Source organism: Haliotis rufescens, unplaced genomic scaffold, assembly GCF_023055435.1.
Source record: "Haliotis rufescens isolate VD_foot unplaced genomic scaffold, xgHalRufe1.0.p SCAF_49, whole genome shotgun sequence".
Taxonomy (NCBI): Eukaryota; Metazoa; Mollusca; class Gastropoda; order Lepetellida; family Haliotidae; genus Haliotis; species Haliotis rufescens.
In genome coordinates, this window is record NW_025964212.1 from 956,278 (window position 1) to 1,028,366 (window position 72,089).

General features: G+C 41.5%; 2 protein-coding genes across 4 annotated transcripts; one reads left to right on the top strand and one right to left on the bottom strand.

The window, feature by feature from the left end:
• Nucleotides 1-9,161: 9,161 nt before the first annotated feature.
• LOC124139023 (superoxide dismutase [Mn], mitochondrial) lies at nucleotides 9,162-15,303 on the bottom strand. Of its 2 annotated transcripts, none has more exons than XM_046505991.2 (4): nucleotides 15,207-15,303; nucleotides 13,538-13,737; nucleotides 10,884-11,180; nucleotides 9,162-9,589 (listed from the first exon to the last, which is right to left on the bottom strand). In XM_046505991.2, exons 1-4 carry the CDS (start codon nucleotides 15,236-15,238, stop codon nucleotides 9,438-9,440), a joined length of 681 nt encoding a protein of 226 aa, XP_046361947.1. In that variant the 5' UTR covers nucleotides 15,239-15,303; the 3' UTR covers nucleotides 9,162-9,437. The 2 variants fall into 2 exon arrangements, with proteins under 2 accessions (XP_046361947.1, XP_046361946.1); XM_046505990.2 differs by having other exon boundaries at nucleotides 13,538-13,752; nucleotides 15,207-15,283.
• A 3,993-nt stretch (nucleotides 15,304-19,296) lies between these two features.
• Nucleotides 19,297-43,061, top strand: LOC124139024 (pre-mRNA-splicing regulator WTAP-like). 2 transcript variants are annotated; one of them, XM_046505994.2, is made up of 8 exons: nucleotides 19,297-19,466; nucleotides 19,824-19,861; nucleotides 20,497-20,552; nucleotides 22,321-22,385; nucleotides 23,993-24,117; nucleotides 25,087-25,265; nucleotides 34,735-34,889; nucleotides 36,292-43,061. In XM_046505994.2, exons 2-8 carry the CDS (start codon nucleotides 19,835-19,837, stop codon nucleotides 37,104-37,106), a joined length of 1,422 nt encoding a protein of 473 aa, XP_046361950.1. In that variant the 5' UTR covers nucleotides 19,297-19,466; nucleotides 19,824-19,834; the 3' UTR covers nucleotides 37,107-43,061. The 2 variants fall into 2 exon arrangements, with proteins under 2 accessions (XP_046361950.1, XP_046361949.1); XM_046505993.2 differs by having other exon boundaries at nucleotides 19,297-19,460.
• Nucleotides 43,062-72,089: the final 29,028 nt, after the last annotated feature.

The following is a 72,089-nucleotide window of genomic DNA, read 5'->3' on the forward strand; positions in this document are numbered from 1 at the left end:
GGTTCGATTCCCGACATGGGTACAATGTGTGAAGCCAATTTCTGGGGTCCCCTGAATTGCTGGAATATTGCTAAAAGCGGCGTAAAAACCATATTCATTCATTCATTCATTATCTAAACAATACTGATAAATGATATACCAGTTGTTCGTACGGATGGACTTTAGAAATGGTATATTAACACTGCATAATTGTGTTGAGGAAGCCGTTATGACGGCAACGAAACTGTTTTCTCTTGTTAACATCACTGGTGTTGTATGGAGAAACCATGTCAAAACGTTCGCTCCTGTGGCGAACATCCGGGTCTTGTACCCAAATTGGGTAAAATGTGTAAAATATAATTATAATTGTGTAATTGGTTAAGTTGAAAACACCAACGACATAGGTGTAAGAACATGCTGTATTCTTACATTAAATAATATGCTTCATTCATAGACGACATGGGACAATCTCCCCCACCCCCTCCACACACACACACACACGCACACACACAGAGTCAAAGAGAAACGCTCTTACCGGCCTGGTGCCCTGGTGCTGTTTTGTATCGAATATAACATCACATCAACTGCGAATCGTTGCAGCCACAGCGATTATTCGTTTACAGAATTATATGTTCACCAACAGATTGTTTAATCACATATTGCTGCACTTACCATGTCGTTTTGTTCAACGTCCTCTCCAGAGTGAAAACATACGGCAGGGCAGGAAATCAAGATGAAAAATGTTTCTTCGTGAAAAGTCTTCATAATGCACATGACATACAACAGTTTTAAACGCAGCGTTCAAAGTAGCGCGTGAATAATATAAACATGAGAAGTAGGGGCCTAAGCCCATTGTAATTAATTAAACATGCACTGGTGCATTTGATAAAGTAAGCGTCGTCTGCTTCGATCCATAGAGTCTGGATTACGCGCAGGAAAAACTCGTGCAACGGAAGTGTTTCCCGATTGGCTAAACTCGTAACCATGACATCACGTGACTATTCTGGTGAACACCTGCATGAAATATACAACACTTTTAACCTGATTTGACATTTGTTTATATAAATAATCTTAACCGACAAGGCCATTGGCGGTGGGGTTTGTTTAGCGAGGTTAAAGCGTTGACTCGTCACATCAATTCACCACATCGGTACACCATGTAGAGCCGATTTTGATGCCCCTCTCCGTAATATGGATTAGATTTTGTTCCAAATTTCGCAAATTAGTTTGTAATAATAAATGGTACTTTTTAGCGGTATTCGTCATAATAAAATAGAGATGTAATACAGTCGATGGTCGACCATGAGTTGCCAAGCGCCTTAACATTTTAATCATAATGATGATTATGAAAAAAAATGATCAAAGAATTATTAACAATATGTATAAAGTACCACACGAGTAAAAACGTATTAACTGAGGGTCAAAGGAGAGAATACCGGGTCTATTTTTTTATGTAATGGAAAATTATTGAAAGAACTGTTGTTAAATTTGATTATGTCTATGTAACTATCACTCATTCCTGCAACAGTTTGTGAAAAGTAATCTGTGGCTGAATAATTTTGTGTAAAAATATATTGGTTCGATGAAGACTAGGGTAGGAAATGAACTTGCAACCACATGACCCCTAACATGTTTGAAATGTTATTAATTTATGCCGAAAAGAGCAAATTCATTGATTTTCAAGACAAGATATCAAAAATACCAATCAACGAAATTCATATAGCCGTCCCTTAAAATGTGTATAATTGTGAGCCAATTTTAAAGAGACCAAATTGCTGGGTTCATCACCGAATTCCAGTTCAGTTTCAAGTATCCAATGGTTCAGAGAATAATGAGGGGGTGGGGTGGGTGGGTGGGTAGGGGAGGAGATGGAGGTAGCTTTGTGGTTAAAGCGTTTGGTCGTCACGCCGAATGCCGGTTCGATTCTCCACAAGGGTACAACCCGTGAATTGCCGTAAAAGGCGACTATGCTTGTCATAAGAGGCTCGGGATTGGGTTGTCAGGCTCGCTGACTTGGTGGATGCATGTCATCGTATCCCAATTGGGTAGACTCGTGAAGACCCGGGGTAGAATAGGTCTTCAGCAACCCACGCTTGCCGTAAACGGCGACTATGCTTGTCATAAGAGGCGACAAAAGGAATCAGGTGGTCAGGCTCGCTGACTTGGTCGGTGCATGTCATCGAACCCAATGGACTGGATCGATGCTCATGATGTCATTCACTGGATTGTCTGGTCCAGACTCGATTATTTACAGACCGCCGTCATATAGCTGGAATATTGCTGAGTGCGGCGTTAAACAACAAACCAACCAACCAACTGTGTGGATCGATGCTCATGATGTTAATCACTGGATTGTCTGGTCCAGATTCGATTACTGACAGACCGCCGTTATATAGCTGGAAACTGGGTTGGAATAGGTCTTCAGCAACCCATGCTTGTCGTAAGAGGTGACTAACGGAATAGGGCTCGCTGACTTGGTTGATGCATGTCATCGTAACCCAATTGCGTGGATCGATGTTCATTATGTCAATCACTGGATTGTCTGGTCCAGACTCGATAATTTACAGACCGCCGTCATATAGCTGGAATATTGCTGATTGCGGCCTTAAACAACAAACAATCTTTGTCACATACAGGGGCATGGATGTCCCAGTCATCTGAGGCGCCGCAATTAGCTATGCAGAGTTCCTTAGGCATACCAGAAACCTATGATCGTTGGTTCGAATCCCGGTTCGCACCGATTATGTTTCGATGTTTCTCAGCGTTCTGCTTGTAGGTGTTACCAATGTGGTAAATGTAAGAAACCAGCATCACTTTGGGTTTTCATCCCCAACAAAGCTGACACGCTGTTATATAACCGTAATACTGTTCAAGCGGCGTTAAAACCAACTCCCTCACTTAACTGACATATACATTGTTGTCAGTTAGTCGACCCGAATATTGCTGAGTACAGCGTTAAACAACAAACAAACAAACAAACAAACCCACATGGGTATAATGTGTGAAGCCCATTTCTGTTGGAATATTGCTAAAAGCGGCGTAAAACCGAACTCACCCAGAAGATATGGCGAAAAGGGGAAACAAGCTGGAGTTACGGAAAGGAGCTAGGATTAATACTCAGTTTTATAATGATATATGCAAATATACTGCGACATGCACAAAGTTCTGTAGCTCACCAGTTTTATTTGGAATATTTTCAAAATAATGAAACTATTTATAAACAATATAAACACGAAAATGCCAAACCTATTAACAGAAGTTTCAATATAACAAAACAACATGCATATTCCAACGAAACCCATGCTGGTATTATAAGCAACAATTCTGAGGTCATGATGATGCATTAAAAAAATAAGTAATACAAAATCGTAATTTAGTAATAGTAAATAATGTCATGTTCTGTATGGTTTACATGTCAACGCTTTTTAAAACCGGATCATAATTCTGGTATCCAAATTTGTACAGATACCAGGGTTTTACCGGAGGCAAAATATTGCGTCCTGTACGCATAACAAGGTGAGGTGGTGAGGTGAAATGGGGTTTAACGTCGCGTCCAAGATTATTGCACTTATATAGCGACGTGCATGTACGTGTGTGTGTTTGTGTGGCTGCTTGTACCAGTCCGGACTGATGCCGATTTATAGTGCTAGCTCACTGAGATACCATGCCGCAGTTTAACACAAATACCCCACTCAGACACAGTATACTGACTCCGAGCCGACCAGTCCTTGTTTTAGCCCCTTAATGCCGAGCGCCAGACAGGGAAACAACAAGTGCAAACTTTTAACGTCTTTTGGTATGACGCGGCCGGGGATCGAACCCCTGACCTTCCGCTCTCCGGGCGGACGCTGAGTGTGGAGTTAAACAAAAAACAAACAAACAAATCTTAGGCGCCGCAATTCGCTGTGCAGAGTTTCGTCCACTGGGCACGCCAGAAACCTTTTACCGTGGGTTCAAATCTCGGTTCGCCTCGATTATGTTTCTTGGTTTGTCAGCTCCATACTCGTGGGTTTCACCAAAGTGGTAAACGTCTGGGTCCTGCAACGATGGCGTGCCTAAGGGACGCTACTCTGCTCAACGAATGGCGTCGTCTTAGACGACTGGGCCACCCGTGCCCACTCATGAAATAGAAGAAGAAAATATATATGATGTGAATGATATACAATATATAGCATGGGTTACTGAAGGCCTATTCTAACCCGGATCTTCATGGGTCCTGTAATATGACTGTTCTCATCCAATGGGATGGTAAGACATATAAATAGTCTCTTCATCCTTCTACGTTTATGTTTTATTCTGTCCAAGAAGAGTGTTAGTACTCTTGAAAAAAATAATTATGCTTCAGACTGTTGAAAGAAAAAAGGAAACTGCCTGCCACAAAATTTGTTCCAAGGCTCTGTTCTTAAAAACAACGTAACATTCAGGCCCATGGCTCTGTTTTCCAGCATGCTTGAGTAGGTCGGAACGATATTCTCGTAGGCCAATACGGCGCTAGTAAATATTAATTGAGTTTCTGGCTAAAGTACTGTCGGAAATGCTAGCTAAATGCTTTTCTGGTTTCATTTAATAAATACGAGTCATAGGGCTATGAAAATAACATATATCAAAGTAACGTAGGTTTACCTAATCTAGCCTATCCTAACTGACACTGATTATCCTTAAAAATGTACCTTTACAGGTAAAATGATGATAAACTTAGAAAATATTCGTGTGTTGTCATGCATGTATGAAACGGACTATAACCTGAGGTATTTACCTCACACCGGCCCGTGCCTTCTCACAGGTGCAAATGTCATCCGAGTTGGAGGGTGGTCTCAAAATAATTGCTGTTATTGTACTAAACGTATTCGACGTAATAAGCGCCCCGCTCTAATAAGCGCCCACGGCGATATTTGCTCATATATTGGCTAATGAACGACCCCAATTAGCACCCCTTCCGATCTATCAATGTACACAAGACTTATTTATGCACCATTAATTATGGGCAATTAAATTCTGGAAAAATACATCAGTGGAATATAAACATTTCAGGCTGTCAGCGTAAACCACGAAATTTATCTTTCAAAAAATCAAAATTCTCTTTTCAACTCTTTTTTTTACCAAAATAATATTCTAATAAGAACACCTTATTTCTAATTTTGAGAGCGCCCTGGGCGCTTATTACGTCGAATACGGTAATTGACAAGTGCGTTAATAGGGTAGCAATTTAGGATATGTTCTGGATTATATTTGTTTGGATAAATGATGGAATAGTTAAAAGCTATGAAACGGGATGTGCACTGGAAGGTTGCGGCTTTTGGAATCAAGAAGTATTTGTTTTTCTCTAGATGATTTCTTGAAGTAGCATCTATCTCCGCTGATGACGTATATGAATCTGTACTATCATCCAAAGGTATGATAACTAGTTCAACAAGGCTATAAGAACTAGTAAAGACTGCGTTGATCCTCCCTTTGACATGTGTGAGTTTGAATGTTGTGTTGTGTCTTGCCACGAACCCTATACAGTCACCCAAGATAGGCTCAACAGGGTTGAGCTCACAATTTCCTAGGACGGACTCAATGTCGTGTACCGTGGCTATGGCTATGCAAGTGTAATGTAACATGCATCATGGGAGCAGTATAAAACAAACGCAGCGTTATTTTGTTATTTTAGAAGATTCACATCTAGAATTTTCTCCATGTAATCATTTTTGGTGTTGATTAGATGTTTTCGGAAGACTACATTAGTATCAATATAACGGAGTCACGTGCGTATATTTCTATAGTCCGTTTTAAACTGTCATCATTGGACTTAAAATATATCCGAACTTACTGTTTTCGTTCGAATTCTTCTCCTGTAAAATTGTCGATAGGACTCCTTGTGACCGAAATACTTCAAACCAAAGGTAGGTCGATCAGTAGTTATTTTTCAATAGCAACAGTCTGTGAAGAATTCTATCCTTTTTTAACGGGCAAAAATAATTTTTCTAGCATTTCCGGCAGTACTTTAGAGGATCTGGAACTGATGAAACGAATGTCGTCCATTGGTGATTGAATCTGGTCGCAAAAAGATCTACTAGACGTCCGAATTCTCTTGTTAATAGTGAGAATGCTTCCGGGTCTATCATCCATTCTGTTGGTGACGGATTCGATAGTCTTGACTGGTATATTTTAAGCTCCCGGAAAATGTCTGGCTTTTACGAGGTCTGAGTTATCTATCATCTCGAAAAACTGAAATGCTAGACACAGAAGCGTTGTTGGTCTAGCCACCCCTTGAAGACGGACTTCAAAAGCGATTGTGGCACCATCAGTCGCTTGTTGCAAACTCGAATAGTCCAATGGCTAATGGCTCTGAGCACAGCCTCAAATTCAAACTGGTTTATGTGGTAAGAGGTGACTACTTCCTCCTCCAGATGAGCTACCCATTACTGCACTGTGGCGTCTATGTCAGGTGGGAATCGAATTCCTGCTCTCTCAAGAAGATGCCTTCGCAGACGTTCGATTTTGACGTCCATCACTGCTGGACCCCGTTCCACAAAGCGATCTTAGCGCTATGACCGTCGTAAGTCAGTGTCAAAGAAAGGGAGTTACGATGGACTTAGCGCTAAGATCGCTTTGTGGAACCGGGCCCAGGTACTGTCAAAGGTGTTGGGGCAAACAAAGTTTGAAGTTCTGGTTCAAGAGATACGACCCCTAGAAACATCTGTATTCGACGAAGTTGAAGTCTTCCCCGGATCGTTAAACCGTGAGCAGATGTTAGAAGACCTGGCAGTAGTTGCCACCAATTGACAGTCAGTTCTCCTGATAGTGCTCGAGGAAGATGATCTGTCAGATTCTGTGCTGTTAGGAACCATATTTCAACGAACGTTGGGTCTTGACTTGGTTTCAAGATCTGATTTCATTAGGTTTATCAACCAGCCCAGTTGTCCGAGAATCTTCAGAATGAACAATAGCTGAAGTACGATTTGTTGTGCATCTTGGTTTGACTGGATCGCCCAATCTTCGGTAGAATGCACATCCTAGACCCTTCTTGTGTGAAAGAATGTCTGTCTTATTCGTGTGAATAACCACAGGGCCGTTGAAATATCAAATGTGAGCACTTTCCATTGGCAGTGCTTGTCCTTAAATGTTCTGGCTCAGGAACCATCTCTTTATCGTAGTCGGGTTCAAAGATCTCTTCATATCTGACTGGATAAGAGTCTGGGTTGGATGGAGTCACAGATCAACGAAAGCCAGTGGAGGATTAGGCATGGTCTGATCCACATCAATTGGTGCATCCGTAGAAGAGTCCTTGTTCTTGGAACATAACTTCTTAGATAACTTCTTGTGGCTGGAACTGCAGTCCCTGTGACATGTGCACTTCTCTTTGAGGCACTCATCCTGCGATAATTGCAAGTCTGAGGCCAGGACTTCATCAAGAGAACTTCTTGAAGACTGGTGTGCAACCTGAATCTTCTTCTTTGGAGGGTGCGCATCTGGACAGAAGTCATGCAGCCTTCGTCTTCACATGGTCCAGAACATGATTGCCAAATGCAGCCTTTGTTTATGAGGAATAGGGTGCGCTTTGGACACCTCTTTGTTGAAATGAACGCATGGGGGTAACTAAATGATCAATCTCCTAAGGCCGCTTGGGAATGAAACGTCCATGGAGGAAGAAGATGAACGTCACTTATTGCTTCATCTGGAAAGGGCAAAAAGGTAGGCCTTGAAGTCATCTACGCCAAGGTGTTGACATTGTGGACATCTAACATCTAGAGTGCATGTTCTGGAAGAACACACCATACAAGCCAGCTGAGGGGCTTATAACATATGGCAAGTAGCATGACGATTCCTTCCAATCTTACAAAACCAATAGTGGTTAAAAAACAAAAACAAGAAAACAGTTTTATCACTCAACCCCACCATGGGGCACTTTAGAATTTGAGGTATTTAACTCATGCTGATTTGCTAAAATCAGGCACTACAAGCAGGACGCACAATATCTAAATTTTGGAGAAAGGGAGGGCAACTCTGGCAAAAAACAAGGAAACACAACTTTTTTTGTGTGCAGAAATACCAAAATATCAAAAGACACCAGTTCAGCATGTGTAAAGTTCATATTAAGCTATGACACAGTTTCTGAGTTATGCTCGGGAAACGAATGCGAAGCTTATTTGAGTCTTAGTCTGTTTGCCAAGGAGACATACATTTTTTTGTTTCAGAAATACCTAAATATGAGAAGGTAGCAGATAAATATGCAAAGTTTGTAATAAAATATGAAACATGATGGATGGACGGCATCCATTCCTATATCCCCACTCCCACTTAATAATATCACCAAAGGCACCAAATGCAATTCTGAGGTGAGGTAAAATATAGTGTATCCAGGCTTTAAATTGATAAAGGATTGCAGTGGATTGCTACACTAGTGTGCCCTGTCTCTCAGAGAAAAAAATTTGAGTGAGGATTTGAGCTGGAAGGTGACAGGAAGGTCCATGGCACATGCTCAGGGCTGTCTGGATGAATCATTTTCTGTTCTCAATGGGAACACATCACAAGTTTCAACTGTGTTTTCAGGCAAAAATAGGGAAAGCATATAGTATGAATCAGGATAATATATCCCTGTCAAAAGTTTAAAAGTTGCACAGTTGAGCAGACTCCATGTCTATCAACCTTATGTCAGTAACATTAATATTGTCCAATTGTATTGTTATAATTTTAAGCTACACTGTTGTCTAAATGCACATGTATACTTTTGTATGTATGAATGTTTAATACCTTGATGTTTATTATTGAAATAAATGTCTATTTCAACATGTGTAGGGGGCACGGGTGGCCAAGTCGTCTAAGGCGCCGCAATTCGCTGTCTAGAGTTGCCTTGTGTAGAGGGCCCGCCAGAAACCTATGATTGTGGGTTCGAATCCCAGTTCGCTCCGATTATGTTTCTAGGTTTGCCAGCACCATACCCGTGCTCGTGGGTTTCACCGAAGTGGTAAACGTCTGAGACCTGCATCACTTCGGGCTTTTCTCCCACATCAAGCTGACACCCTGTGAGATAACTGGAATACTGTTAAAAGCAGCGTTAAACCCAACTCACTCGCTCAACATGTGTATCTATGGAAAAAGCATGTACTCTGGGCGGGAGGCCTCATGTAATGGAAATAAAGAACTTGAAGAATGTTGAAGAAAAAGTTAAATGTTGAAGAAAAGCTAAACATTTAAGGTTTGAATATTACAAATGTATTTTTCAAAACAATACCACAATAACATTGGCCATGAGATACTGAGTAATTGTATTCAAAGCAGAACAGTGTTTTAAAAGCCACATCAAAAATCTTTCAGTCATGATTAAATCATCATATTTGTAACATATTTCAATGTCTACTAATGTCAAATGCAATTTTCATCATTCCACACCAAGCATCAGGTACAGATCTTTCCTTGGGTAAGCAAGTCTCATTTTATACACAGTTCACTGTTTTTGTCGTGAGTCATGAACTTCAGGCTGCAAGTTTGGCTTCTGATAGTCTTCGGGCCACATTTTCCCAGTTGGCAACATTGAAAATAGCACCAACATAATCTGGCCTCACATTCTTGTATTGGAGATAGTATGCGTGTTCCCAGACATCGATGCCAAAGAGGGGAACCAGTCCTGAAACACAGATTTAGGTTTAAGAGTGAGTGAGTGAGTGAGTGTGGGTTTATGCCGTTTTTAGCAATATTCCAGCAATATCACGGCAGGGGACACCAGAAAATGGGCTTCACACATAGTACCCTTGTTGGGAATCGAACCCAGGTCTTCGGCGTGATGTGCGAACGCTTTAACCACTAGGCTACCCAACCGCCCCCTTGAGTTAAAGCGATTTACATAAAACCACCAGGGTCTAAGAAACCGACATCACTGGTTGAAACACATGACCTTCCATGTACTCTCTACATGTAAAGGTTTTAACAGATGTAAACAATCATCACTGACAAAGCTCAAACACACGTCAACTCATTGTCATATTGTCATTTAGATGTATACCAAAACCCACAAATGGAAGGCTGTGTGTTGCAATACCCACCAGCCATGACAGATTGACTATAGCAATTAAAAGATAAAACGCAGTTCACATTATATTGTCATTGCAGAATGGAGATAAACATACTGGGTTTCATATGGAGAACTATATTTGATGTTCAGTTCCAAATTCAAGTCAGGGCAGTCATATCTACAGATAACGTCAGGGATGTATGCGACATACAAATGTGTGCCCACTATGCACAAATGTTGAGAATGGACGCAGATAGAAAACAAGGGAAGCACAATAACATTCATTGTACCTACAGCCCATCAAACATGTCAAAAGCAGTTACAGGTTTCTCATATTTCACCCATCAATCATGAACCACTGTCCACAAGATCATTGATTCAATCCAGGCTCTGAAGTAATTATCTATACAAACAGTACACTTCACAATTTCATTACTTTTCAGGACCCTCAAATCGCCTGCAAGGAGTCTTTAGGACCCTCAAAACTATTTATTGGACCCCCACTTTTGAAAGTCACAGTTACTTGCCAATATGATTTGGTTGGTTGGTTTGTTGTTTAACGCTGCACTCAGCAATATTCCAGCTATATGACGGCGGTCTGTAAATAATCAAGTTTGGACCAGACAATCCAGTGATTGACATCAGTAGCATCGATCCACGCAATTGGGATCGATGACATGCATGCAACGGCATGAATTGGGAAATGTTTAATTCTAATGTGGGATTCTGACACTTGCTGCAGATTTGAGTTTGGATATCAATCCCAATACAGGTCTAGATAACTCCCTGTTACAAGCACAGACTCCTGCCAAGCAGGTCTAGATAAATCCCCATTACAAACACCGACTCCTGTCAAGCAGATCTGAAAAAATCCCCGTCACAAGCTCTGACTCCTGTCAATATGACACACCTGTTGTAGCCTCCAGGGGATCTTGGTTAGCACAGGCAGACACTCTCAAACGGCCACTGACCGGGTTAAACCCAAGCCACGCCCACCCTGAGCCCTGGACTGTCACAGCTGATGCAGTAAGCTCTTTCTTCATTTCATCGTATGAACCAAAGTCGCGTTTGATGCAGTGCATGAGGTCCCCATCCGGTTCCCCACCACCATTTGGGCTAAGCACCTCCCAGAAGATGGAGTGGTTGATATGTCCTCCGCCATTGAACCTGAGGGATGGCTGGAGTGAAATGATGCTGTTAATATCGTCTGGAAGAAAAATGTTTAATTAGCCTCAAAACTCTCATCACTGTATATAAGATGTGCTGAGAAATGCTGTGGTTATTCGAGTTGTACTGCTTGTGAGTGCTGTTGTTGGTTTGTTGTTTAACGCCACACTCAGCAATATTCTAGCTATATGAAGTCTGTCTGTAATTAATCAAGTCTGGACCAGACAAACCATGGTTTGACATCATGAGCACCGTCCATGCATTTGGGATATGATGCAGGCATCAACCTGACCACCCGATCCCGTTAGTGGCTTTCTGTGATATGCATTGTCGCCTAGGTTGCTGAAGACCTATTCTAACCCGGGTCTTCACAGGTCGCTTGTGAGTGAGTCAGTTGTATTTCACAGAGCTACAGATAAGCAGTGTATTTGCGTAAAATACCCCCCAAACATATTCAAAACCCAATTACTTTCAATAAACTTACCTACAGAAACACATGCATTAAATGAAAAACTCAAATGTATAAAAACAGCTCGCATAAATTCCCAATAAAGCTTTTTACAGCATGCGTACAAAGGAGCTAATTTCCAAACCACAATTACGAGCTAATTTAGTTTCCGGGTCAAGCCTATTTATTTAGAACAGTTATATACATCTAAATCATTATTTCATATTTTTTTAAATCTTAAAATGTTCACCAATTTTGGGAAATACCCAGTCGATTGATGAATAGATATAAAATAATAGAATGAATAGAAAAAATATTGGTTACCCAATGAAAAATGTAATAACCCAATTAAAATAGAAACCCTAGAGTAAAAACTCTATTGCTCAAAATCTTATCTGGACATCTGATTTCAGTTTCAGTGTCGGCAAAATGTGGGAGGAAAACCTGAAGTGACACTGGTGAAACCTAGAACTAGGGTCAGACGAACCTTACTAGCCCAGGTAAAGATGAATTGCCCTTGTAATGTTAAAACAAAGAGGAAATTAGGATATTTGTACTAGTCCACGGGGATTTGTAATAGCCCAGGGTTAGCGGGCTAGTGCTAAGTTCTAACTCTGCACAACCATGGTTACAGTGCTGAAAAACCAACAATGATAATCTGGATGAATGGGGACTGAAGCCCACTATCATAAGATCCCCTGGCACGCTCCCAGTATGCAACTCAACACAGCAAGCTTCAGCCCCTGAGATGACAAAGCCACCAGTGTCCCTGTACTGTCTGTCTTTGCAGTATTCCATGAGTGTAAAAAATAATAAAATGCTTTGACAAATGACAATGTCACCATGATAAGAAACCTACGTTGAATAGCTACTTTTGCAATGTCATTAGGGCTGTTATAATTGTCACAAAAACATATCTCACGAGTAAAGACATGATATGATGCCAAATAGGAATAGTTTACCATTGGCATCAGAACAATATTTCATTAAAGGAAATGACTCAACTCAAGTAATGACTCAAGAATGTATGTTCTCAAGAGTTCATAATTCAGCAGCATTAGAACCTGGCACTTGTCCTATAGTCCTGGCCAAACTGACCACTAGTAATGGTATTATAAAGACTATTATAGCTAAAATGGATAGAATTATCATTAAACCGCTCGCATGTTATCAGAAATACGCGGGCCACTAACTTGATAATGCCCTCATATTGCTTGACGACGAGCCATTATCACACCCGTTGTTAGGTGACGTCATAGGATAGGGATAGGTGATGTTACATTCAAAAGTGACGTCATCTGGTTTGTTCTATGATGTTTCCATATTTGTAAAAGTGGGTCAGTGACAGTGACTTTGTCAGTCAGTTAATGGAAGACTTCTGCAAATGCTTCTGCTTCGGCAAATGATAATGTCCTGAAAAATGGCTATATCTTAAGGACCAGTGGACTAAAACTGTTAGCTTCTAACGCTGTTCAGATGAAAGATCTGGGTCCATGTCTTTACCATAATATTTTTTCTTCAGACTTGGGTAGGGGGGCAAAATTTAAATACTATTACAGCAAACATACGGGTGACAAGGATTCAATTTGGCACTAACCCGAGTCAATTTGTCTTATGATGCAGCGTTAGAAACTAACTGTTTTAGACCACTAGTCCTTATAATGATAACATACAGCAAAATCTTCAAAAAGGGCGAATTTCGAATTTCTACTAGTCCTTATGATACCTCACTATTGGGCAGTTTGGCAAGGACTATAGGACTAATGCCAATTTCTAACGCTGTGATGTCTGTCTAAAGGTATCCAAAGCCTTGTAGAATTTCAGGCATTTTGGGACTCTCAATATCTTACCAGTTATCACTGTCGCTAGTAAATGCTTCAGTCTAACAAACTTGCATCACTGAAGGACCCACTTGCTTCTAAGTTTCAATATGTGTACAGTGTCCTTACTTTTTGCCTCTGCTTCTGACAGTTTCTCCTGAGCCACATTGAGGTTTGTGACGTAGGTGTTGTGATGCTTCTTGTGGTGAAGCTTCATGATGTCAGCCGAGATGTAGGGCTCTAGAGCATTATAGTCGTAGGGGAGGTCTGGCAGTGTGTGCTTCATCCTCACGGCTGCTGTAGCAAGCCATGCTGGAGAGGGCACTGCCCTGGGAGAGATTAAACTATTACAGCTTGGCTATTTAGGATAATTAAAACAGGAGAATTTCACACTTACCTGAAGCCTCATTATTCCAGCATCAGGAGGTTCAAAACAGATAAAATGTTTTTCCTACTCATAGGTCTAGTAAACTTTCATACAAGCCACCTTACTATTCATGAGTCAGATCGAATCAAATTCAGACATGACAGAAGAGATAATTATTAATTTAGCATGGTTGACCTTTCAGCGTTACATGTGAAAGTCAAGAATACCGACAGTGAGGGAATTAAGGCAATGCACATATTTACCATGTTTACAGTGACACATAATCTTCAAAATGGTGATGCTTGTAAAACGGTTCTCTATTTCCAAGGAATAATTTTTTTGCATAACAAATGCATCAAATGTACATCAGAATGAGAGTGAATACCAGGGGTCATTGGAGACTTTAAAGTGGGCATTCTGAAATACTGAAGCCACCTGCTCTTCGAATCACTGATAAACTATTATGACAGTCTAATGGCTCTAACTTACGACTTATCCCCTGCTTATCAAGTCAGTGACTTTAGCCATTGGTCTAAAGCCTCAGTCAAATAAAATTTATTTTGGTCTATTAAATGCGGCAAAGGGTGTTCCATATGCGAACCCTAAAATCTGCTGAATATGATACAAAAAATACAGGTTTTGACACAATTATCATATTACACACACCCAAACTACAAAACAAGTTGGTAAAGTAGACACAATTTATGGATAACAACATTTATTTACTGTAAAGGTGACTTTTTGGTATAGATCCTTATACAGTAGTAAGTGAAGAAGTTGTTATCCATAAATTGTGTCTACTTTGCTTGAAAACGGTATAAGGATCTATACCGAAATGTCGCCCTTACAGTAAATAAAGAAGTTGTTATCCATAAATCGTGTCTACTTTGTCATCCGTCAACTTCTTAGTAATGCCTATCAACAAGTTGGTGCCTGAACATATTTTATGTCCAAAGAAAATCCTTTTTATATCTTCCTTCATTTCAGTTTGATGCAATACAAGGCACAAATGCATGACCATTAGTTGTACCACGGTGCATTTCAATCTATTTTTCCATTAAAAAAAATAACATAAAATATATCAAACATGTTGTGGTGATTATCATCTGCTGACCATGGATGTTAGTTCCAGAGGAGGGACAGTGACCCATTATTGTTATAAGTGTTTGTTGATACACCTAGTGATACGATGAGTAGGTGCAGTTGCATTTGCATTCCGTTTCTTGTCTTCCAATAAGTTTGATTTAGACGCAGTTAGTAATCTCCTCTGCTTCTGCCTTTTAGCCTTGGCGATAAAGTGACCTTGTGATTTCTTTAAAAAAGTATGTTGACAATCAGAAAAGAATAGCTCAAATAACTTCCCAATGAATATTACATGTATTAGAGTTACATGTGCAACATTCAATTATTCAAACCGGCAAAAATGTATACCTTTTTACAGCAGAGAGCGTAGCAGACAACATGTTTGAGGCCAGGTTCAGCACAAACGACGATTACTTCTATGTAATAATATTTTCCTTTAAACTAGTTGATACTCGTATTGTCCTCCAAGGCGTCTGTCGGATATTTTATGAAACATTCGTTTAATTGGTAGCTTCCAATTGTGCCTACTGATTAAACCAACATGATATGGTCTAGGTAACAATAAGATTTATCGATGAACTTCTTCGTTATTACAATTAGGAGCGACGTTTCGGTGTAGGTTCAAACACCGTTATCAACCTTACTTAGTACTCCAACTTCCGAATGCCTCTCAAAGAAATGCTATGGTCTGATAGTCAGGATGTAGTATAACACTCTGAACATAATTTACCCATAATAAATGAACGTGTCCATTGACCAAAGTGTAGGCAATCTGAATAATGGATAAAAATAAAGAAATGTCATAGTCATTTTTATGTTATTTTATTGTTATAATCAAATGTGCATCTGCGTCAAGGAACTGTGTGGAGTCTTTCTTTCTGCCTAGAGGTGCTCACTTAGTCTCACAAGCCTGGAGTCAAGTTCACGATATACACGCTCTTTATACTGGTCGGCTCGGAGTCAGTATACTGTGTCTGAGTGGGGTATTCATGTTGAACTGCGGCATGGTATCCCAGTGAGATAGCACTATAAATCGGCATCAGTCCGGACTAGTACAAGCAGCCACACAAACACACACACGTACATGCACGTCGCTGTATAAGTGCAATAATATTGGACGCCACGTTAAACCCCATTTCACCTCACCTAACCTTGGACTTGTGGCATCTCGGGTCGAGACTAAGGTAGGTTGGGCAGGACATTACTTCTGTGTCGGTACAGGGATGAACTGACACAGTAGGATGGTGCTGATGCTGGATCTGGTCGTGTGGACAACTCATCTTCGTAGATTAGTTGCATGGCGTCACATCTTCTTGCACTTGGGGTCGCAGCCTTCTCAGGAGCATCTTCCCGAGACAAGAACTATATATAGTCAGTTAACTGTCTTGCCTCGGGAAGATGGCTCAGGAGACGAATCTGGTCTTCAGACTCAACAGGGGGTACGGATGGCCTAGTCGTCAAAGGTGCCGCGATTCGCTGTTGCGTCCCTTGGGCACGCCAGAAACCTATGATCGTGGGTTCGAATTCCGATTCGCCCCGCTTATGTTTCTAGGTTTGTCAGCACCATACCGTGCTCGTGGGTTTCACCGAAGTGGTGAACGTCTGAGACCTGCATCACTTCGGGCTTTCCTCCCACATCAAGCTGACACGCCGTGATATAACTGGAATACTGTTACTCACTCAGACTCAACAGGAGGATGGTTGTGCTGAGTTTCAGTTCTGATAAACTCTCCCGTGGTGGTGCAGCGTCCCTTGCATCAGGTTTTGTTTATTTGTTGTTTAACGCGGCACTCAACAATACTCCAGCTATATGACGGCGGTCTGTAAATAATCGAGTCTGGACCAGAAAATCCACTGATTGACATCATGAGTATCAATCCACGCAATTGGGATACGATGATATGCATCAACCGAGTCAGCGAGCCTGACCACCCGATCCCGTTAGTCGCCTTTTACGGCAAGCATTGGTTGCTGAAGACCTATTCTGAGCCGGATCTTCATGGGTGCCATGCAATGGACACACTGTCAATGTGTTGCAGCCTGTCGTCTCACATTAAGGCGGTAGCGGTACCCGACTTGGTACACTTGCTGTATTCCTGTCTGTGAAATGATGAACTCAACACGCTGTACATTTGCCATGGTGAGAAATGTGAGGCTAGTCAACATCATGATGTATACTGGTTAAGTTATTTGGATAAATATCCTGAAAGAACAGATTCTCTCACCAAATTACATTGATCTATTGTTTAACACATACTCTCATGATTGATTGACCAGGATATCCGTCTAGCTGAAATTGGGTTTAACGTCGCGTCCAAGATTATTGAACTTATATAGCGACGTGTGTGTGGCTGCTTGCACTAGTCCGGACTGATGCCGATTTATTGTCCTAGCTCACTGAGATACCATGCCGCAGTTTAACATGAATACCCCACTCAGACACAGTATACTGACTCCAAGCCTACCAGTCCTTGTTTAAGTCCCTTTATGCCGAGCGCCAGGCAGGGTAAGAACAAGTACCATCTTTTAACGTCTTTTGGTATGACGCGGCCGGGGACGCTCTCCGGGTGGACGCTCTACCACGAGACCACGGAGGAGGTCTAAGGATATATTGAATATCAAAAGAAAACTATCAATACCCAATGTGTATGATAACATGTAGGTAAATACTCAATTGCTAATAACACTATCTGCAGCCATGCATGTACCGAAGTGCCGTGGGTCAACGTGGGAAGGCCAGTTGGGACACGATGACACCACCGTTCTGGTCAGTTCTTGATGACCTAAGCTGTAACTTGGAAAGCAGAATCCATCTTCCCGAGGCAGGGGAGATAACTGACTCTTAAAAGTCCTATGGAAACTGGACTTCGTCAGTCAGTTAACTCCCTTGCCTCGGGAAGATGAGCCAAGACATGCCTCCACATACAAGCTTATAACTCTCTGGGGATTCCGGGTAGAATTGATCCCCTGTGACCTATGTTTGTTATGAGAGGCGACCATATTTTTTCAGTGTTTTAGGCATCCGGCCAGAGTAAATGTTACAAGCATGGAAGGCATGAAAAAACATTATAAGAAACATCACGATTTACATAGGGATACAGAAAGCATGAATCAATACAATTATAGCATGTGTCGCAAGACACTACACAGCGGTTCAATTATTTCCTTTGACTATTCATAAAAGCGCCAAAATCCTTTCCATATTCATAAGAAATTTCGGCTAAAAGCAGAATCGATTGTACGATTCCGACTATATCATGAGCATTGTTTATGAATCACTGAAACAGTGATGATACCACGTGTTCGCGAAAAGGTGATCGGTGACACAGACACAAACACATGCAAAGGCAAGACAAGTGTTCACCTGAAACAACAAGGGAATATATGGTACAAGTCAAAAAAGGGAAAAGCTTTGTCTACATGTCTACCATAAAAGTTGTTAAAAGCTTCACTGAGACGATGAATGTTGTAATCTTGATGAAACAACTTCTGTGCAAGAGTTGTTTGGTGCTCTTTGAAATCTTGGTAGTTTGTACATGTTTAACACCGTACTCAACAAAATTCCAGCTTAATGGCGGGGTCCTGTAGTGGATGATTTTACGCCGCTTTTCGCAATACTCCAGCAATATCACGGCGGGGGACACCGGGAATGGGCTTCACACATTGTACCCATAGGAATCAAACCCGGGTCTTAGACATGATGAGCGAACGCTTTAGCGACTATTCTACCCCATCGCCCCAGTCTGTAAATAATCGTTTCTGGGACAGACAATCCAATGATTGACGTCATGAGCATCGATCTACCGATCAACCAAGTCAGCGAGCCTGACTACCCAATCCATTAAGTCCCTTATTATTGTGTTTGTGTGTGTGTGTGTGGCCCGGGGGGGGGGGGGGTCACTCATTGTGTTATAAAAATGACAAAACTATTCCAAGTACCTTCTTCTCCACAGCCATATCATTAGCCATTGCTGTCAAACCAAACATTCGTCATAAAAAATTAAACATATACAAAATTACGCGCATTATCATCAAAGTGACTTAGTCTTATCTAAGGGAACAAGTTTGTTCTTATGCCACTGACAAAAATCCCTGTAAGATCATATTAGTTCGAATAAAGACATAAAAAAATCAAGGAATCGCGCAGATCGTATCCTTATTTTAACATGCATACATTGACGGGTCGTTCCGTTAAGGTTTAACATTTTGTAAATCATCTCAAGAAGCCCCACTGACTTTTTGCATCCCCTTGATGCGCAGTGGCCGTTTTCTCGTTGATAACTAGTTGTTGGTATACTAGCATTTCGCTTAGGCTTTCTTGCCTTCAGTCAAATGTTTTGAAAAGGAAAATTACAACAAGTTGGGTCTTATGTCTAAATTTGTTTAAACAATTGTGCAAATCTGTATTTCACTTGTTTTCAAGATTTATAAACACCGTGACATTTCGGAGCTCATTTGCATAGCACATGGCGGCGTCCTTGGGTTTGTGGGAGGTCCGTCCTGCACCCATTCAATGTTTATATTTACAATTGAAGAACGAATGCTAAACGAATCTGTTGATATTTTTAGTTTTCGTAGCAGGCCCAGAAGTAGAATAATCAGGTAAAGGTAACGGTTACTTTCAAATGCATTTATAATTTCAAAATTCTTTCCAGGAAGTTGGAATGTCCGCCATGTTTGTGTCGACTTACAGCATCCATGTTCGCATTAACGCTTTAAAGACATCCCCGCCTTGTCAATACACTCTAGCTGTTGATAATTATGTTATTGTAACTAAATGTTAGTATAATGCGTAATGGCATCTCAAAGAAATAATGAATTAAAGTGTGTTTACCAATGTTTATTGAAATTGATTGTTCAAGGGCAGATAACTCTAAGTTGGCTACCTGTCCATACATTCTTGATTTCAAACTGTTTTGAACCAAAATTGAAAAACTTGGCAACGATAAATGTTTGTCATTCCAGAAGCCAGCAGTATGTCTGATGAGCCAATGCCAAAGAGGGTAAGACAAAGATATTTTCTGTCAATATTATTTGTGAGGGCTATTTTGCAGCACCTGAGGCAAAAGCCTGTCCTAGAGGACCATGTTGCACAAAGCAATCTTTGCTATGTCAAAACGAGTGTATAGTAATAATTTAGTGTGGAGAATTTCGACAGTCGAAGGACTCCTGTAACTTTGTGGATAATATTCCTGGTCAGAATGTTTTGTGTACAGTGTTTATGTTAACATAGACACAGTCATAATGATGTGTTTTCAAGCTCATGATAATGCATGTGTTCCTCCCATTTATATTGGACAATAAATCATTAGGTAGGGGGTTGCAAATTGTCACCTTAAAAAACATATTCAAGCTATTGAATTTGTCACTCGTTTGTTCAACTTTATATGTAGTGTGATTGACCTTTAGTAAATGGTCTCACTAAGGATAGATATAGTCTAAGAAGACATGTTAGAATAACTTTAATAATAAGAATTTTTTTTATTTTTTTTTTCATATTTTGTAAATTGTATGTTTGAACCTTACTTAAAGTGAAACTGGATAGTAATGAATCAACTTCAGCTTAAGGAGTTTTTTTGGTTTGTTGTGTGTCCATTTACTTTGGATCAGATGGTAAACTTGTGTGATTTCATTTCAGATCCGCATCGATACAGAGGAGCTCAGCTCTCTTCCTAAAGAAGACCTCATAGACAAGTATGTCTTATTCAGCTCAACTAAGTTAATCTATCACTTCGATTTGAACTGAGTAAAGATGTATTTAACATGCATCAGTCTGTGCCAAACCTTTTGAGTCAGACTAGCTCAAACTTTGATAAAAGCAACATTTTCTGTAGATTTAAATGTTATCTATAGACTATTACTTATGAGCTTACTAGACCAAACAGAATTTTATTGGACTCAAGCTTGCGACTAGTAGCTAAGGCAGCCGGCTGAGGGTTAGCAGGACGCAAACTGTTGCATTGTACAAATATTGAGAAAGGACACAACTGATATCCACTGTGAATCCCATATAAAGTAAGGGATGCTAGATTAAGTGGATAACGTGTTACGGTTAGGTTCAGTGGCCTAACCTGTTAGGAATATGAGAACTATTACTCATTGATATTTACCATCTCTGTTTTGTTGCGGGGGCACGGGTGGCCCAGTCGTCTAAGGCGCAGCGATTCGCTGTGCAGAGTTGCGTCCCTTGGACACGCCAGAAACCTATGATTGTGGGTTCGAATCCCGGTTCGCCCCGATTATGTTTCTAGGTTTGTCAGCACCATACCCGTGCTCGTGGGTTTCACCAAAGTGGTAACTGTCTGAGACCTGCATCACTTCGGGCTTTCCTCCCACATTAAGCTGACACGCCGCGATATAACTGGAATATTGTTAAAAGCGGCGTTAAACACAACTCACTCACTCTGTTTTGTTGCAGCCTTACATCCCTGTACTAAGTATGAGTTAAGCATTACTTGTACCATGTTGTATTGGGTTTGTTTTTTGTAGTTATGTTTGAAATTTGTCACAACAAATCAAGGTTAAAATAAGATTTACTCATCTCTCAAACACAAATCCCTGGTTGGCTTCCCAAGAGTGATGAGGGATAGGTTACATTACTTTAACAAGCAAGACACATGAACTCTGCTGCAGTGATTGATACACAAAGGCAGCACCTCTTGCTTTTTGTAGCTTAGACATGTGTATAGCTTTTGTGAACTTATGGGACATGTGACCTGGTGACACACTTTAAGCAGCCCACGAACCGATGCAAACTGTAAACAGTATTTAAAACAAAGGTCTACTCATTGGTTTAAAATGCTCAAGAGATTGGCGCCAAAGGGAGTAAAAATATATTGAAAATGCTCAGAAACTGTCGGTGCCCAATGAGAATGATAACATGTGAGTATATTCTTAGTGGCACAAAAAGTTATCTGGATCCCTTCCATCTAGATTAAAAAACAATGTGCGTCACTTTGCTTTTCTTCTTAATGCAGGGTCCCCATGGGGATTCCTGGTTCGAATTGGTCCCCAGTTGGACCTATGCTGGTTGTAAGATTTGAGTTGGTTGTAAGAGATGAGGTGGTCAGGCTCGGTGACTTGGTTGATGGTGTCTCATCATTGTTGCTCACAATATCAATCTCTGTATTATCTTGTCCAGTCTTGAATTTTTTATATTGCCAGGCTGTTGTCAAATAGCTGGGATATTGCTGAGTGTGGCATTAAACAAAAAACATACACACGCATATTGCAAGGAATGAGCTGTATAGAAATTTGGATTGTCACAGTCCAATCTACAGAGCATATGTTGCTTTTTACAATAACGAGTAGCTGGTTCCTGTTTTATTTGAACAGTGCCACCATTACGAAATTGTAATACTGATATTCCATCTTGTAGTATGCGTGTTAATCCAACTAACATTTTTGTTCCGATAAGAAATCAGAGTTCAGACTGACTGTATGTTATTATTAAATGTTTCAGACTTCGTGAACAGGAATATTATGTTCGATACTTAGAGAAGTCACGGCCTCGGTCAGCAAATGGAGGTAGGTGTATTGATGATGGTATTCTTCCAACTAGTCCACAGCCCAATGTGTCCAGTTGTGCCTATCAAAACAGATAGATTTATGGACGAAGCAAATAGTCCCATGTCTTTATTGAGTGTCCGTCTGGAGAGCAGAAAGCTGCCGGTTCAATCTGCAGCCACATCATGCCAGAAGAAAATGTTTTCTTCAAAAGATGGTATTTGTTGTTACCCGGCATGGCACTCAACAGTTAGGTGAGTGTGAGTGAGTTGAGTTTAACGCCGCTTTTAACAATATTGAAGTTATATCATGGCGTGTCAGCTTAACAAATGCTTAATGTGGGAGGAAAGCCCGAAGCGATGCAAGTCTCAGACGTTTACCACTTGGTGAAACCCACGAGCACGGGTATCGTGCTGACAAACCTAGAAACCTAATCGCTGCGAACCCGATTCGAACAAACAATCATAGGTTACTGGCGTACCCAAGGGATGCAACCCTGCATAGGGAATCGTGGCACCTTAGACGACTGGGCCACCTGTGCCCCCTCCACATTTAGGGATAAAACAAGGATCTGTCAGCTCGGTATACTGTATATAAGTTTGGTATCCATATTAAACAGCGGCATGGTATCTCAGTGGGCTAACCCTTTACAACCAGCATGAATTAGGCCTGTCACAAGCAGCCACACACTCATGCATGCATGTTGCTATATAAGCGCAATAATCTTGAACCCCATTTTACCTCAACTTACCTTTTATCTTGTCTCTGAACTACCATAATTGTGCCCATGTCTAACATTTGGAAATGTAAGAACTCTTCCATTTGGGCAACACCCAAGCGAGGATTACGGGTTAGAATTGGTGACAACCTATGATTGTTGTATGAGGCGCTTAAGTGGACCGAATGATTGGATGGTGATTTGGTTGATGGCATGCGACAATGCTCATAATATCAATCGATGGTTTGTCTTTTCCTGGTTGGATTATTTACAGGATTGTATCATATAGTTGGAACCCCGTGAAGATCTGGGTTGGAATAGGTCTTCAGCAACCCAAGCTTGCCGTAAGAGGCGACTAACGGGATCGGGTGGTCGTACTCACTGACTTGGTTGTGCATGTCATTGTATCCAAATTGCATGGATCGATGCTGATGATGTCAATCACAGGATTGTCTGGTCCAGACTCGATTATTTACAGACTGCTGTCGACCCGTGAAGATCTGGAGTAGAATAGGTCTTCAGCAACCCATGCTTGCAGTAAAAGCTGACTATGCTTGTCGTAAAAGGCGACTAATGGGATCGGGAGGTCCGGCTCGAAGCATGTCATCTATCCATATTGTGTGGATCGATGCTCATGATATCAATCATTGGATTGTCTGGTCCAGACTCAATTATAGCTGGATAATTGCTGAGTGCGACGTTAAACAACAAGCATGTTAATTATTTCCCACAAGACACACCCCTTCAAATATCTTGCTCTGTATTATTTTATGACCAATATAGTGTTTGCATGAATTTAAAAAATGTCAGCTAGAGAAGAAGAATGATTTCACACACTAAAATAACTTAACAATAGTAATGTGTCCTGAATGTTGGTGATTGTAAGAATAATTGCATGCAACCATTTCAGGTGAAGATGACGATGGCCGTAGCTCAGAAGAAAAATTAAAGCAGCAAAATATGGAAGCTGCAAGACGAGAAAATACTTTGGTGCTTCGTCTAACAAATAAGGAACAGGAGCTACAAGACTGTTTGGTAATTCTTGTTTACACCGGCTTGTTAAAAGTACAGATAATAGAAATCAGAAGAGTTACGTCCCTTTGACTTTGGTGGGAAGTTCATGGAATTCGACATGATTGTTGATAAGTGCCATAATGAATATTAGTCCCTCGGATTTCTGATAATTTTTTTATTAGTATTTGTAAAATAATAGATAGGTACGTATAAAAGTAATCAGTGTTTAGATTTTAAAATAAGACATTTTAGTTGTGGACGTTTCTTGATCCTCAGCAAGTTGATTCTACATAAGTGTTTTTGTAATTTAAGCAAGATAGATAATTAGTTGCTAGTAAGGTCAACTGTTCTTGATGAGATAATCATTACCTTATGTTTATTCCTTCTTATTACAAAAGATTAAAATGGATGAGGTTTTCAAGGGATAAGTAATTCATTTGTGGTCAGCCATTTTCTGTACTTTTTAAATTTTGTAAAAAAATGTGAAACTATCATTCCACTATGATGGTTGTTACTTAGTACCTATGATTTGTGAAGAAATTCAAATTGAATAAAATAAGAATTTGCTCCCTGCCGTCTCAACATAGAGTATGGCTGGGAATTAATCCAAGAAAAGAAAAGAAAAAAATTGATGTAATTATGCCACTCAACTTTTGCTGAAAAGTACATCTTTGACCAAAGATGACTATTTTGGTCCTTTGCAAATGTTGAGTAGTATATAAAAAAATGCTTTTCTTGTACGAGGCGGCTTGAGACTTGTTTTACAGGCAGCTTCATATGGCTTGAATATTGCTGAGTGCTGCATTAAGCAATAAACAGACGTTATTCATAAATCAAATTGTTTTCTTCAGCACCTACAATTTTAGTTTAGAGTAGCATTTAAGCTTTTTCTTATTGTTATAAATTTTCAAATCTTGCATAAAGAAATTGTCATTGTCTAAAATTTTGATATAAGGCACAAGATCTGTTGAAATTGTGTTTCTTTTCCAGAACCAGATCTCGGAGATGAAGCAAGCGCAGACACAGAGCACAGCCCAGCTTCGATCCATGCTTCTAGATCCAGCTCTGAATCTTGTGTTCCAGAGGATGGCAAAAGAAGTCGATGAGTCCAAAGAAAAACTGAAGCAAACACAAAATGAACTGAGCGCTTGGAAGTTCACGCCAGACAGGTGTATATCAAACTCTCTCGTAACCTTTATAGACATGTTTCCGGTAAGATAGCCGGTCCGACTTGACCAGTAAGACACTGACATTTCACACCAGCTGATAGCTCCAGGCAGTTGTTAGGCTGTCATCGCCTATCGTCTGTCATCGGCAGTCGTTGCGAGGACGATGGGCAACAGCCCTGGCTCCGACGCGAAGCCTCTCGCCCATCCGTCAATACGCCCATCCTTTGTCAGTCACAACATTGGACAAGTGGTCAGGCCTCTCGACCAGTTCAACATCCCACTAGGCTGTTAGCACTCCTTGGTTCCGCTTTGGTTGTTGTCATGACTATTTTACTTTGCACCTTCTTTTTGAATTTCCAGTGCTCCAATATCGCGGCGCCAGTACGGTAATATCCTGTAAACGTCCAAAGACTTACGCCAACTGTTGTTTGTAGTTCATGTGGCCAGCAAGGACCTCAAACGTTGCTTATTTGGCTAATAAACTTCTAGGAACATTTCTGATGCTTTAGGTGTAAGTAGACTCCAGGTTAAGATGTCACGGACTGGTTTAGTAACTGACATTTATGCAATGGCCAGCTGATGCATTGCCGGTCAGGAGGTATCCCTGAATAGGGCACATTTGCAGAGACTTTGCTGGGTCAGTCATATGAATGACTCGGCTACGGGGTCTTGGAAGAGGAAGGAGTGAGAAGGTGCTCTTTCATAGCATTTTTTTTATTTGCATGTCTGGCTTCTGTTTCAGGGCATAATGTTTAATAATAACGATGTGCATATTTATGATGCGCCAAAGCCACAACCTAATGCTTGCTCAAAGCGCTACATTTTGAACGTGATACACATATGAGTGTGTTGGTGAAGTTTGCAAGACCAGTGTCTCTTGTCGTTTTACTTTTACGTGACACTGAAATTATGGCAAGATGCTCTGTGTCAGACAGGAAGTATCTTGAAATTAAACAATAAAGATCGTTATGATGTGTTGTCAGGTATCGATTGTCAGTTCTTCACGGGTATGTACACACTGTAGTCCTCCATCACCTGTGAACACAGTGGGTCGATATGTGGTGGCATGTCAACGTTTAGTCAGCTGATGAAGTAGCATGAGCCCTGAACTTTGTGCAAACACTACCATTGCCTGACATTGAGCAGTGTGTGGAGGAGACACCACACGACATGACACGTTGCATATGATCACCCTTCTAAATTCATCCTGGCCCACTAGCCCAAGACAACTAAATTGTGCTGAGGACAAGTGAAAATACAATGATGGTGCTCTATTATCTTCTAGCTTTTGAGAGCTATGATTTTGAACCATTTCTCTGTGCTTCAGTTTTCCTATGAATTGGAACAATAATACTGATAGAAAATGTAAGCATAGCAAAAATATTTATCTTGTTCAAGCAGGACTAGTGAAATATGGTTTTCACAAGCCCTCTGGACTTGTTCTAAAGAAAACAAATTTCTAAGGCTGCATCATGTCAAGGGAGGGAATCATTGCCGATTGTGTGATGTAACAGGTGCGACCATTGGGCTCTCACTTAAACCAAGCCAAAGCGACCTTATGTATTCATGAGTGATGAACAGACTTGTGTATACAGACCCTTGAAGTAATGACCACCTCAGGTATTTGGTACCATTTTTTTACTTTTATTTGTTTACTTAAAATACTAGTTAAACATTTAAATATACGAATAAGACAAATTGGGGTTTTCGGGTTTGTGCCCATGTTTTAGGTCTGAGTGAAGCATGCATGTTAGCATTTTAGTAACATATGTAACAGTAAATACATGTACATGTTACAGTAGAATTAGCTTAATCTTAAGGACACTTTTTCGTGAGTTAAGGAAATAATTTGGCGCAGAATAGGGACAATAGATTCCATGAGAAAAGGGAATAATTTGTCAAAGAAGAACGTCAGTTTTGGTCAAACTTTACAAGGCAAGTCTTCAACAGTAGAACAAGGAATTAGAGGAAGGGAAAGTATTGGCCTGATCTAGATTTGAAGGCTGTTTACTAATTGTGGTAGGTTTGTAATATTTGGAAAACAGGTAAGATGTGATGAAGTGAGCAAGACAGTTGAGAGTCTGGACACACGTCACTTAATAAATGTTTCAATATGACTAAACTGTTGAAGTGTGTTTGGAAACAATAGAGAGTACTCTGAAGGAAGAGTACTGGTAAACTGAGGATGAAATCAAGGTGTGTTGTTTGACTGCATGACAATTGGAACTTCTTGGCAAATATGACAAAAGATGACAGTTTATGGACAATTTTGAGATGTTAAACAACACTGATGTTGAGTTGCTGATGCAGCAGTGATGTCCATGTCTCCAGCAGTGCCAGGGTAACCATGGTAACACATGAACAGCTTGACTGGTGAGCAGGAAATGTTGTTCTGACCCTGGCAGGTCAAAGGTGAGGAGCCAAATGGGGTCATGTTTAGTTTTCCAACAAAGTTTGGCTTTTCATTGAGCTGTGTTTAGTGTTTAGCGTTTAGTATATTGGCTGTTGTCTTTTTGAAACAGATGTGAAGTTTGTATATAATTTGTTCAACAGTTTGCTTTTCTTGATGATAGATTGTTTTTTAGATACTGTATATACAAAGTGTGACAAGGAATAGAGAAAAATATTGAATGTTTTTTAGATATATACAAAGTGTGACAAGGAATAGAGAAAAGTATTGAATTGGTAAGACTGAGATTTGATTAAGACAGGAAGTCTTGATTCAGGTTAATCTCTCTCAAATAAGAGGGGGCACTGGTGGCCCAGTCTAAGGTGGCGCAATTCGCTGTGCAGAGTTGCGTCCTTAAGGCACGCCAGAAACATACGATTGTGGGTTCGAATTCCTGCTCATCCCGATTGTTTCGAGGTATGTTTCAGCAACATATTCGTGCTCGTGTGTTCAACCAAAGTGGTAAACGTTAAGACATGCATCAATATGGGCTACCTACATTATGCATTGCTGACACCATGATTTTACTGGAATACTATTAAAAGCAGCATTACAACCAACTCACTCCCTCTTTCAAATAAGATCTTTGCTCAGATTTAATAATCCTCTCCATCTGGATCTGACAAACCCTCCATAGAAGGTCATATCAGATGAGCAAACTTTGACCACCATAACAAAATGAAGTATTCATGGGTTTTGAGCCATCAGAGTTGAAAATTTAAGATGATTCACGCTCGTTATATTCTTCATGTGGTCATCAGTCTATTGTCATGTCAGTTCCTTAGTAAATTTCATGACCACCTCTGTCCCTGATTTGTCTGAACAAAAGACACAACACAAATGTTCCCATGATAGATACCCGCGAAGATCCGGAGTAGAATAGGTCTTCAGCAACCCATGCTTGCCATAAAAGGCGACTATGCTTGTCGTAACAGGCGACTAACGGGATCGGGTGGTCAGGCTCGCTGACTTGGTTGATGCATGCATGTCATTGATCCCAATTGCGTGGATCGATGCTCATGGATATTAATCACTGGATTGTCTGGTCCAGACTCGATTATATACAGACTGCTGTCATAAAGCTGGAATATTGCTGAGTGCAGTGTTAAACAACAAACCAACCAATCCCATGATAGAACACTGTTTTGGGTGTCGATCGGGCCTACCAAAGAAAAACAGCTCAGAGCCACACAAATTACAAACAAGACACAACCTCCATAAAGTGTGCATCGTAATGATTAAAACCTGCCAAAGTTTCAATGGAGATCACTGCAAACTGAGTTTGTGCGCAGTTTCTTGCGGTCTGCATTATTTTCTATGTTTGGTTCTATTTAAAATGTGGCAGGTTATAATCATTACAATGCAAACTCTATGGAGGTTGTGTCTTGTTTGTAATTTGTGTGGCTATTTCTATTTAAAGTGTGCACATATACGATAGTTTGGTTGCTCTCTGCTGGTGTTCTTTGGTAGGCCAGTAGATGACATTGGGTTCAAACAACAGATTGTAAGGTATCTGCTCCATGCAGTGTTCTTTATCATTCTCCATTTGGAACTGCCCGTTTACATGCAGAATGCTGCTCTGAATGCTATGCTTGCTTGTATCAAGACATTTCAAGACACTCACCTGATGTGCCTGATGCCACCTCTTATCGATGATGTAGAGGGGTATTGAATCTGAGTAGATGATCCGATTTTAAAGACCTGAATACAAACTAAACCTTTTTATCCTGAACGTTATTCCAAAGAACCATTAGCTCTGACATTGTTTCCTTTCATATTTTTGCAATAACTTTTTGTTTTCTGTACGTTACATCTATTGACATGATGACAGCTATTGACAGCTAAAGTGAGTGAGTTAAAATTCAACATCGCATCGGTATTATTTTAGCCATATTGTAAATAGCAGGTAAAGGTCAGACTAGTACTGTCATATTTTATGAATGGAATGTGAACAAATTGTCTATTTCCCAGAGATCAGAAGGTCAACACCCATCTTACATCAGTTGGGGGTCCAGGTCGTCTAAGATGATGCAATTTTCTGCGAAAATGCAGAGTTACGTCCCTTAGACTTGGTAGCGACCTGTGAATGTGGGTTCAAATCTCTGTTGTCCTTGATTGTTTTTAGGTTGTTGGCACCATATCTGTTCCTGTGGGTGTTACCAAAGTCAGTTCTTGTGGGTGTTACTAAATTGGTAAACGTCTTTTCAATTGGGATTTTACTCAAAATTCTAGCTTACATTTAGTGATATAACTGAAATACTGCTCAAAGTGGTGTTAAACCAAACTGAATCACTCACTCATAAGTAAACTGATACATTGAAAAATGTAGCCCAAGATGTCAAAATTCATTTTATGCCTGAGAACCAATTGTGTTAAGGATAGATATTATAGGAGTAGAAATGCCCAAAGGATGAGATTCTGTGATACTTGTTGATGGGAGTTTGGCATCAGCTTGTATCAAGATTGTAGTTTTTAAACTGGTTAAATGCTAGAAAAAATGAAAAATGGGGAAAAAATAAACTAAATATGCACTCTTTATATTTTTTGGGCCTCTGCCTTCAAACCAACATATTCACCACGATAGCATTGTGCATACAGTGATTTTTACTGTAAGACTGACATGACCAGTTTCATAAATACTAAACACATGACAACATTTAAGATTTTGATTATTTTGTGGCACAAACATTTTTCTGAACGTGTGTAATGAGAGTTTGATGTTTTGAATTCGCAGTCAGTAGTGCATGCTTAATTATTCAGTGAATTATATATCCATTTTAGATACACTGGACCCAATTGTCACCATAGCTTTGCTTCTGATGTGTCATGAGGCACTGGTGGCCTAGTCATCTTATGTGCTGCAATTCGCTGTACAGAGTTGCATCCCTTGGGCATGCCATTAACCTATGATCATGGGCTTGAATCCTGGTTAACCCTGATTATGTTTCTAGGTTTGTCAGCACCATACCCGTGCTCATGGGTTTCACCAAAGTGGTAAACGTCTGAGACCTGCATCACTTCGAGCTTTCCTCCATAATTAAGCTGACACGACATGAAATGACTGGAATACTGTTAAAAGTGGTGGGGGCTCTATGAGATGACTGATTACGTTATCTTGCCCTTGGTGCCCTTGTACTAAACAAACTTGGCACTACGACTCTCGTAAGTCTATGTTAAGGTATGGGAGTTACGATCACCTTAGCGCTAAGATCGCTTTGTACAACGGCACCCAGGTCGTATGGATCACTGATGCTTTCTTTCCTTGGGTCACATGCACAGAACAATCTTCGTGTTACGACTATCGTAAGTCTTTGTTTGAACGTTGGAGTTACAATCATCGTAGCGCCAGGATTGCTTTGTGTAAGTGGAGTCTGGTTTCGTTCCACACAGCAATCTTGGCACTAGGACTAGCGTTAAAGTGCGGTAGTTACGATCAGCTTAGGGCTACAATCACTTGTGGAACAGGGCCAGGACTGTTTGTTGGATTATTTACCATGGCCGGAATATAGGGTTATGGTATTGAACAGTGTTCACTCACTCATATTCTTTTGAATAAAATGTTTAATGTATCACTACAGATTTAAGGTTATCTTGATTTTGCTCATGCTTGTTCTGTAGTGGTAAGGTATCCGAATTCGACCCTGTAAGCTATTGTAGTGAAGTGTATATTAGTCTGTATAATATATGGTGGATGCTGAGACCTTCGGTTCATGGAAGAAGAGGCTTGTAACAGCAAAAGATGAGGAAGAGAAGGAGGAAGAGGAGAAGAAGAAACACTTCAGCTTGTTGAATCTCCACAATGTGAATCAGTGTGTGGAAAATGTGTATTAGCTGGAATGGAGCAGTTGATCACAGCTCTTTGTCTTCCTATAAGACTTTTCAGCGTGGTAGAAACTGTGATTACCTAATGAACAGGTTCTTAGAGGATTTGAAGCGTGGACAAGCTGGATTTAGTAGTTTGGCATTTTAGACGATGTTTTACTGGAAAAGCTTTAAACCATGCACGATTTAATCCTTAAGGTTCCTTTGTTAGACAAATTGATGATTGGGTGGTTTTGATGTGTAATTGTCAGTATTCATTATGTGCTGTTATTACTCCAAAGAGAGGGTGCACGGGTGGCCCAGTCGTCTAAGGCGCCGCGATTCGCTGTGCAGAGTTGCGTCCCTTGGGCACGCCAGAAACCTGTTTGTGGGTTCTTATCCCGGTTGGCCCCGTTTATGTTTCTAGGTCTGTCAGCACCATACCCGTGCTCGTGGGTTTCACCGAAGTGGTAAACGTCTGAGACCTGCATCACTTTGGGCTTTCCTCCTACATTAAGCTAACACGCCGTGATATAACTCGAATACTGTTAAAGGCGGCGTTAAACCCAACCCACTCACTCACCTCTCCAAAGAGAAAAAAACCAAGTCATCTGCTGTTTTAATGGTAATGGTCACACTGTATAGCTTATGAAGTATACTACTCAACTTTGGGAAACTGTGATGTTCTGCTACAAAACATCACAGTTGCTACAGGAACTGTTTTTATGTTCATTTTGATTTAAAATAAAGCTATAAAAAATAGTTGTTTTGGTGAATTTGAATACTGTTAAAAGCATCTCAATACAATTTTCACCATCAAAATTCAGTCCCCATGTGGAGATTCACAAAAATATTCCTGTCAAAAGAGTGGTATACGCTATGAGTGGTATGCTAATTTCTCAAGTTGTTCGAATTGAGGCATAATTGTCACTGTCCATTTTGTATTTGGTCTAGTTGTTTGAGTTTTTGTAAACCAATGCTAAGTGGTGTTGTTGCTCATTGAACAGAGTCTGGTGAGCTTATGTCTTTTGTTGATCATTAAGCCATGCCTGGTTATTTTTAAACATTTTTGTTTGTTGGGTTAAAAAATGCTAGAAATAGCCACTCCCTTCCACTTCCTCTCCCTTCCACATCCACTCCTTTCCACATCCACTCCCTTCCACATCCACTCCCTTCCACATCCACTCCCTTCAACATCCACTCCCTTCTCGATGCCTGTCCCTGCTTACCTTCAGAAAAAGAGGATCAGAAGGTCACATTGGGTTACCTGATTGAGTGGGCAGGGCACCCAGATTGGATCATTATTCACACTATGAACCAATGGGTGACCATTCAATTTGTTAGTTTGTCTATTTTAGCTTTTATTTACATCCGTGATATTGCTGGAATTCCGCTGAATGCAGCTTAAAAGAACATTAAGTCTTTCATTTCTCTTCCGATATTACACCCCAGTGAATTCTGTTACATGCTAAGCAAACATTGTAAAAGATGACAATGAAACTACCAACGTTGTTAATGTCACACCTTGTAAGCAGAGGACACAGCCCTGTAATCCCTGAGGTGGTTGGTTGGTGGGTGGGTGGATTGATTAGAATATGGGTTCTTTTGGGGTAGAACTAGTCCCCAGTAACCTTGGTCTTTAGATTTAGTGGATGGAGTGGTGAGGCTTTGTGACTTGGCTGATTGTATGACACTGTGCCATGTTGGATCAGTCAGTGCTCATGCTATCAGTCACTGGTTTGCTTTGTCCAGACTTATTTCTTTACAGACAGCAGTGATGTAGCTGGGATATTGCTGACTTCATCGTTTCACAACTCTCGCTCATGCAATCACGCTCTCCCTCTCCTAAGAAAAAACGTGCTGGTTTTTTTTTTCAAAGGGGTGAAATCCAAAAAAATTGATTGTAATTCTTGTGGGAAACTGAATTAGAGAGTACCAGTCTCAGTCTCCAGAACACTTTGCAATACCCGAGTATGATAGTCCACTTTCCACCCTTGCCAAACTAAGCTTGAATATATGGAGTTATAATTTGGCTTGACTTCAAGAGTCTATGCATAGTCCAATCAGAGCAGAGCATGTGTACCGCCAAATCGACATCAACATATATTTTCCAAATCTTTTCATGTTTGTAATCAAGGTGCTCGCGTTATTTGATGCGCTTTTGCAAAGTAAGACCCGTTCTTTTACAATGCAGATTTTGATTATCAATCTCATCATCTTGACTGGGCCACCATTTTGTTTGAAGCAAATGCAGGTTATATGAGGGGTGGAATCTGATTGGTCAATAGGAGGGACATAGACGGGACATGACTTGTAATGACCACTGGTGGCTCTATGAACGAGCCCAGAAATTCCAGCCTAGTTCGGCAAGGGTGGAAACTGGACTTTTACTGATGCAGAGGTTAGAACAGATGTCAAGAGACTAGAGGCAACGGATGGCCTAGAGTACCATTTGCTGGGCAGAGTTGCATCCCTTACCTCCATGGATCCACTGATCATTTGTTTTTTATGATTTGGACAGATTATGATCCCTGGTTTGTAAGTACCCATGCTCCTGGCTTTCACCAAAGTGTTTGACGTGTTTTGCTTTGGTCCTCCTGACAATAAGCTGTCATGCTGTGATATTAATGAAATACTGTTCACAGCAGCGTTACAACCCAGCTCCCTTGCTAAGAGAGAGAAACTTTCATGTCTTGGCTGTAGCTGATGCCAGGAGATATGCTAGTTTTCATTTTTCATAAGTTTACTGAAAGGCTTTACTGAATATGCAATCACATCCTTGGAAAAGTCCTTGCAACTCATCATTTGTCAACTGTCCTGTGCATTGTCATATTTGCCACCCCAAATTGCATGCAGTCTCAACACGCCAGAGATTTCAGATTGACCGATTTTCTGTCATTGAATCAGGTTACAAATGATTCATACTCAAAAGAAACAACACACATTGCTCAGGTTGTCAAAGGCAGTAGGACATTATTATCATCAATTTACGGATAATTCTTCAAAAGTTATCGGCCAGTGAGGATTGATAGCAAATTTGGCTGTTAATCTCCACCATTCGTACTTCAGAGACCATCTCCAAGGTTTGTATGAACAAGAGACGGAGAAGACTCAAATGTCGGAATTATTAAAACTTGTTTTAGACAATTGTCATGATATTGTGAACCCGAGTCTTGCGCCTTCTTGTCGCCATGACAACCTAATATGTTGCTGTTGCAGTCAAACAGGCAAGCGACTTATGGCCAGGTGTCGCATGTTGCTACAGGAAAATGAGGGGTTAGGCAAGATGATAGCCTCAGGAAGGACCGCCAAGTTAGAGGGGGAAATAGCACTACAGAAAACTCTAGTTACAGAAATGAAGAAAAATCAAGAAGGTATGTCAAGATTGCGACTGAAGTTAGTTCCGGTTTTGTTAACTGCCGTTGTAAATTATGTTGCTATTGTTTCATTTTGTTTTAGAACAAGGGGGCACAGGTGGCCGTTATAAATTATGTTGCTATTGTTTCATTTTGTTTTAGAACAAGGGGGCACAGGTGGCCCAGTCGTCTAAGGCGCCGCGATTCGCTGTGCAGAGTTGCGTCCCTTGGGTACGCCAGAAACCTATGATTGTGGGTTTGAATCCCGGTTCGCCCCGATTATGTTTCTAGGTTTGTCAGCACCATACCCGTGTTCGTGGGTTTCACCGAAGTGGTAAACGTCTGAGACCTGCATCACTTCGGGCTTTCCTCCCACATTAAGCTGACACGCCGTGATATAACTGGAATACTGTAAAAAGCGGCGTTAAACCCAACTCACTCACTCACTCACTGTTTTAGAACAAGAAATAATCTTTAAACTACAGCCCATGGATCCAAATTAAATATAAGTACACGAGAGTCTTCTAAGAAATAGATGTTTTTAGTTACCTTGCCTCCCAAAAATTATGATGGGGTAAATAAGAACATGATCACAGTTACTTTTGGCTATAGTTTATTGGGCACAGATGGACAAGGGGCTGGCATGGCGATTTGCTCTATGAAAGTTATTCTCATAGTCTTGCCAGAGCCGAATGATCATGGGTTCAAATTTTCCATTCGGCCTTATCATGATTCCTTGTTTGTTCAGGAACATGCTACCCATGAAGATCTGTTTTCGTTTAAACGGGTATCTAACTGGATCGGGTGATCAGGCTTGCTGACTTTGTTAATGCATGTCATTGTATCCCAATTGTGTGGATCGATGCTAATGATATCAATCACTGTTGATTATTTACCGATTGCCGTCATATAGCTGGAATATTGCTGAGTGTGGCATTAAACGACAGACCAACGAACAACAGCACTATGCCTATGCCCGTGCTTGTGGATTTTACCAAAGTGGTAAACATCTAGAACCTGCATGACTTCTGGCTTTGCTCCCACATCAATCTGATATAACATGCCCAGATATAACTGAAAAAATGTTTAAAATGCATTTAATCCATCTCACTCGCACTAAATGGCATATATAATTTGAGTACTATTTGAAATCCCCCTGTGAAGAGCCTGGTTACAATCAGTCGGGAACTTGTACTGGTTGTAAGAGGCAACTAATAGGGTCGGGTCTTCGCGCTTGCAGACTTTGTTATCGCATGTCATCGAATCCCAATTGCGTAGATGGATGCTCATGATGGAGTCTCTGTGTTGTCTGGTCCACACTCAATTATTTAAAGACTGTTGTCATATAGCTGGAATATTGCAGAGCCAACAGTTTGTAAGAGCTGATTTTGATAACATTGATGTCCGTTTATTCCCCCAGAGTTGGACGAGTTTGTGGGAGACCTCGAGGAAGATGTGGAGGGCATGCAGAGTTTGATATATGAACTACAGACACAGCTAAAAGAGACTAAGGAGCAAGCAGCAAAACTACAGACAGAGAATGAGCAGCTGAGGACTATAAGCAGCACACAGCAGCTCAAGGAGCCCCCTCCTCCAGCTGCTAATGGGGGTAAGCAGGTACTTAATCATACACCAGTCAGTCCCAAACCAGAGACTACCCAGCCTGGGGACAATGATCCCAGCCCTGCTAAACAAGAGACTACAGATGTAACTGAGGTAAGGTCTCAGTCTCCATCATTAGGCAAAGACCTGACCAATCACACATGTCCAGAGAGTTCCCACGATGAAGTGGAGGCCATGGACACAGACTCTGCACAGATCAACTGTAGTGACAGTGTGGGTGGTAAGGACACCGTGGAGGACGAGGAAGAAGAGGAGGAGATGGGCTGTGATTCTGGGGAGGCAAAATGGGCCAGCACTGAAAGAACTACACAAGCTAATAGCCACGGTGTCAATTCTGGTGTTCTGTCAGCAGATAGCACTAGCTGTCCCGACCACACGGACCCTACGTCTAACGAGGCCTGGAGTCCTCCTCCTCCTCCGGTGACGACGACGAACTCCAAGACAGAGGAGGACAATGGTGCTGAAGACTCGTTAAGTTTGCCCGACAAGACGGCAGTGACCTCACATGGCGACAGTGACGCTCCTCTGGTCGCCACGGAGATGAAACCTGTGAGAAATGGTGTGGAGCAAGTGACTCGACTGGAGACGGGGGAGGACGTAGATGAGGTCTAATCACACCGCTCATTCAACAATTCAACAGTCATCTGCTTGTTTACTCTGTATGCGTGCTGCAAACTCGGATCGTCATTGCACGAGAGGTGCTGGTCTCATTGAAGGATTTTTATGGGATTTCAATATTTAGGAATCGAGGAAGCTTCCAAAATGAAGCGCAATTCTTTTCCATTCAGTTTCATATTCAATGGGGTAGCCCAGTGGTTCAAGTGTAAGCTCATCATGCTGAAGGCCCTGGTTCAATTCCTTAGATGTTCAGTATGTGAAGCTCATTTTGAATATCCAGCTGGAATCATTTTCAAAGTGGCAAAAAACCAAGCTAACTCACTCAATCAGTGATGTCTAGTAACATTTGAGACTTCGTAAGTTTAATAGAAGTTAAGTCTTTCAAAGGCAGTGTGTCTGAAAATTCATAGTAAATTTTCTTCCATATCACAGACATGCTGTGAAGATGTGAGATATTGGATTTTCAGTGTACAAATGTTAATTTTACAGTGAAATGGTAACGAGAACAGAAATTATGGAATCGGTATACAGTGGTGAGAATCCTCCGCGGATCCTCAAATTTTAGTACCGGTTACCACAAATTTGTTAAAATCTGATTGCTTCCTCAAAAAAACATCCCGAATTTATGAACCGCGCTCTATTGAAAATAAGTTTCAGCTGAAAAGGAAAATATCCATTCTCATCCTTGGGCATACACTTTTTACATCTAGCTAATCATGCTTCCATTACTCAACATCCAAACATGTGTGAGAATGAAGTCTTCATTATTTTCATCATCTGGTAAATGAACGGTTATCGGACAAACCACCTACACATCCCATTTCATCAAGGTCATTACAACAGACTGAAATCACCCGAGTTTGTAGCATGCAACAGTTGTGTGTTTTGTGTCATCCTCATTCAATATAACAATCCGTCTATGAATTCCAGATATTCAGGAAGACATGAGAATTCATTCTGGTTTTTGTACATTTTGTTTACATTACTCCTCTATATGTTGTTGACTAGAGAAGGCGGGGTGATCACCGAGCAGGAACCGCAGTACACACCTTCCTTTGGGATATATCAGGGGCGTAAGAATCAGGAACTGGCTGTTACCATGGTTATTGTAATGTTTTCTACTGTTGGGATGAGTTTGATAGTAAATAGTTGATTGGTTGAGTACTGTACATTGTTCTTTGGTGACCAAACATCAGTTTAACAAAGCTTGTTAAAGTTTTGTGGCTGAAACATCAATTGGTACTTTCTACATCAGAAGGTCTGCTGTTCCAGTTTGCTCAAAGTTGTTAAAAGAACAATTAACTAACAAGAAACACTGTTTGTGTTTCCCCCTATTGGGGGTAATATGTCCTGAGATTTTATTTAGATGCTTACACAATATATGTTTTAATCAGTTTTCAGTGTTTAGTAGTTGTCATCCCCACATGGGTTGTGTTTTAATGCAATAACGACTTTGATCCTTCTGGTGACTGTAAAGATAAGCTGTTCTGTGAATTTTGCCAAGAGCACATGTAAAACTCACTCGCACACTCTTGTATTAGAGGACTTGCAGGAGCGATGGTCTGCTGGGACTGTAAGTGCCAACATGGGAATGATTTTCCTTTCCTTTTGCCAGAAAACTGAAAAAATACCCTGAGTTTTATGTTTTTTATGCTTAAACAATAGCAAACAAACAGTATTACAAAATCCGAAATCAGGATTTGAACATGGATCCCCAAACCTTAGAAACAAACTTATGATAGCTGAATATATTTAAAGATTATCTCCCTTTACCTGCAGGTTCAATGTTCAAGACATTCAAGGTTACTTTGACAAATAAGTTGTTTTAAGGCGTTCTGGGTCTCAGATATGAAAATATGTCTCCATTAAAAGATGTTAAATTGAAGAAATGATTTTCTGTATTGAAAAGCTATATTTCGAGTTTCAGCAATGTATGTCAGCCAGCAGTGTTCATTCGTCCAGTATTACTAGCGACTGTCAAAATGTTTCTAGTGACAGTCAAACGTCATTGTTGCTGTCAGATATTGAGGACTTGTAGAATATGAACAGTATGAGAGCTGGGGTAAATCTTTTATAATCAGAGGTGTATCAACAGTCTTATGTGTAATGTACATGCATAAAAAGTGTAGTAACTGTTTTTGTCAGTATGACATTCCTTATGAAAACCAGGTTGAAAGCAACTCCTTCTCATATATGTGTTTAATTGTCATCTATACCATCGAAGAATGTGACTGAAGACAGACAAGTCACGCCATCCCGCAGGGAGGCTATTGATTTGACCTACATCAGTGACACAGGCTGAACAAGATGTGATTTATGATGCTGTGGACGTACCCAGTTATCAAGCAACTGATAAGATTAAGTCAACCTCGTATACTTATATACAGGGACTATGAATTGTGGAGTGTATAGTTGTGGGATTGGAGAGGGAAGGGAAGGGGTGGGGTCTTATCACCTAGATGTGTCTGGACGTGCTGTCTTTGCACTTCTAATAGAATAACATTTGGGACAGTCGCATTCCTATCCCGATTTATTGCTGATGTTTTACTATGGGTGTTTCTTATTGGGACTTCTAAACAGGTGTTTGAATGACTTTGAATTTCAGGTGTGTCTCCGGTTTTTTAATTCCATTTGAGCATGGATCCAGATTATGTCGATTTTATCTATTGGTATTGTTTTGCAAAATGGGGTTTAATAAACAAATTATTAGAATATTAAATCTGAAAAAATCACCCTAATTATGAGGTTATAGGTTTGATTAAAATGTAAAATAATTATGTTGAACAGGATGGGTTTGTTTGCCAATATTTCTCTAACACTACATGTAGGAGGGTGGATTTTTGAACATTTCCAGTCTGTCATTGTGCTGTGGGACTTGACAAAGTTGCAGAACTTGTCTCACTACTGCGGTGTGACTGTCACAGGACGTGACGCATGACTGCTTGCCACCTGTGCAGCAAACAGTGTCATCAGCCAGGCTATTACAGCCCAGCGGTCACACTCTGTTGACCACGGGACACTCAGAACAAAAGGACATCCAACACAGGGTTGGCTTCACCCTGGGACACCTGTTGCTTCAGATGGTTTGGGGAGCCAGTTGAAACTGCATGTCACTGTAGGGTTTTTCACTGCTGTGAAAGTAGGTCAGCTGTTTAACATGCCACACATGAATGTGTAGGTTGTATGATTGTCATGTGAAGGTCACGGTGCTTGAAATACGGATTTCAATGAGACCTGTTCCTGCTTTGTAGATGGTACTAAATCAAGGTGTGACTTGACATTCAAGAGCCATGTGATTCAGTACGTATGTGTACAGCAGCGAGGTGACTTTCACAGGGAGATGGTAGAATAATGGCTCACTTTGTTAGATAAACATGCCAGGCCTGAATATGCAGTGATGTGTCGGCCCTAATGCGAGAAGGCTATGGTCTCGGTGAGATGTTTGACTTACAAGCCTTGTTCATGGTTCAGGAGGTATTCATGTCACTATTCTAGTTCTCCCTACCTTGCAATTTTCCTGGATCATTTGTCGCTATATAAGTGCAATAATCTTGGATGCGACGTTAAACCCCATTTCACCTCACCTCCTGGATCATTTATCTCAAAAGTTTTGAAATAATTTTCATTGATGGTGAATGAAAGTGTAGAAACCTTTAACTGGAATGTTGACAGTTATGTCTGCTTCTCTTGAATTTGACTGTTGATTTTCAAATTAGATTAAAAGTAATAATATTGAGAGCTGGTGATAGGACAGATGCATAAAAACACACACACAGCAGAGTCGGAATACTCTCTTTATTTCAAGTAAACATTAGGATCCGTGTCACTGAAAAATCCCTTGTTTCACAAACATTTGCTGGATAACTGCCCAACAAATTTTAAGAATTTCTATACTACACCCCACCGAATATTAATCGTAGTAATGTCTGTTTATTCATTCTGTTAAAGTTGGACAAAGTAAACAACAAACTTTTAAAATTTTCATATGGCCACTCAGACCATTGATATTACTGGACCTGGTTGATGTTTACTAGTATTTGTCCAGTGGACCAGTGTATTTGTCAAACAGGGTTGAATTTTAAGGGCGACATGGAATGCAATATCATAAAAATCAGCCATGCATTCTGTTAGCACATTGTAGTTCACTGTCTGAATAGCAAGCAGTTTGATAAAAACAAGTAGCATTTCTGAAAAGCGAACAATTCGACACAGAACCAATTAGCATTTCAGGACAACAATGTCTGCAGATCCACTTGCTGCTCAGATAAATTGGCTGCACCTTTGTACGTGGATGTCAGTACAACATCCATGCATGTGGGTGTTGACAGAGGAGCATGAGTAATGGTGGCTTGACAAGGAGGTGCTACACAGAAACAGACACAAACTACCTGCTCCATATTCACGCCTCACGGGACCTGTCGCCCACGGTTACAGCACTTCATCATGGGAGGATGGAGTGCACAGTCCCGATAGGGTTACCACACAGGGTCAAATGTACCATGTTTATGTGTAAACAGTCGGCCTGTTCAGACCATGGTCACAGTAAGGTGACTGGTTTAGTTTTTATGTTTTTCATTTTTTATTACAATGCTTGTACATGTAATGATGTTAGAGGAATATTTGCAGATAGGTAATTTTTAATAAGATGATTTTGAAAACAAAATGAGAAATTGTGTGGGAGATATGTACTGAAAAGACTTTAATTGATAGTACTACATGGTAGAATCTCATTTCCATTCTAGAACTAGAAGTTCAAGGTTTTCCCACGCTTGAAAAGAACTAAAACTGGCAGTCTGGACTTGAAATAGCTTTTAATTCAAATCTGCCTTGAAAAGGCCTTTACGCATTATTAAATTCGATCAAATCCTACTTGAATATTGCTTTTCATGCAATGAGATGTTAAAATCTATGTGGGGTTTTCTATTTATTCTTTCAACAATTTGTGTCCAGTTTAGAATTTGCTTTTAGCTGTAATTAGAGGAATTGAGATTTTAATTTCTCAAGTGTTCAGAATATATTTGTGTTAGAAAACCTGACTATTTCATCATGTGGTTTGTTTGTTACAATTCGCTCTGAAATCACTGAATGATTTGAGCCAGATATGTTTCATGAGTTTGGAGAACCATGAAATCAGTTGTAAAAATCAAATTGTGAATGAGACGTGATAGTTAATTTGAAATATGTTGTCAGTATTATATTTCAAACAAACGTTTTGAAAGATCTGTAAATATTTGAAAGTAATTAAATGCCAGTTATGTTCATGTACCCGGGAAAATATGTACATCACTAACTCACACAAAGCCTGTCCAGTACCTTGCAAGTGAAAATGTGCTCCCTTTGAGATCCTATGTACCTCCTAGGGTTAGCAGAAATATACTGTGATATAAGAGTTGTTGCTTCGTAGGTCTTGTAGTTTCAGAGGTGATGTCAAAAACTGGACAGAGAACATGCTGTGACACAAAATCTTTTTTAAGTCAAGTCAAAGTCATGTGAGCTAAAAAATGAATTTTAAACAAACTGATCAGGCATACTCACTTTGTATTCAAAATGTACAATTAAAAGCAGATGTCTTCCATAAAAAAAAGTTTCATTCCGATAGGTATCTACAACTTGCAGATGTAACCAACCAACAACTGTTCAATTACCTTCACAGCAATACAGTTATCACATTGTGAACTGCCTTTTCCCTTGAGTTCATAGAGTAGTTATCAGCAGATGTAATAATACCCCTTTTGGTAGTGTGGAACGCACTGTCAGTATTGAAACAATATGGGTAGGTAGGGAAGGGTATCAGTATCGGGGTGCATTTTCGTTGGGGTTGGGGTAGCATTGGGGTCAGGTGACAGGTAGCATATTACCTGTGCAGGTGTCTGCTCGGTGATGTTTTAAATCTCATCTTGTTGTATGTCTCCTGTTCGCTCGTGTGGAATAAAATCATGTATAAAACAAGGTGTCTTTGTATTTTGTTTGTTTCTGTGGGAATTTTGTTCAAACTGTCTGTTTTGCCATGAAATGTTCGGGACAGTATGACATAGATATTAATGTAAGAAACAGCCTGTTATGATAAACCAACCTACTTCTTTCATAGGGGCAGAATGATGTAAGACTGTTTGTGCTGTGGTTATTATTATCAACATCTCCAGTGGAACAGGGGTGTCTTTGTTGTGTATATTGAAGAAAGCTATTCAAGCCATATTTTGATCTTATTTGCCTTTTGGTAGAGTATAATGACAGGATATTACTTTCACTCTTAAAAGCATAGCAAAAGCTAGCTATATTTCATGAATAATTCATCCTCCTCAATTTTTCACCTTAAATTGAGTCCCTAAAATAATTGTCCTCTGAATTCACTTGCTTTCCAGTGGTTGTGACAAAAGTTGCTATTGTGCAGGGTATAGGCAGATATGTTACAGCCTATCTCTGACACTGGTGAAGGGTCTTTCAGGTCCCTTGTATGTCTGATTGTAGCAAATTCTTGTAGTTTAGGTCACTCAGTACACTTTATAAGTTTAACCATCAACCCCTTCCCCACCCCTACACCCCACCCTCACATGAAGCGTTTTAGTTAGTTTTACATCAACAACTGAATTATTTGGGTATTAAAAAAACTTGACAATTTTTTGGCTTACCAACACAAACTGGGTCACCTAGTAGTTAATTGCAATTTTTTATTTCAGGTGCACCTCCCTTTTAAAAAAGGATGTGCTCCTCCCATTTAAAAGAAATCGAATCAGTATTTTTAGTTTATGGGATATCATTAGCACTGACGGACCCAAGGGGTTGCAGTTGGGTGCATGCATCATTTTCTTCGGACACCTCGCGTACCAGCCTGTGTCTTTGTTCACTCTGTGGCTGGTATAGTGTGCACCCACCTTTGTTAATGTCCTGAAGACTTTAGTGTTAAAGTAATCCTACTGTTACAATGATCCATTACTCTCAATATTCTGGGCCCGTGAAGATCAGGGTTATACATATGTCTTCAGCAACCAATGCTTGCCATAAAAGGTGACGACGCTTGTGGTAAGATGCAACTAACGGGATCGGGTGGTCAGGCTCGCTGACTTGGTTGATGCATGTCATCGTATCCCAATTGCGTGGATCGATGCTCATGATGTCAGTCACTGGATTGTCTGATCCAGACTCGATTATTTACAGATCGCCGTCATATAGTTGGAATATTGGTGATGCGCCGTTACACAACAAACAATATTTTGGTTTTATCCTTTTTTATATCTGAAAAATGTTGTGGATTTAATATTGTAGTGCGGGATCGGGTGGTCAGACTCGCCGACTTGGTTGATGCATGTTATCGCATCCCAATTGCGTGGATCGATGCTCATGATATTAATCACTGGATTGTCTGGTCCAGACTCGATTATTTACAGATCGCCGTCATATAGCTGGAATATTGCTGAGAGCGGCGTTAAACAACAAACAAACAAACAAATAATATTGTAGTGACGTGCAAGGCAGTTTGGGTAAGTCAGATTACAGACGGTAAACCTGAAACCAGAAAATCAACAGGCTGTAATAATGGAGTTTACAGGCGACAGGCAATTGCTCAGGTGAAATGGAACGCTGGGTTCGGGTGTGGGAACGTGTGAGTCTGTAGGGTAGTGCAAAGAAACGACCCTGCGAAGATGTCACTTTAGGCTAAGACCTATAATTAAGGAATTCACGGTGGTTATGATAGGCCTCTCCCGATTTGAGGACCAGGGCCCCGTTCCACAAAGCGATCTTAGTGCTACGTTGATCGTACGCCTATGATAAAGTATGGGAGTTACGGCCAACTTAGCACTGAGATCGCTTTGTGGAACGGGGCACAGAACAGCAAATTATTGTGCTTTAACAAATTAGTATCGTCTTCACTGGGAATCAAACCCAGATCGTCTGCGCTGCACGTGAACAAACAAACGTTGTCATCTTCAGGGCAAATCGCCTTCGCACATTTTTTTTTACTTCCGGTTTATTATGTTTAAAGTGGTCCTTGAGTTTGCGATAAACCTTTTCTTGGTGACCTGGGTCTCCTTCTGTGTATGAAGCCTTCTTAACGTGGCGACTGTAGCATAACCCTCTGGGCTTCCAATAGGTGCAGTGGTACGGTTTGTGGACGTGTTCAAGAAAGTTATCTTAGCGCGACGGCAGTCGTAATTATATGTTATAGTATGGGTGTTATGGTCGTTTTAGCGCAAAGGTAAGTTTGTGGAGACGGGTAGGGTATTGCATTTCACCACTCTTTCAATGAAGCAATCTTGAGTGAGCGATTAAGTTACATTTCTCAGGGCGCATGAGCCACTACTCAGATATTTTGGGCTACCTTGCATACAGTGAGTATGGTTTTACGCCGCTTTTAACAATAAGCTAGCAATATCACGACGGGGGACACCAGAAATGGGCTTCACACATTGTACCCATGTCGGGAATCGAACCCGGGTCTTTGGCGTGACGAGCGAACGCTTTAACCACTAGGTCCTGTCATACAGACCCTGAAACAAATATACATGTAAAACAGCCCATGCAAGTCTATAATTGTGGGCAAGTCTAGATTACTGCAGAATCTGAAAATGAAAGTCTCTGGGCTCCATTTCGTTATATTTTATTACAATAATAAAACAACTATTTTTTTCCTGTGAGGTATGTTCATTTCAGAGATTAGGTGTTAGTCTAGTCCAGAAGTTGAGCAGACTTTGGCGATCACATTCATTATCACGTGAGTTGGTTTGCCCCCTTTATCAACGGAACTCTGCAATTAGGAGATAGTGACTCACTCCATAATGCTAGACCTGTAAGGTTAATTGGTCCGTGTACAGTATCAAGTTTGAGACGTTAAACAGTATCACCTAACAGTGCGACGGCACCGCCCCGACAAAGGCCTTGGTATTGACTTGCTTGTACCATGAGAAAACCGGCCACCGATGTGTGAAGAGCTAGCTTATCTGTCATTACTCTGTGATTTATGTGTCGATAACGTGTGATTTAGCGCTTGTAGCGCACGTTAACTGGTTTTCTTGTAAAAATGCGCCACCGCCAGGTAACAACTTGTATTGTGATATGAATAGACGATGCCCAGTTCAGGTAATACGTGGAGGACTTGCATGTAGACATGGGCCCAGTCTGTGTAATGATATGTCACGTGCATGTATGGGATGATTATCTCGACAAGTTCAAAGTGTGCATGGAAAAGATGTCACTGCGTTTAGTGAGGTGAGGTGAGGTGAGGTGAAATGTGGTTTAATGTCGCGTCCAAGATTATTGCACTTATTTTGCGTTTGCTTGTCGTAAGAGGCGACTAACGGGATCGGGTGGTCAGGGTCGCTGACTTGGTGGAAGCACGGTGTGGCTGATTGTACTCGTCCGAACTTTTGCCGATTTTATATATATATATGTTTGCCCACTGAGATACCGTGCCGCAGTTTAACATGAACGCCCCATTCAGACACAGTATATGGACTCCGAGCCGACCAGTTCTTGTTTTTGCCGAGTGCCAGGCAGGGTAACAACAAGAATTTGACGTCTTTTACTATGATGCGGCCTAGGGATTAAGGGGTTTCACCAAAGTGTTAAAGGTTTTCGACCTGAGTCACTTGGTTATCCTTATGTGCACAGAACTAGCTGATATATCTACAATACTGTTTAAAACAACGTTACACCCAAATCACTCACTCCATCCCACGAGCTGTCGCAGCGCAGACCGGAAGCGACAGGTTGGAGAGTTATCGCCCTTTGGGAAAAAAAGATCGCCCATTTTTCTACACTAACAGCTTATACATACACTTCAACATTCATTCCTCGTCAACTGTTTCTACGAACGAAACGTGATTTATCACGGGATGATCGGATAAGATGAAAAGCCAAACAGCTACAGGAGCTTTGAAGCCGCACGCAGTATACACCAAAAGAAATATATACAGGTGGATTGCGTGGCGGCAGACACGAGTGGCCGTTGTCTCGTGGAAACAATTGAAGATAACTCTATCCTTTATCCTCGCCGAGCGTCGTGTCCCTGACGACGTAGATATCGCGACGGGGCGTTCATCGTTAATATTGCTCGGGTAACTGATGAATCAGATAAATGTCAGTAACAGAAATATTCTAGCCCAGTTTGTAATTTCTTTTCCCGATATGTGTATTTATTTTGTTTTTCCAGATTCGAAATTAATGGATCACTATAATTGAAAGATGATTTGTTTTCCCCAGCTAGTATAATACTGCACTATACAGGGGCTTGGATGTATTTGAAAACAAATCATGACATGCATACAGGCACCTGTAAAGATCCGGGGTAGAATAGGTCTTCAGCAACCCATGCTTGCGGTAAAAGGCGACTATGCTTGTCGTAAGAGGCGACTAACGTGAACGAGTTACCAGGCTTGCTGACTTGGTTGATGCATGTCATCGTATCCCAATTCCGTGGATCGATGTTCATGATGTTAATCACTGGATTGTCTGGTCCAGACTCAGTTACAGTCATGCCCCGCTTATACGGACTTCAGATCTTCGGATATATTTACAGACCGACGTCATATTGCTGAGTTAAACAACAAACAAACAAACAAAAACTTTCAGAATCTCAACACATTGCTGATATTGTAGCGAACTTTTAAGCACTTAATTCTCGTTTCTCCAAGGTTACACTCAAAATATCCCCTAGGAATAGGGACAAATTTAGAGGTCACCAAGTCAAATTTACTGTGTGGACAAAATAATCCATGTCCTGTTGTTATAATCTTTCAAACGGACGCTGGTTGACCCCTATGTCTAAAACATACTAACCCCACGGCCTGTGCTTGTCGTAAGATGAATGGGTCGTGGATAGCATGTCAACGTAGCCTGACGGCGTTGGGCGTTCCTCATTATACTAGGGCTGGAACGAGTCCCCCAATTACCCAACCCTACCCGGGTACCCACTTCAGGTCTCAAGAGCTGGGAACAAAATGTCTGATTGGGAATTGTTTTACCGCAGGCATGGCCAAAGCCAAAATTATTTAAATATACAGGTATCAAACGATCAGATCATGCGTACACTGTAGTTGATTGAAGCTTTATCTTTATTCAAACATATACAAGTCAAAAGGAATGTGTACATCGTCAGAAAGAAATGCGAACATTAGCGACTTGTAGTGTAACCACTGATCTAAAGTTAGTTTTTGTCATGAGACAATATATCATGTAACTAACCAAGGGTCCGGATAGCCCCAGCCCTACATTATACCAATCACCATGGTTTGTCTGGTCCAAACTCGATTATTTGCAGACTGTCGTGTTATAGCTGGAATATTGGGGACTGAGTCTTAAAATAAAGCAAAAAGTCTAAAACATACTGATTTGTATATCATTCAAAACCCCTTTTAACCATATAAACGTCCTTTGAACGTACGTGTAAACGGGTCTTACCTAACCTGGTATTCTTGAAAATATTTGATACAAAAGGCTATCTCAGACTTCTGAAATATCAAACAGTATGATGTTTGTTTGTTTTTTTGTTGTTTAACGCCGCACCAATATTCCAGCTATATGACGGCGGTCTGTAAATAATCGAGTCTGGACCAGACAATCCAGAGATTAACATCACGAACATCGATCCCCGGAATTGGGATACGATGACATGCATCAACCAAGTCAGCGAGTCTGACCACCCGATCCCGTTAGTCGCCTCTTACGACAAGCATAATCGCCTGTTAAGGCAAGCATGGGTTGCTGAAGAGCTATTCTACCCCGGATCTTAAACAGTATAATGACTTGCTGTAGTATTATTTTAACTAGCGAATCATATAATTTATTGACTGTTTCTAGCTATCAAATGAGTATTTTGACCTATGTTTTGGCTGGTTTGTTTCTATCTCACATATACGGCATTGATAGAAAAAATCCTGCAGTAATTATAACAAATATTAGACTCCATTTTCTATATCGAAAAATACCAACACGTTTAAGGCGAGAAAGTTAACAGTCGGGCATAAGGGCGTATACACACCCATGTTTGATGGTTGCAAAAAAAATAAAATTGTTATTCGATGTTGATTTATTTGATACGGGCATCATAGTTGTTTTTTGGTCATTAAGCTTGCAATGTTTCGAACAACGTTTTCATAACGTTTGTAAGTGTTTGGTCAAATCCAATAAAAAGTCGCTTTGCACCCTGTGTAAAAGTGCTGGACAAACCATCTCGAAATCAACCCCAACCAATACGTGTTTCAAAATAGGGTGACTGGGCGCAGCGCCCAAGACACGCATAACCAGACCATATACAGTTTTTGACAAAAGCCCAAATGGTATTTGACAAACATATTTCGTATTTTAGATAAAGGCTTCTTTCGACATATAAATGCAGCAAGTGACGATGAACAAAGCGTTTTATATATAACACATTCAGCTAATGTTAATGGCAGTTGTCTAATTCAGCTGCACACAAAGCCTTGGTTTACCAAGCTGGTCAGATAATCCCTTCTATTCCTCTAAGCCCAAGCGTCGCCACCAGCATGACTAGGTTCCCGCTTTGTCCCGGAGAGGGGTTGGATATGCGAACATGACATTTCAAGTTTAGCCGAAAACCAACACAGAATTAAGGGCCTTTACGGTCCAGGCCGTGTTTGTAAAATTCACGTATGTGACGTGGACGAGACATACCACGATGCCATGACGCATTGTCACACTCCGTCCGACACGCCCCGACGTTTGTCAGCTGCCGTGACGTCATCAAGATGAGGCCATGTCAAAACGGTGTCCTTAATGCCCGAAGTGCGCCCAGACCCGCACACAATGTGACAAAATGACGCCAGTGCATGCAATTATACCATAAACAACCACACGCTGAAAATTTAAAACGTACAAATCGTTATTATGTGCTCTGGTACTATTTATGCATGAATATTACGTAACTATATGAAGAAACATTAAAATTGCGTATTTGCAGCGTGTCAGTATATACTATTGTTACAGCGCAAACCTCCCTGACACCGCTTAAGGGTGTGGTCATTCTTCATGAGGGGTGTGGTCGGAGATTTTCCCTCCATGACTATTCGAAAACGAGAAATTCCACAAATGTTTGTTACTTATGTCCGTACTTACTGAAATACCATCACACAGGTGTTTACAGCTAAATAACTAGTCACTGTTTTCACGAACTTCCCAAACTTGTCTTTCACTGTTTACGATCTTCCCGAAAACTCTCCTGTCCCTCCCCGAAAACGAGCACGATTATAGGCGCCCCTCCTCTGAAACTACCACGATTACAGGTGCCCATCCTCCGAAACTGTCACGATTAAAGGTACCCCTCCTCTGAAACTACCACGATTAACGGTGCCCCTCCTCTGAAACTACCACGATTAACGGTGCCCCTCCTCTGAAACTATCACGATTAATCGGTGCCACTCCTCTGAAACTATCACGATTAAACGGTGCCCCTCCTCTGAAACTACCTCGATTAATGTAGCCCCTCCTCTGAAACTATCACGATTAATGTAGCCCCTCCTCTGAAACTATCACGATTAACGGTGCCCCTCCTCTGAAACTACAACGATTAAATTAACGGTGCCCCTCCTCTGAAACTATCACGATTAACGGTGCCCCTCCTCTGAAACTACCACGATTAACGGTGCCCCTCCTCTGAAACTATCACGATTAAAGGTACCCCTCCTCTGAAACTATCACGATTAACGGTGCCCCTCCCCTGAAACTACAACGATTAACGGTGCCCCTCCTCTGAAACTATCACGATTAACGGTGCCCCTCCTCTGAAACTATCACGATTAAACGGTGCCCCTCCTCTGAAACTACCTCGATTAATGTAGCCCCTCCTCTGAAACTATCACGATTAATGTAGCCCCTCCTCCGAAACTATCACGATTAATGTAGCCCCTCCTCTGAAACTATTACGATTAATGTAGCCCCTCCTCTGAAACTACCTCGATTAATGTAGCCCCTCCTCTGAAACTACCTCGATTAATGTAGCCCCTCCTCTGAAACTATCACGATTAATGTAGCCCCTCCTCTGAAACTATCACGATTAATGTAGCCCCTCCTCTGAAACTAGCACGATTAATGTAGCCCCTCCTCTGAAACTACCTCGATTAATGTAGCCCCTCCTCTGAAACTACCTCGATTAAAGGGTGCCCATCCACTGAAATCAGGGGCACGGGTGGCCCAGTCGTCTAAGGCGCCGCAATACGCTGTGCAGAGTTGCGTCCCTTGGGTACGCCCAAAACCTACGATTGTGGGTTCGAATTCCGGTTTGCCCCGATTATGTTTCTAGGTTTGTCAGCACCATACCCGTGCTCGTGGGTTTCACCGAGTGGTAAACGTCTAAGACCTGCGTCACTTCGGGCTTTCCTCGCACATTAAGCTGACACGCCGTGATATAACTAGAATACTGTTTAAAGCGGCGTAAAACACAACTCACTTACTCATTCACTCCTCTGAAACTACCACGAATAATGTCGACCCTCCCCTGATGAGGGTCATTTAGCATCTTATTACTTTCGTACATTCGATTTCATACAAACTGCAATATACAATGCAACTACAGTAAAATACGGTTATAACGAACTCAAAGAGACCACTAATTTAAGTTCGTTATAACCGTAGTTCGTTGTAAACATATATACAGCATATCTACAGCAAATGACTGGGACCAAAAAACAGTTCGTTATATCCGCCAGTTCGTTATAAGCGTGTTCGTTATAAACGTAGTTTACTGTATTAAATTATTTTGAAAACAGAACAGTGAAACGAACGTTTTTTTCTGAGAATAAAAATTCAAGCCTTTTGTTACGGGAACCTGTGACATGTGACGTGGCTGCAGTGAATCCCGAATCCTCTCTATGATTCATCGCCTGACGTGAGAATGTGTCTAGACAATACACTACACGTCCGGGTTGTCCAATGTAATACATCTCCATTCCAATTGTTTGTTGTTTAACGGAGCTTTCGGCAACATTCTAGCTATATGACGTCGACCTTTAAATAATCGTGTCGGACCAGACAATCCAGTGATTGACATCCTGAGCAACGCCGTCGGGATGCGATGCAATGCATTCAACTCTGTCACCACGCCTGACCACCCGACCCATGTAGTAACCTTATGTGAGTGAGTGAGTGAGTTGGGTTTAACGCCGCTTTAAACATTATTCCAGTTATATCGTGGCGTGTCAGCTTAATGTGGGAGGAAAGCCCGAAGTGATGCAGGTCTCTACTTCGGTGAAACCCACGAACACGGGTATGGTGCTGACAAACCTAGAAACATAATTGGGGCGAACCGGGATTCAAACCCACAATCATAGGTTTCTGGCGTGTCCAAGGGACGTAACTCTGCATAGTGAATCGCGGCGCCTTAGACGACTGGGCCACCCGTGCCCCCTCCTCTTGTGACATGCTGGAGCATTGTCTAACCCTGTATCCCCCGAGAGGAAACGTTTGTTTGTTAAGTCTACTTACAGTAAGACGCTATTTCGTCAGCGCCAAGAACGCCTCCGTAGTCTAGTGGTAGAGTGTTCGCCCGGAGAGCGGAAGGTCTGGGGTTCGATCATACCAAAAGACGTTAAAAGATGGTACTTGTTGTGACCCTGTCTGGCGCTCGGCATCGAGGGGCTAAAACAAGGACTGGTCGGCTCGGAGTCAGTATAGTGTGTCTGAGTGAGGTATTCATGTTAAACTGCGGCATGGTATCTCAGTGTGCTAGCACTTTAAATCGGCATCAGTCCGGACTAGTACAAGCAGACACACACACACACACACACACACACACACACACGTCGACACAGTCGCCTTATGACATTGGGTTGTGTTTTTCTCGCCCTCGTAGTTTCGATCAGATAAATCCCACGAAGAATAAAATGGGCCGGCCCATTTGATGATCGAATGGCAACAATGTATGTCCTGAATAAGTTTGTGTTCTCAAACCCTGATCTCAATTATTCAGACTGCCAATGGTACAAGGTCCATTGTTGTGTGTTTAACGCTGCACTCAGTATGAGCATCGATCTACGCCACTGGGATGCGATGACATGCATAAACCAAGGAAACGAGCCTGACAACCCGATCCAGTGATTGACATCATGAGCATCGATCGATCCACTCAATTGAGATGCGATGACATGTAGCCTACCAAGACAGCGAGCCTGATGACTGATCCATTTAGTTCCGACAAGCATATAGGAGCTAGGGGCCTATATTCTAAGCCGGAATGCCCACTTGTTTAATAACGCAGAACAATAAGACAATGAATGGGAACAATGCAAGCTATGTTTGTAACAGAACTTTCCCACTGAGGAAATACGTCCACTTAAAGTGAATTGCTTGGTGTAGTCTTTCAGGAAGTGTGAGATATCAGTTCTCTATTATGATCTATTATTACACCACCCTCTTGACAAACGGTCTAGCCGCCCATATACAATGGAGATGAGTGTACGTTTGTTTGTTGTTGTTAAACGCCGCAACGCAATATTCCATCTACTTTACGGTGGTCTGTAAATTATCATGTCGGAACCAGACAACCCAGAGATTGATATTATGAGCATCGTTCTACGCAACTTGGACACAATGACATGCCAACCAAGTCAGCGAACCTGACCATCCCGTAAAATTCGTCGACAACATTGGTTGCTGAAGACCTCATTCGTCACCACTCGTCCCTTTCCGTAACCCCTATTCGGCTTGTCCCGGAATAACACGAGTTGGTCACGAATGTAAAGACCTAGTCTTCGCGGGTTGCAGATTTTAGTTCTTAGTGAAGGTAGGGTCTCACATGAACGATGTATTCAACCGGTATGGTTCATCCTTTGATCTGGAAATCCAATTGAATTTATAATCGGTCCATGCTCTGGAGTTCCCATGGGTTTTGGGTTCGACTTTACGCTCTGATATGGATCTAATAAGACTCATCACACTGCTATACCAACATACAATCACAGTTGACTTCTCTTTTGTTGCCAAAAAAAAATCTCCAGTTATTAAAAAAATGGCCCCAAATATTGTAAACCGCCCACTAGCATTTTCGATGAAATTCCGTGGTAGAATTGGTCTTTAGCAACCCATGCTTGTCGTACGACTAGCGGGATCGGGTGGTCAGGCTCACTGAATAGTGCCGACTGTGGCTCTTAACAACGTTCACTGGCCCATTTAGCTGGTTATCGTTTAAGATCGTATAAGATATTTTCTTAGCTTAATTTCATTTATATTAATTTACTTTGTTTATGTTAATCATGGACAGTTCTGACTGAACATATAAATATTTTTAATTCGACGTCCGGATTCACAAGACTCGGTTCCATCTGTATAAAGGAGTGCATTCGCTTTGAGTTTCCGCGCACTGCAAACGGACAACCACTTCAGCATTCGGCATTCGCCTCGGGCCAACCATTATATTACCACAGCGGAACAAGCCGAGCATATCCGAGTGGGACTGAAGATGTCTGACACCTTCGAGTCGTTATCGAAGCAGGTAATTAAATAGAGAAACAGCCTCCAGCCCTGTCTGATATTTTCCGTAGTGCCGAAGAAATATCTGATCTGTGCCACTAAGAACGCAATCAGCTGGTGTGATATCTATTTTATCCAATATCACCGTCTGGACCATGTTCGAAAATAAACATGCTCCTCCATCGCCTTCAGCTTCGGGTCATCAGTTGCAGTTAATTTGGGCTACCGTTTCTCCTGATCGTTCATCGTTTATTGCCAGATGTTCTGTGTTTCCCAAGTTGTCGATCGAGTTACAGGACGAATTAATTACGAAACGGTACCGGTTTTTGGAGGATAAGATGCACGAAACCATAAATAGTTCCGAAGAACAAGATGCCGTCCTCCACGAAAGCGCCTCTGGTTTTGCCGAATATGATGACGCCCACACGAAACCGCCTCTGGTTTAGTCGAATATGATGGCGCTCCCACGAAACCGTCTCTGGTTTTGCCGAATATGATGGCGCTCCCACGAAACCGCTACCGATTTTGAAGAGCATGATGGCGTCCCTACGAAATCGCTACCGGTTTTGCCGAATATGATGAGGCTCCCACGAAACCGCTACCGATTTTGAAGAGCATGATGGCGTCCCTACGAAACCGCTACCGGTTTTGCCGAATATAATGGCGTCCCTACGAAACTGCTTCCGGTTTTGCCGAATATAATGGCGTCCCTACGAAACTGCTATAGGTTTTGAAGAACACGACGGCTTCCCCCATGAAACCGCTACCGGTTTGAATAACATGATGGAATCCCCACGAATCCTCTACCGGTTTTGCCGAATATGATGGCGTCCCCCACGAAATCGCAACCGGTTTTGAAGAGCATGATGACACCCCAACGAAACAGCAGTACCGGTATCATATGTAACATACACGACACTAAATTTACACGGTAAATATTATACATACATATGGCATAAATAGAGACAATGTTCGCCATCACGTGCACCTTCAGCACATAGAAGGGACAATCACATTTCAGCTCATAGTAGGGACAATCACATTTCAGCTCATAGTAGGGACAATCACATTTCAGCTCATTGTAGGGACAATCACATTTCAGCTCATAGTAGGGACAATCACAATTCAGCTAATAGTAGGGACAATCACATTTCAGCTCATAGTGGGGACAATCACATTTCAGCTCATAGTAGGGACAATCACATTTCAGCTCATAGTAGGGACAATCACATTTCAGCTCATAGTAGGGACAATCACATTTCAGCTCATAGTAGGGACAATCACATTTCAGCTCATAGTGGGGACAATCACATTTCAGCTCATAGTAGGGACAATCACATTTCAGCTCATAGTAGGGACAATCACATTTCAGCTCATAGTAGGGACAATCACATTTCAGCTCATAGTAGGGACAATCACATTTCAGCTCATAGTAGGGACAATCACATTTCAGCTCATAGTTGGGACAATCACATTTCAGCTCATAGTAGGGACAATCACAATTCAGCTCATAGTAGGGACAATCACATTTCAGCACATAGTTGGGACAATCACAATTCAGCTCATAGTAGGGACAATCACATTTCAGCACATAGTAGGGACAATCACATTTCAGCACATAGTAGGGACAATCACATTTCAGCACATAGTAGGGACAATCACATTTCAGCACATTTGACAGACAGATTAGAGCACGCCATCAGCCTCCCGTCAACAGACAAGACTGGCAGCAGGCCCTGAGAGACGAGTGGCAACGGATTCCAGGTCACGTCATCAGAAGACTGACGTCATCGATGAGGCGGCGTATCACAGCATGCATTGAGGCAGCTGGAGGTCATACACGCTATTGAAGGCAACTGTGTCGACAATGAACTTGAAGTGTGTCTGACAATTTTGGGTGACATTTCAGACAACTTTTGAAAATGAAATTTCTTACCCCACCATTGTTTACCTTGAGCTTACATTACCTGTGATTGCACAATTTCATTCAAACTGTGGTTGATCAATTATTTGTTACCCCTCCCTAGATTATATTATAATTCACAACAAAACCTCTTCTTAGTATTTTTTTTTTCGATCATGGAACTCGACCTATACTTTCTTTTGCCGCCCAGTTTATATACTGAACCAAATTAAAAACTTCACAATCCTGATTTTTTTATCATTTTGACCAGTTATCATTGTGGGCCCATATTGTGTATTTAAACAGTAATGGCCACGTATTGTCTTCAGATAACACCCGTTTTTGTGCAGGTGAATCGATCAAAATCATGTGCACAGCACTATAGTGGCAAAAGTGTTTTTTCACGTGCAACTGGTCACGTGGCCATAATACCGCACGTGTTTTCAGCCATACTTGTTAGCAGTCATTAAAAAAAACAAAAAAAACCCAAGAAAACAAAAGTCTTTACGGCCATTTGTCATGACACGCCTTTCAAATGTGCAACGTGAACGTGCCATCGGCATGTTGCAGACGGGAACGTCCGTAGCTGAAGTCGCAAGGACGATGGGGTGTAGTCGACGGACTGTTTATGATTTACAGACGCGTCTACAGCAAACGGGTACCACCGCTGATCGCCCTCGGCCAGGTCGACCAAGTGTGACGTCACATGCAGAGGATCGTCAGATTGTCTTACGCCACCTCCGTAACCGATTTTTGACGGCTATATCAACCAGAAATGAACTGTTTAGGGGTAGACTGAGTGCGCAAACTGTTCGAAACCGTCTAAGAAATGCTCACCTTCAAGCACGACGGCCATTCTGCGGGCCGATTCTGACTCAATAACACAGACGTCAACGTCAATTGTGGGCACAGCGACACTTACGATGGACTCAGAGGAATTGGAATCAAGTCATCTTCAGTGATGAATCCCGATTTAATCTTCGATTTGCTGATGGTAGGGCGAGGGCGTGAAGGCGCCATCATGAACGTTACGCCCAGTTGAGAGATTTCGAGGCGGAAGTGTCATGGTGTGGGGTGCTTTCTGTGGTAATGCACGTTCCAGGCTTCTTGTCATCCGTGGCAACCTCAACGCTGCTGCTTACCGCGACCAGGTACTGGCACCAGAACTTCTGCCTTTTATGGCAGCACATGGACCCGGTTTGATCTCCCAACACGACAATGCCAGACCCCACACAGCAATTTTGACAAGGAATTTCCTTCAGAATGTGGGAGTCAACGTCATGGACTGGCCGTCAAGGTCTACCGACCTCAATCCCATCGAACACGTCTGGGATGCTCTGGGCAGAAGTATGCGCACTCTCCAGAACCAACCACAGTATTTGCAAGATCTTGGCACCATTTTGCAGCAACAATGGCGTCGTTTTCCCAATCATGTGTTCACAAGCATCACAAGGTCCATGCGGAGGCGTTGTGTGGCAGTTGTCAACGCACATGGTGGCCATACACGCTTCTGAACTTGTGTGCCATCAGATTCTCGTGCTTGGGACTTATGATTTAAACTGTTGATGTTATTACCGAATACCGTAGGTGCTTGGAACAAATTATGGTTACCACCGTTAATTAAAATCCTTCTTTGGACATTAATGATTAAAAATTACCTTATCTGATACATTTGTCCGTTGTATATCATATATGGGATTACTTTTAAAATGTGAAGTTTTTAAATTGACTCAGTATATTTACTTAAGCATGCTTTTATTACAAACTTTCGCTATACACAAGGAAAAAGTAAACGGAAGTGAATTAAAAAAAAAATAATCGTGTTCAAGAAGACTCACAATTACCTGTCTATTATGTACACGTAATACAATACATGAAAGTCATTCGTTAGTCTCTTTATCTATTTAAAATGAAGGTCGTCACGTAAGATTAGAAACAATGCGATTCACATTTAAAGTGTTTCCTCGCGGGGTTTCCTATTCTAGTCCCCGTAGATGCATGCATGAGAGTACTTATGAAGTGAGACCAACATTCTTCCGCGTTTTTATCATATGTGAGCACATCTTAGATCATTTCTTCCTTCTGTATCTTCTTCAGCAACACAGGTATTCATTCTCCTGCGAAGACTTTTTTTCAGTATGAATCGATTTTTTTTTCAATTTCAATTAGAATTGTTTACTGTTTATATTTTTTTCAATTTTCATCGAATATTTTTTCAGTTTTAATCGGATATTACTTTTCAGGTTTAATCGGACTTTTTTTCAGTTTTAATCGGATTTTATTTCAGTTTTAATCGGGCGTTTTTAACGGATTAGCTTGCCCGACTTTTACGAACGCGAAAAAGAAAGAAAAATACATATGTAAAAAAACAAGTACACAAAGTCTGTTTGGTAATAATGTACAACAAATGGACGACACGATTTTCGAAACATCTAAAACATTTATATTCTACGAATTCGAGATGGTCGTACTTTTTTAGCGAGATATGTGTACAATCGTATTTCATTTAACGCAATTTGAAAGTTTTATTTCAGTTCTATCGCTGCGTGTTAGTTTAAGGAAGCTTGGGTCGTAGACGGTTACTACATTGGAGACACCTTTGATCTTTAGGGTGTGGTTCGGACAGACCAAGGTTCATAATGAGGCTAAATGTGGGATTCGAACCCACGATCAGCGGATCCGGACACGATTTACAAAGGGACGCAACTCTGCAGAATAAAGACAACTGCAAGTGCAACGGATACTACCTCGATATATCCACCGTGACAGAGAGGTTCGGCTGTACACTGTATATGTATCATATATTATAGTTCATACCAACGCATACACAATGTTATTTATTAAAGGCACGTGATTTTTTTCCTGTCGGTCCCTTTGTTGACCTGGGTAGTGTGACACAACATCCCCAACCCCAACCAAAATTTTCTGAATCCTGGAACGGCCTCGGTGACACACCCTTATATGGCTATATTTAGTGCATGTACATTGTGTCTAATTTGTTTCCAGGTTAGGTTAGGCGATAACAACGGCATTTGGCGGGTAGCCAAGTATATTTCAGGAAGACCCCACGCCCGAAAAATCGATATACATTTGCAACCACACCCAAGATAAATAACTCCTTTTAAGGTAAAATATAACCACTTCCGTAAATAGCGCTGACTGATCAAGAGCTGGCGGTTGGGGCTTTTTATAAAAAAAATATGTTGTCCTGCAAAATGCATACAAAAATAACTATGCTTCAGTCTGTTGAAAACAAGTTATTAATATTATGAACTTCGTCCAAGGCCGTCGGGGTACGATAACACGCTATCGTCCAAGTCACCAAACCTGACAGACAGATCCAAGAGGTCCCCTCGCACGACAAGCATAAGTTGGGGACCAGTTCTAACTTCGAGAAACAAAGGGGCGGTGGTGTAGCCTAGTGGTTAAAGCGTTCGCTCGTCACGCCGAAGACCCGGGTTCGATTCCAGACATGGGTACATTGTGTGAAGCCCATTTCTGGTGTCCCCCGCCGTGATATTGCTGGAATATTGCTAAAAGCGGCGTAAAACCATTCTCACTCACTCACTCGAGGAACAAGGGTCACCACTCCTTGCCACGAGGGAGTTTGAACGGAATTAGTCCGGATTCGTACACGCAGCCACACACACACAATGGAAGGATAAATGACAGGATGAGTGAGTGAATGACAGGGTGAGTGAGTGAATGACGGGGTGAGTGAGTGAATGACAGGATGAGTGAGTGAATGACAGGGTGAGTGAGTGAATGACGGGGTGAGTGAGTGAATGACGGGGTGAGTGAGTGAATGACGGGATGAGTGAGTGAATGACGGGGTGAGTGAGTGAATGACGGGGTGAGTGAGTGAATGACAGGGTGAGTGAGTGAATGACGGGTTGAGTGAGTGAATGACGGGGTGAGTGAGTGAATGACAGGCCGAGCGAGTGACAGAGTGGATGAGTTGGAAATAAAAATAAAACAGTGTGTGAGATAGATAGTGAATGGGTCTAAAACTGTTATCAGATCCGCCGGGAGAGGGCAGCAGTATTACTGGCTGAGGCGTTAAACGTCAAACAAACTGGGATTCGAACCCACGACAATCGCCTCCTGTTGGGGCATCTGGAGCGAATGATCTGTATGAGGAGTGAAGACACGTCGTGCAATGTGCCAGAAGACTCGTCGAATCTATGGATGGTTAAACGCCGTTTAATGTCAGCACACAGATTCCAACCCGTCAACCCCACCCAAGAAACACTTTCAAAGTGAAAATAATATTTTTACCGCACTACATCCACGAAACACGTTTTAAATGTTTTGTTTGAAATCCTAACATGTAAGACTTTTATATCGAAAGAAATGCGACCGCCTCCGTGGTCTAGTGGTTGAGCGTCCGCCCGGAGAGCGGAAGGTCCGGGGTTCGATCCCCGGCCGCGTCATACCAAAAGACGTTAAAAGATGGTACTTGTTGTTACCCTGTCTGGCACTCGGCACTAAGGGGCTAAAACAAGGACTGGTCGGCTCGGAGTCAGTATATACTGTGTCTGAGTGGGGTATTCATGTTAAACTGCGGCATGGTATCTCAGTTTGCTAGCACTATAAATCGGCTTCAGTCCGTAGTACAAGCAGCCACACAAACACACACACGTACATGCACGTCGCTATATAAGTGCAATAATCTTGGACGCGACGTTAAACCCAATTTCACCTCACCGATAGAAATGTGTACATGTAGTAAACTAGTTGTTGTTCAAGTAGCACACGGTAGTTCCAGATAAACTGGGACCTCAAAGACAAGACATACGAAGGTCTTGCTCAAGAACCTGTTTGTCTGTGTTCCAATCACCACGCTACGCTTCCAGTGAATGGGGTCACACACAAGTAGGGTGTATGCCTTCTTACATATCAAGTGTTTGCATTCATACACGCAAGTGTTATTGACAAGATCTCCCACGGAGGTGAACGCTCTTGAAAGCGCTATTAGCTAATGATTACATTGGATGTCTTCTTCATTCATACGCCGTCAAACTGTTGAAGGTCAATGGGAGACGTTTCGGCTCTCGTTGTCAAAGCTGCTGGTGCGAGATGACTTATTTATATTTGTTTTTAAAATTGCATCATTCATGTTTCGTAAACGACTGTGTGGAAGATCCTGGAAGAGTCGACTGTTTTGGATGATTGTGTTTCATGACACTAAGGGTTGAGGTGGACCGTGTGTGTGTGTGTGTGTGTGTGTGTGTGTGTGTGCGTGTGTGTGTGTGTGTGTGTGTGTGTGTGTTTTGGGGGGAGGAGGGTTTGTGTTTCCATCCCAGGTTTGTGTGTGTGTGTGTGTGTGTGTGTGTGTGTGTGTGTGTGTGTGTGTGTGTTGTTGTTGTTGCTGTTGTTGTTTTTTAGGGGGGGGGGGGAGGGTTTGTGTTTCCATCCCAGGTTAAGCTGACGATGACGATGACGGAGTCACCACGATGTCCTTCCCCCTTTTAACCTTTTGTTTCTTGTTTAACGCCTTACTTGGCAGTATTCCAACATTCCAGCTATGATGAAATAATCGAGTGATTGATATTATGAGCAACGATCCACGCCCTCGGGGTACATTGACACGCAATTTAAACCAAGTCACCGAGCCTGACCACCCTGTCCATTAAATCACGATCAACATGGTTGCTTTTACCCGGAATGCACACGAGGCCCTATACATGTACAGATTACGCTTGGTAATTTCTTATCTGGATGAAAGCAAGATACGGCACTCAAAAACTCCTCATTATTACGCGGTGTGAATAAGGTGGCAATGAAATATAATTGTCTCGGGATCAACATCCCAACATATCTGAAGAACAGACAATAAATCATCCACCCACACATGCTTGGATTTATTTACGGTAATTTATTACGCTTGTGCGTGCAGGTTCAAGGCCACAGGGTAAAGAAACGAACGGCCTCAATACAGTGCGTGGGCGTGGACTTTTTAATAATGCTTTTCAAACCTTTTCTTGTCAGATAATAAAAAATAACCTGTTTTCTCCAACGTTCCATTTATTATGAGTGAGTACAATTTATCCCGCTTTTAGCGGTGGACAGCAATGGGATTCACACATTGTACCCATCAGGGGAATCGAACTAGTGCCTGCGGCGTGATGAACGAACGCTTTAACCACTAGCCTATCCCGCCGCACCTCTAGTGTTTTATTGTCCGATAGACAAAGCCAAGAGGGGCGCTGCCTCGAGTGGTTTATTCTCCCTGCAGTGTTTTATTGTGCGATATACAAAGAGTCGTTTATTTCTTATATGAGATATCATATTATGTACGGCCTTTTTAAGCATGTTGCTAAAATGTACAAGCTTTATAAACAATTTACCCGTATTTAAATAATGATGACTCCCTGAAAAGAATCCGACCTCGGCAATGTCGGACAAGTACATTTTATAAACAGGGGTGTTAAATGTGGTCTTTCCCCATTATTTTCACAATTTTCACGTCTATTATCTTTTCTCTCAATACCGATTGTCATATCTCTAACACTTATGGTCGCGATCGTTCGGCCACTGCGTTCATCTGCGTTGCCCAGCTACATCTATGGGGACCACTCACTCGACACTTCCCTCTCAAAATTAACGTCGTCCAATTTACGACGTCATGAAGTATAATTTTTTTGATTGTTCCCATTGCGTAAATAAGCAAACCAATTAAATTTCTCAAGGTCCTTAAAAATACATTCTTCAGAAACTCTCGAATTAAGATAGTAAGTGAGTGAGTTGGGTTTAACGCCGCTTTTAACATTATTCCACTTATATCACAGCGTGTCAGCTTAATGTGGGAGGAAAGCCCGAAGTGATGCAGGTCTCGGACGTTTACCACTTCGGTGAAACCCACGAGCACGGGTATGGTGCTGACAAACCTAGAAACGTAATCGGGGCGAATTAAGATAGCATGCTACAATAAACTACGGTTATAACGAACTCAAAGGGACCACTAATTTTAGTTCGTTATAACCGTAGTTCGTTATAAGCATATATACAGCATAACGACAGAAAATAGTCGGGACAAAAAAAAAGTAGGTTCGTTATATCCGTCAGTTCGTTATAAGCGTGTTCGATATAAACGTAGTTTACTGTACTTCAAAACAATCAGCGGCTATGCCCAGAACGCAGCCTATATAGACGCCCCGCAGTTTGGGTGTCAGCGTATGAATAACTGTATACTAAAATGACATTCCCAAGACCCTGAACAAAACCGAGAATGTAGCTCAGTGCAAACATAGCAGAACCATAGGAACGACCCACACGCGGAGAAGTACACAGGTCTATGTTAATCCATACTTTTCAACCACACTTTTGTAACAAGGCATATAAGTTTTTCTTTGTATGACGCATACAGAATTCGTACAGTCCCACTGCAAAATAAACCTAATGTGTATATAACGATCGGATGGAGATCTGTGCGAGGCACTAAAATAGGGAAATAGAAAGAGTTTTGGGGGCGAGAGTAGAAGCCTATGTATGCTTGGGGCCGGCTGAATAATTTAGCAGTATATAAACGAATTCCACTGTATTTTGAATCTGCAAATTTAACGCGACAACGCTGAAAATGGAAAACCGCCATAATCTTTATATAAATGTCGAATTTCTGTTATTTACTATTTTAAAGCATAACTCTATAACTCATATAACTCTAGTTAATTTGTCATGGCATGAATCGGTGGTCCTTAACTTCTTTTGAGTGGTATACATGGACAATTTGGAGGTATGTTATACTATCAATTGCTTGAGTATTGTGACTACAGACGTATGTGTAGGTTGTAAATCGAAGGCTATGCGTACGATCATGTAGACTCTACCTTAGCCGTATTACCGCATTTCCTATAATGAGGGCAGAATTACAAAACCAAGTTTTCTGTCACAGTTTCAAGACATTATATCTATGTAAGAAGCCCATATTTAGAAAAATGCGGTTTAAATTAAGATGCTTCATTCCATCATGTTGACCCGTGAAGATTCCGGGGTAGAACAGGTCTTCAGCAACCCATGCTTGCCGTAAAAGGCGGCTATGCTCTAGGTAAAAGGCGACTAACGGGATCGGAGGTCAGGTTCGTTGACTTGGTTGATGCATGTCATCGTATCCGAATTGCGTAGATCGATACTCATGATGTCAATCACTGGATTGTCTGGTCCAGATTCGATTATTTACAGACCGCCGGTATATAGGTGGAATATTGCTGAGTGCAGCGTTACACACACAACAATGGACCTTGTACCATTGGCAGTCTGAATAATTGAGATCGGGGTTTGAGCACACAAACTTATTCAGGACATACACTGTGGCCATTCGATCATCAAATGGGCCGGCCCGTTTTATTCTTCGCGGGATTTATCTGATCGAAACTACGAGGGCGAGAAAAACACAACCCTATGTTGTTATTTAAGGCGTTACTAAAGTGCATTAAGCGGTATAGTAGCTCACCACAATGCTAAATGTAGACTGGTGCTGGGGAAGCAGCGACTAAAGTTAAGTAAATTTGCACTGCCCCAATCGTGACGGGGATAGTTATTCAGCTGGCACACCTGCAGTGCATACAGGCTGCAGGTGAAGCACAATAGCAGGGGTGCACAGCGGTGCACACAGGATGCACGTGTGCACGCTAGTTGTATGGGAGCGCACTTCAATATAGGGAATGGCGGCGATGAACTGCTTGTGATGGAATAGTGGTGTAGCATTCATGGTAACTCTATTTGTGTAGTACAGTTACAGTGGTGGTTGTAGTCGTGGTGGTAACAATGGTGGTAGTTGTAGAAGTAGCAGTTGTAGTGTAGCAGTAGTTGTTGTAGTTATGGTAATAGTAGTTGTAGTAGTAGTGGTGGTAGTAATGGAAGTAGCAGCAGTAGTAGTAATAGTATTGGTAGTGATATTAGCAGTTGTGGTAGTGGTAGTAGTGTTGGTAGAAGTAGTAGCAGGAGTAGTAGAAGTAGTAGAAGTGGTGGTGGTGGTACTAGTAGTAGTAGTGGTGGTGGTAGTAGTGGTAGTGGTGGTGGTGGTGGTGGTAGTAGCAGTAGTGGTAGTTGTAGTAGTGGTAGTTGTAGTAGTCGTAGTAGTGGTAGTAGTAGTTGTGGTGGTGGTGGTAGTAGTAATAGTAGTAGTGGTAGTAGTAGTAGTAGTAGTAGTAGTAGTAGTAGTAGTAGTAGTAATAGTAGTAGCAGCAGCAGTAGTAGTAGTAGTGATAGTGGTAGTAGTAGTAGTAGTAATGGTAGTAGTAGCAGTAGTATTACTAGTAGTAGTAGTAGTAGTAGTAGTAGTAGTAGTAGTGGTGGTGGTGGTGGTGGTGGTAGTAGTAGATTTAGTAGGAGTGGTGATATAAATGTCGACACGTACACATTTTCCCCGGAAATCCGAATAACAATCCCCAGACTGCGACGACCCTACCCCGCAAGTCTGCCCCGGACACCATTCCTCGGAAACACACCGGCGTTAAGTCCTGCACGCCCCCTTGTGGCGGCGGAGTCGGCATTGCCATCAACAGGGATCTTCTGTTCGCGGGGGGTCTCCTCCCAGGTTGCCGTACCAGCAGGTACACTCTACATCATATGCTTGTCTACAGGATTACTACTAGCTTTAGGTATATATTGGGCTCATATAAAAAACATATCGTTATCGTAAATGCAGCGAATTGCAAATCGCCCCCTTTTTAAAAACCTGACAGATATTCAACCTTAGGAACCGATGTCAGGTTATATAAACATGATTACATTTGATAATGTTGCATAGTATAGTATTTACTTTTATGTATATTGTTTGTCATTTTTGGTTACAGAAGTATTTGTGACTATTTCATATGAATAATAATGCTTGGTAAATGTTTCACAGTAGTTTGAGTAAAATGTGTAGCTTTCATGTACGTAGTGTTGTTTTACGCCGCAGTTAGCTTACAATCAAGCTTTATCACGACAGCCCGTGAACAATGGACCCTGGGCAAGAGAACTAGTGGTCGATATCATGAGCAACGTTGGGGTACATTGACACGCAATCGGCCAAGTCAGCGAGTCCGACCACGTGATCCATTAAGTCGCTACTTACAAGCAAAGATTACCGAGGACTGTCTGCACCCAGAATCTCCAGGGGAGGTAGCACTTTTATAACAACGGTCACAAATGTTAAGAAGAAAATCTTTGGGGTATTTGCCTATGCATAGATAGTTAATGTGAAATGTCATTGGGCCAAGCGTGTATGGTGCTGCAACGCGCCCTGAGTGAGTGAGTATGGTTTTACGCCGCTTTTAGCAATATTTCAGCAATATCATGCCGGCGTACACCAGAAATGGGCTTCACACATTGCACTCATGTGGGAATCGAACCTGGGCCTTCGACGTGACGAGGGAACGCTTCAACCGCTGGGCTATCCCCACCGTTCCCTGATACGCCCTAATTATGATCATTGAGTTGCTGACCCGTGAAGATCCGGGGTAGAATAGGTCTTCCAATGCTTGCCGTAAAAGGTGATTATGCTTGTCGTAAAAGGCGACTAACGTGATCGGGTGGTCAGGCTCGCTGACTTGGTTGATGCATGTCATCGTATCCGAATTGCGTGGATCGATGCTAGTGATGTCAATCACTGGATTATATGGTCCAGACCCTATTATTTACAGACCGCCGTAATATAGCTGGAATATAGATGAATGCGGCGTTAAACAACAAACAAACAAACAAACATCAAGCTAACGTCGTGATATACATGTAACAGAAATACTGTTCAAAGCGGCGTAAAACACAACTCACTCACTTTCTGTGGTTACGACGTTAAATTAAATTAAATTTAATTCACTCACTTATTTGGTCATGTAGTGACTGTAATACTGACAAGGAAGACAGACTGATTTAAATTTAATTTTTTGTTGAGTAGACTATACACATTTATAAAAGTAATGTTCCAATCGAACTTATATTACGATATTAGTGGCGGAAACAATTCTAGCTGAAGGACAGCTGAGAAACGATAAATGTATATTATAACAAGGATTATAGATATGATAACTACTAAAGCTAGAAAAAGGAAATTATTCTCGGGCATTTGAGCCTCACTTCACCCTGCGCGTCAGTGATTTTTTTGCCAATATGGGCGGTCGGGTTGCCTATAGTAGCTAAAGCGTTCGCGCGTCACGACGAAGACCCGGGTTCGATTCCCGACATGGGTACAATGTGTGAAGCCAATTTCTGGTGTCCCCCGCCGTGATATTGCTTGAATATTGCTAAAAGCGGCGCAACACTGCTTTTGCCAATAAATTATTTATTTTTTTCCAATTTCCCGCATCATTCGAGCTGACTCTGTTAACCTCCTTTAACCCCATCTGACATTGTATTAAAGATTTCAATATTTGCCTTATTTATGCTTTTTTGGTATTCTTGGACGGGGGAAATAGTGTTCCACCCTCAGCACCCCTGTTTAAATTTAAAAAAATAAATAAAAGACCTACCCCCTTTCCCCATGGAAAATAAATGTGTCCTACTCTTAGCTGATCTGTTTCTCTTTGAATATGAAATCAATATTGCTCCATACGGTGGGTGAATGATGAAAATTCACGAGAGTATAGATACCAACCATTGCACCAGTCTTCACCATACATAACCTGTCCGAACGTTATCTGTGATACTTCCCATGACATTTGACATACGACCCAGGCGTCACAGGTCAAAGGTTATTGCCCCAAAGCACGCCGAAAATGCATCAGTCATAATGGTTCGAATACCGCACATATCGACGTCGGAATGTAATGTTAATGACAACTTGGATCGGACACATCACGTGATCGATCCATTTCTTCCGCACTGGTAAATGCATTTTTAAGGTAGGTGTTTATGTAGGTGGCTAAAAGATTAGAACATTATCTGAATATACCACATACTACAGACCACATCGCAACTTTTAAAAGCCTTTATCGGAGGAAAACATTAATGGACATTGTGTGTGTAGGTCATGCTTTCAAGTATGTTTATATTATAAACAAAAACATATACAGCCGAAATATTTTCTTTTGATGTGGCGACGCTGTATGGGTCAATTACTTGAGACACGTTGATTTGATTTTTGAAAAAAACGTTTTTTTATTCAGAGTAATAGTTTATTTGGTTCAAATATGCGAACAATGTTTGATTACTATTTCAAATCATTATACACGTATTTCAAAACTGTTTCAAAGACAAATACAGCATTATTAATGTGTTATTATCATATGAAAACGATAAATCCTTTTTTTCGAAACAAAGGTTTGTCCTTCAGTATAAGGGTTTTAAGCGTTGTGAGAGTTTAAATGTCCCTGAGCGCCGCGCTTAACAGGTCAATTATACCCCGATGGTTGAAGCAGGGGCTATCCATTTCATATCCCTCGACCCCCCCCCCCCCCCCCCCCCCCCCCACACACACACACACACACACACCCACACACACACACATAATCACATTCTCAATCCCACCCTAGCCATCGCACAGAAATTAACAGCACAAACACCCGCACCGATAGACTCAGAAAGTCTTTTCCCGCCACGTCCAAACTTGCAGAAGGTGTCCTACCCATTTAACACTTCTATCATTGTTCCAACTGCTACACTGTCTGAGTAAATACCCGATACTGCGCCCTGTTCGCTACAAACGGGCCCGGCAACCGATGTATTTAATCAGTTGTCGCCCACCATGGTGTAGGCCCACCTAGCCATGAGAAAATCCCACGAATTCCAGAGCAGACGTCACAACTTGACTGCGCCACTGTCGTGGGCCTCATTCAAACATGTCGTCTGCTGGTTGGTTGGCGCACTGAGTGACCAACCAAATATTGCCGCGCGCCGTCAGAAGATTAACAGCTTGGCGGGAGGTATTCCATCACGTTCCCCGCAATAGTCAAATTTAGGTAAATAAAAGAGCTGCTTTGTAAACAATTGCCGACTCGATACGTGAAATATGACGAACTGTAAATTTACTTACTTCAAACTTGGATGTCATATAATACCTGGAAGTGATAGACAGGGTCGCTTGAATATCGGCGTGTCAGGAATTTAGGTATAGATAATAGATATTGATAGATACGATATCATGGGATCATTCATTCATTCGTTTCCTGTCACGTGAACGATTCAACCTTCATTCATCCGTTTCTAATATTACCCGTTTCTTCATTCCATAATTGTTTTCTATCCCTTCCTGTGCTTATATAGAGAATCTCACCCTCGTGTCTTTTGATATCAAATATATCAACACGAGTTGATAAAAGTGGGAACACTCCGTGGCTTGCCGAGGATTTTTTCTACTTTCATGAACGAGAGTTGATATATTTTATATCAAAAGACACGAGGGTGAGATTTTATTCATCATCCAACATCATTCTTCTAACTTTTTTCAGTTTGAAGACAGCAATTTAAGCAGTGTCTAAATGTAAAAAGTACTGCTTACAGCTTCAGCAGCAGAGCCATTAGTGATGTCATTTGATTGTGACGTCATGTAACAATGACGTCACAATGGTCTGCAAAGCATTGTGATGCAATTTCATAGCCGCGATATCTGCTATATCACCCAAGCGATATCTCCTGTGGGAGCCAGTTTTGGATGATAAATTATATTCAAAACCATTCACATATTCATTCTTTCTTTCTGTTTGTACTTTTCTTTATCATCTCCCATCCTCCCTCTGTTGAATTACTACTTCAACTATAATTCATTCATCCGTCAATCCCTTATTTATTCGTTCCATCGCACTATTCTTTTTTAAGTACACACGATTAAATACTGTCGCGTACAAATGCGCATCTTCATCTATTAAAACCTGTTTATCTCTTTGTCCGTCTTCTGTCTCACTGTCCCATTCATTCATTTATTTGTTCATTCATAATAAAACTACCGGTGCGTTACTACTCACTATAAATCGAGATGTAAAAGATCTTCAGTGCAAACACATCACGTTCATACACACCGCTGTGCTAACGGACCCAAGTTTGTATCATATATCAGAACCTAATACCCCTTTATGAGAGTACATCGTTATACAAGACCCGTGAAGATCTGGGTTAGAATAGGTCTTCAGCAACCCGTGCTTGCCGTAAATGGTGACTATGCTTGTCGTAAAAGGCGACCATGCTTGTCGTAAGAGGCGACTAACGGGATCGGTTGGTCAGGCTTGCTGACTTGGTTTGATGCAAGTCATCGTATCACAATTGCGTGGATCGATGCTCATGTTGTCAGTCACTGGATTGTCTGGTCCCGACTCTATTATTTACAAACCGCCGTCATATGGCTGGACTATTGCTGAGTGCGGCGTTAAACAAAAAAAAAAACAAGGGTTACACAACACCGTTAAAAGTTGCACACTTCATCCAGAAAGTCGTGAAATTCCGGCAATGTTCGGACAATGCCTTCGAGTGGGATGCGATGCAGCCTTTACGAGATGATGGGCGGAAAGAGCCGAGTTTGATTCAATCGGGTGGGAGAGTTTATATTTTTGTTTTTTTGCCCCACCGTCTGAGATGGATAAGTGCTTTTAAAAACTTATATTTTTCCCCCTTAACCTTAAAAAAAGTGAACTAAACATATTCATTTACGTTTTTATTGCGACCAATCAAGTCACTTGTTTACGAATAATGCGGAACACATAAAAGTTTTTAAAAATTCCCTTTCATGTTGAGTGGGTTAACGACGGAGCACGAGTCCAACACAAAAAAAGGAATGGCCTTTAAATATCCATTAAAATTGTGAATTACAGCAAGGCAGGTATGTGGTTCCTGTAGGCCCGCGTTAATTCCGTCACCGCCTTCCTGATCGCCTATTTATTAGCTGCAAACAAGGATTTCAACTGATAAGTATCGTCAATCATTTAGTTGTAATGTTTATTACGTCAGAAGGAAGGGTCACGCCTGTTTGTGGCTCGAAATAATGTACCCCAGTTAATGCTCACGTCATATAGGGGGAGAGGGGGCACGGGTGGCCCAGTCGTCTAAGGCGCCGCAATTCGCTTTACAGAGTTGCGTCCCTTTGGCACACCAGAAACCTACATGTATGATTGTGGGTTCGCCCCGATTATGTTTCTAGGTTTGTCAGCACCATACCTGTTCTCGTCTAAAGGGCCTGCATCATTTCGGGCTTTCCTCCCACATGAAGCTGACACGCCGTGATGCAGCTGGAATACCGTTAAAACCGGCGTTAAACCCAACTCACTCACTCACTCATGATCTGTGTTTGATTCCCACATGGGTTCAGCATGTGGAGACCATTCTTAAGTCCCAGCTGTGATATTGTAGGAAAGTTGCTGAAACCTGCCTATAACTATACACATAATAGGTACGGTAGTGAGAAAAGCTTCCCTTACAGGAAAACGAGTGAGTGAATTTTGTTTCACGTCGATCAGGATCGTATCACAGTTGTAACACGGAGTGTCAACTAGATGTTGGATGAAAGCCCGAAGTGATACAGGCTTACCAGTTTGGTGAAACACACTACGTTACAAATGGACCCGTGAAGATCCGGGGTAGAATAGGCCGCCAGCAACCCATGCTTGCCGTAAAAGGCGACTATGCTTGTCCTAAGAGGCGACTAACGGGATCGGGTGGTCATGCTCGCTGATTTGGTTGATGCATGTCATCGTATCCCAATTGCGTGGATCGATGCTCATGCTGTCAATCACTGGATTGTCTTGTCCAGA

What these genes read in the sequence shown, in the direction of transcription:
- LOC124139024 (XM_046505994.2), top strand. Translation starts at nt 19,835, where the DNA reads ATGTCTGATGAGCCAATGCCAAAGAGG. An exon ending in AGGAGCTACAAGACTGTTTG is followed by an intron (nt 24,118 to 25,086) that starts GTAATTCTTGTT and finishes TTTCTTTTCCAG; the next exon opens with AACCAGATCTCGGAGATGAA. An exon ending in TGGAAGTTCACGCCAGACAG is followed by an intron (nt 25,266 to 34,734) that starts GTGTATATCAAA and finishes TTGCTGTTGCAG; the next exon opens with TCAAACAGGCAAGCGACTTA.
- LOC124139023 (XM_046505990.2), bottom strand. Translation starts at nt 15,238, where the DNA reads ATGTTGTCTGCTACGCTCTCTGCTGTAAAAAG. An exon ending in GTCAGAAGCAGAGGCAAAAA is followed by an intron (nt 11,181 to 13,537) that starts GTAAGGACACTG and finishes TTTTTCTTCCAG; the next exon opens with ACGATATTAACAGCATCATT. An exon ending in TCCCCTGGAGGCTACAACAG is followed by an intron (nt 9,590 to 10,883) that starts GTGTGTCATATT and finishes TCTGTGTTTCAG; the next exon opens with GACTGGTTCCCCTCTTTGGC.